Source organism: Euphorbia lathyris, chromosome 6 (assembly GCF_963576675.1).
Source record: "Euphorbia lathyris chromosome 6, ddEupLath1.1, whole genome shotgun sequence".
NCBI lineage: Eukaryota > Viridiplantae > Streptophyta > Magnoliopsida > Malpighiales > Euphorbiaceae > Euphorbia > Euphorbia lathyris.
This window is the reverse complement of record NC_088915.1, coordinates 19,769,679-19,841,767: the sequence shown is the minus strand read 5'-3', so window position 1 is coordinate 19,841,767 and position 72,089 is coordinate 19,769,679. Positions and strand designations below refer to the sequence as shown.

Sequence of the window (72,089 nt, the reverse complement as noted above, 5' to 3'; positions counted from 1 at the left end):
TAGTATAAACAGGTGCAAAATCATATTTTAACTTGTGACGGCATACTTTTATGGTGTGGCCTAGCTTACCACAGAAATCACAAAAAGGTACCCTTTGTGGGTTGAACTAAGTATGGTCAGCATTATTGTGTTGGGCATGCAAACATACTTTTGTGGTATGCCCTTTTCTTCCGCAGAAGTCACATTGGACAATCCGCTTGTTATGCCAACACACATCCTTTGTGTGCCCCCTTTTTCCACAACACTCACATTGAGTGAATTGCTTATGCTGACTAGTATTTGCGTACTCAACATGGGGTTTATTTCTATTTGAGCCCTTCCCTTGACTCTGTAACGTTGTGATATCCTTTCTAAGTTTCTTTGACTCAGATTGAACCTCTGTGACAAACTTATGTAAGATTTTCATGTTGGTATGCAAGTCAGAGTTGTCCTGGAGAAGATATCAGAGGTCACTCAGCTTGACCTCTTCAATCTCATCACAGCGCCTGCTGAGTGATTTAATCTTTTTGTTACACTTCTTAGTTAGTGTATATAAGTCACTCAGGGCATTTACCATTTCGTTTCTAAGCAAAAGTAAGGATGTTACCTCGTTGTTGTGATCCTCCTGGTCAGTTTCATCAGAAAGGTCAGCTTGCTCAGATTGGGATTGGTCAGCTCCATCATCTGCCATGAAACATATGTTGGCTGTTTCATTTTGCTCAGCTTCAGATGATGTTGACTCATCACTGTCACTCCATGTGGCTACCATAGCCTTTTTGCTTCCCGTCTTTTCTTTCTTGAGGTTGGGACAGCTTGATTTGATGTGCCCAGTTTGATGACACTCAAAACATGTGACAGACTTCGAGCTGTCCTTTTTGTACTTATCACTTGACTCAGCTTTGTATTTGTCCTTGCTTCTAAATGACCTTTTTCCGTTTCTATCATTTCTCCTGAACAGCTTCTTCATCTTTCTGGTGAACATGGCCAGTTCCTCATCGTCAGTTGACTCCGCTTCAGTTGAGTTAGTTTTCATGACAAGTGACTTTTGTTTCTTATCTTCTGATTTTTCTTTCTCTTTGGCTTCAAAATTTTTCATAGAGATTTCATGGGTCAGCAGGGATCCGATCAGCTCATCATATTTATAGGTAGTCAAGTCTTGAGCTTCTTCTACAGCTGCTTTCTTTGCTTGCCAGCTCTTGGGCAGACTTCTCAGAATTTTCTTCACCTGTTCTTCTTCAGTGAAGTTCTTTCCAAGCCTTTTTAGCTCATTTATAATGTTTGTGAATCTTGCATTCATTTCTGAGATGTCTTCATTCTCATTCATCTCAAACAGCTCGTAGAGTCTCATATGTTGATTAACTTTAGACTCCTTAACTTTGCTTGTGCCTTCATAGGTTACTTCAATCTTCTTCCAAATCTCCTGTGCTGACTCACAACCTGAAATCTTATTGTATTCTGCAGCATCTAACGCACAGTGAAGCATATTTATAGCCGAAGCATTATTTTGTAATTTTCTGAGGTCATTCTCTGTCCACTCAGCCTCACTTTTAACAACTTTCTCATTGTTAACAGTTTTGTATGGCACATGTGGACCTTGAACAATTGCAAGCCATGCACTCATGTTTGTGGCTTGAATAAAGTTCTTCATCCTATTTTTCCAGAATGTATAATTTGACCCAAAGAATAGGGGAGGTCTAGTGATTGATAGTCCCTCGGGGAGTATCTGTGTTGTTTGGTTTCCTGGAAGAAACCGAGTGCTATTCTCACCCATTTTTAGGGATCAGCTCAAGATTGTTAAATCTTTGAGTAGTGAGCTTAGGCTCTGATACCACTTGTTGGTCCCTGGTAATTAGTTCCAAGGGGGGGGGGGTTAGGAACTAATATAACTTTTTCGCATTTTAATTAAGCTGATAGGAAGTTATTTTGAGAGTTTATTAACTCAGCGTTTGGTCAGCTTGGTGAGAAATGTTTCAAGACAGCTTTAGTCAGATGTTGACTAAAGTTGTTTTCTTGTGAGTTGAGAATTGACACTCTTGGAGGTCAGCTTCTAACTCAGCACCACTTATTTACTCAAGGTCAGCTTAGGCAATTTATATGCTGAGTAAATATAGCAAACAACACATGCAATATAAGAGAGAGTTCAGAGATTACTCAGTATCACTTATCCTGGTTCGGCCTCACTGCCTACGTCCAGTCCCCAGAGTCCTCCGGGCTTTTTGAATCCAATACTGAGCTCTTTAACGGTAGAGCACAAACCAATTACAAGGCAGTTGAATATGCAAGAGTACCTTCCTCTATTCGTCTACTCAACTCCTACTAAGTGCTACAACCCAACACCTAGATTTCTTTACCACTGAATGCTTACAACCAAGCACTCAGCTTAACACTCTCAATATTCCTATTGATCACAAACTTGTTCTTTTTATGCTAAAGAACACTTTAGATGATTACACAACAATCAATCTAGCATTTACACAGAAAATGGAAAAGTTGGTGTAAGATCTTTTTGTATTTGAGTGCTTTCAAGATTTTCTCTCTTTGTATTTTTCTCTTGATGCTTCAGTAATGATCCAAGGTTCTTCATTTTCCTTTTATAGAAGGAAATTGCAGATTTGGATCGTTTGAATTGTTGTTACCGTTAATACCAAAACGGCTCTTTTGGGGAATAATTTCTGGTCAGCTTCAGACTGTTCCGCCATTCCCTTTCTCTGTTTTCTTCAAGCGTCAGGTTTGTCTTCTTGCGTCTGGCTTGTCTTTTTATGCCAGTTGTCTTTTACCAATAATCCAATGACCCATGTCTCTTGGAATTAGTCTTTTGTGTGTCTTCGAGGTTCCAATTATTGGTGCAGAAGATTGGCAGACTTTGTCCTTTAGTGAACGGATCCTTCATACTGTCCTGACTGTGACTCAGCTTCATTCGTTATCCTCGAATGTTCAACTTCTATACTGAGTTGCTTCGTGGTTAGCTCCATTCTGTTTATACGCTGCTGAAGAAGTCTTTTGTTTTAGTCAGCTTCGTTCTGGCATCTTAGACTAAAACTTCTGATACGGAGTTCTATTCCATTCGGCTTCCATTTTGTCATGCTGAGTTCCGTTCCACTCAGCTTTGCTTATGCTGACTTCTGTCCTGTCTTACTTTATATATATATTCTTGCACTCAATATTGAACAAACACATTAGTACAATTAAATCAAAGCATTTAAATTTAATTGCCTCTTAATCATGGATGATTTTGTCAAATCAAAATCTTGTGGAAAGGTGTTTCAACACATGCAACTTACAGGCTTGCATTAAATGATTTGGAGCTGCACAGTTCACAGATTGGATTAAAGAGAGCCGACCTTCCAGAGACAGGGAGTTAGCTTTCCAATTCGCACACTTCTTATTGGTTCTATCAAAGATCTCTTTAAAAGAAGCCTTTGAAACCCTATCACTATGGAGAGGGACTCCAAGGTAGTTACCAAAAGCCTTGGTAAGAGGGATACCAGAAATCTCACTCAACTTCTTACAGACCCTTAAGTCCATATTTTTAGAGCACAACATCCTAGATTTCTGAATGTTGAGTTTTTGACCAGAAGCAGCGCAGAAGTTAGAAAGGATATCCATTATCACACTGATTTGCTCCTCACTACCATCCACAAAAATCATCACATCATCAGCAAAGAACAAATGAGTGATAGGAGGGCAGAACTTATTGATGGACACCGGGTGAAGCCTCCCAGAGCTAACAACATCTTGGATAAGATGAGTCAGCCTTTCCATGGCAATGACGAATAAGAAAGGGCTCATAGGATCCCCTTGGCGGATGCCCCTAGAAGGAGAAAACTCCTCAGACATATCCCCATTAATCAAAACTTGAAAAACAGGGGAAGAGATGCAAGCCTCGATTAACTTCCTCCACCTATCCGGAATCCCAGCTTTCTCCAAGCTATCCAGAAGAAAACCCCAGTTAATCCGATCATAAGCTTTCTCCAAATCCAACTTAAGAGCCACGATACCTCGCTTCCCTTTTTTGACCTTCATAGAATGGAGATTGTATTTTTTAATACAAACTTGGTTTGTTTAAATTTAAGAAAAAATAGTTAAAATGAAAGACGGATTCGGTTCTAAGTACATACTCACTTTGATAGGCTTCATGCCTATCAATAACAGTGGAAAAACATGGAGAATTCACCGATGCGAATTTTAAAACATGGTAACTTAAAATGTTGTTTTACCTAACTATGCTCAACTTGGCAAAATATATGAAGGATGATCTTCCTGTTATTAGAGAGAATGGGGTAGATGCAGATATCGTCTTTAATGTATTTTAAATAGAGTCTCTGATGCACTTTACAGTGTTTGTCAAATTAAATAAACGACAAAAGAATTTTGGAAATCCCTCGACTATAAGTATAAGTCAGAGGATGCAGGTGCGAAGTAATTCTTAGTCAACCAAATTTTGAATGTTACTATGATAGATTTTAAGAAACTGTAAGTCAGGTGCAAGAATCGCAACTCAGTCTCCAAGTGGATGCAATTATTGAAAAATTGACACCTAGATGGAAAGACTTGAAAAATTATCTTATGCATAAATGAAAGGAAATGCTTGTTAAGGAACTTATTGTCAGATTCCAAATTGAGGAGGACAATAGAGGCACAAAGAAGAAAATCTCTAATACGTCTAGTTAGTCTGCGACTGGGGGCTAATGTGGTGGAGGTTAGAAAGAACTCTAAGAAAGACAAACAACCTCAACATGAGTCAAAATTGGATTCTAGAGGTGACATTTTCATCAAGTTAAAATTCAATGGGAAATGCTACAGTTGCTACAAGATGAGAAATAAGTCATCTGATTGCAGGTTGCTGAAGAGGGCCAAACCAAACGAAGCGAACATTATGAAAACTATTGCACAAGATGTGTCTGAAATCAATCTGTATGTTGTAGTCTTGGAAGTCAACATGGTCGATTTGGACGCAAGGGAGTGGTGGCTAGATACCATGTGCTACACGTCACGTTTGTTGTAACAAGGTGTTCTTTGTTGAACTAACTCCTAAGACTGGAGAGAAGCTCTTTAAGAGGAAGTATGTGAGAAATGGTTATGTATCAAATGGGATGTGGAAATTCAATACAATTTCTTGTAATCCAACTTCAATGAATATTAATAAGAATGATGTTTCTTCTGTTTATATCATTGAATCATTTGATTTATGAAATGTAGACTTGGACATGTTAATTATGACACGACATGTAGATTAATTAATTTAGAGCATATACATTCATTCCAAATTTATTATATGTTGGTCCCGTGTAACGTGACAATATTAGTTCCAAGGGGGGGGGGGGGGGTTAGGAACTATTTAAAATTTTTCACGTTAGGCTGGCTGTTAATTTGAACTTAGACTTTTTCAAAGTCTTTTAGCACAGTGATACTGAGTAAGTTTTAGATACAAGCTTAGTCAATGGGTGACTAAGTCTGAATCTGTCCTTGAGTCAGGAGATAGCACTTGAGTCTATTCCTGAACTCAGCTTCACAGTTCACTCAACTCAGCTTATGTTCTTTTTAGTATTTTAACTAGGAAGTATTATAGCAAGCAATATGTTAAGGAGATAAGGGTTAGAAAGATATTACTCAGCAGACGTATCCTGGTTCAGCCGCTCCGCCTACGTCCAGTCCCCGGAATTCCTTCCGAGCTTTTCAGAATCCTCTACTGAGCTCTTTAAAGGTAGAGCACAAACCTTTTACAATAGCAATTGAGTATACATGAGTACTTTCCTCTATTCCTCTACTCAATCCTATTTCTAGCGCTGAGTACTATGACCGAGTACTCAGCTTCTCCTTTTTATACTTCTAGAAATGATAAGTGTTTGTTTGTCCTAAACAACAATTGCTAAAAACACTTTAGATGAATGGGATCACTCTAGACTTTTACATAAGATTGGAATTGGTGTAAGATTTGCTTTGCTTTTCTTAACAGAACTTCGAATATTAATTTGGTCAGCGTTTCGACTTGGTTGAAGATCTGCATCGAATGAAGCGTTTGAGTGGCCTATTTATAGTGACACTTGATGCACCGATAATTTCAAATTTCGAAATAACCGTTGGAGGGAAATGGCTTCCTGTCGCTTTCACTCAGTACGTGCTCAGTGTCCTCGGCCAATCAAATTGTTGTATCTTCTATCTTCGACAGTGCTCATCAGCTTTTCTTCAGGCTGGACAGAATGTTTCCACATTTATGGCAAAGTCTTCCAGACAGCTTCCTGCGCCTTCTGATCTTTACCCAAAGTAGAAATACTTTGTCTTCAAGTTTGTTCAGGTCAGCCGCTGACCTGACTTCCTTGTCGCACAACTCAACAGCTTCGTCTTGAAGCTTTTTGATCGAAGGTTTCTCGATCCTTCTCCTCGCTGGGCTTGCGTTTCATTCAGCTTGAGCTGCGTTTTGATCTGCTTGGGCCGTGTGGCTTTCATCTGTTGACTTGGGCTTCACTTTCTCTTGTGGGCCTTTGGGCCTTACAACTTAATGTCTTATAAATTAAATAGCTCAACATTGAACAAACACATTAGTACAAATAAATCAAAGCATTTAAATTTAATGTGTTGGAATATTTTTATCATGGAGAATTAATTCTTGTTAAATAATTTTGTCAAATCAAAATCATGTGGAAAGGTGTTTCAACATTATAAACATAAATATGAAATTTGCATCGAGTCAAAATTAACAAGGTCTTTATATCATAAAGTGGAAAGAAAAACAATACCGCTTGATCTGATGCATAGTGACATCTTCATTCCAATCGCCGGTATGTCGTGCCTGTAGGAAAATAGACAAGCCTAGGCATAGCGGAATAATAAAATTTTATCTATTTTATCTATTTTCCTTTTCCAAGATCTGTTAATTGTTATTTCATATAAAGAGGGATAGATAGTAATACATTTATTGATGAACTATCTACCGTTGCAAACGAAGTGCCCACGACTTGTTATTATCAACTCGTGAACCACGAACGTTTGATTCAACACAAAACCAAAAGATAATCAGTGATCAACCTTCAATGAATAGCAATCGCAATGATTGCCTCTAACAGAAATCGATACGAGATCAAAGAGAGAGTAAGAAATAAAGTAAATTAGCCGAGACGAAAGACGGAACGATTCCTCCTCTTCTATTTTATGTGTGTCGAAATTTAGGGGTTAGGGGAGTCTATTTATAGACTTTTCTTAACCCTAATCCCAGTTGTGTTAGGTAATTAAATAATTGGAATCTTATTCGGAATAGGATTCCTAATTAGATAATTAAATAAACACTTTACTATTATCTAAATAATAACTAATTATATCTAGATAATTATTATTAATCAAATTAATAATTAATTAATGTTAGGGATAATTAAATAGAGTTTTAATCACATAAAACTTCTAATTAATATTATCAGATAATCTTTTTTTTTTTTGGTTAAACCATCCGGTACTCCGAACCACATTGGCCGACTAATCCGGATTCGGGGCGGGTCCAAGGATTACGGTATTTAAATTATCAGATAATCTTTTAATTTAATTGATAACCATAATCAAATTATAATTATTAATCAAATTAATTTATCCCTAAATTAATGTAAATTTCGGCCCATATGTGTATGTCCCACTAATTACATTTTCGTCCTCCGATTCCAAGTCCCATATGCGACCCATTAGGTTCTTTATTGCCACTAGCCGTATATATTATTTGAAATTATTCATCACGATTAATTCCAACATATATATAACGGAATACCGTCGAGAGCTGTTACTAGCAGAACCTATGATATTCCCCCAGAGCAATTAAGAAGTCAGGTTGATAACTGACATTAACCTTTCTGTATTAGGTACAGTATAATACGATCCTTCATCAACTATATCCTTTCGGTCAATTTCTTATAACCATGGAACGTGTCAAGGTTACATATAACGAAGAGTCCGATTTTACTTGTACAGGTTGAATTCACTCTGAAAGATAAGTTAAGTGAAATGTTTATTTCTACTCTTAACTGTATCACCTTGCAAGGATTTCAGTCAATTCACCACAAGCGGCCCTTTGGATATATCTCCCATTTATCGGGAGTGACGAATGCTCAATTTGACATTAACCATTCTGTAATTACTTCGCGTGATACCCAACCCTGCTCTCACACACCCTAGGCTCTCACCTATTGGATCGTGCTCGCACAGAATCAAAGTATCACACTCCGCAATCCAAAATTACTAATTAATGAATGTTTGAATCTGAGGATTAGTTATACCTACTAATACCGATGAGATGAATAGTTGACACATTAGATAAATCATTCCATTCTGTTATCTCAAGTCGGGTCCCAATCCTAATGAACTCCTTCATCAAATCCATGTAACTGTCTAGATATCAGAATATCTAAAGCTTGTGAGATCAGCTTTCTGTCTCGACAAAAAACACTGTTACATGCAAGTCTCAACAGCAATATGCCAATCCCTATAACATATTACTTGACTTGGGTTTACTTTAAGTCTATCAGTCTATTATAAAGTATAGTCTCACTTCATGCTTGTATGAACACTTTATAACTACTTGAATAAACTTAGGATTACTTCCTTTGCGAAAGATTTGTGCCTTTATATATATATTCATATTAATGCTATATATCTGATTAAACAAATGACCAAATAAACAATTTATTCATTAATATTAATATCCAAAACAATTGTATTTAGGACACTAAATTCCAATATTCTCCCACTTGGACTAAAGCCAATTGTTTCTGAAACTAATACCAGAAGAACTAAGATGTTTATCGTGAGCTCTTTGTGGTAACGGCTTGGTCAACGGATCTGCAACGTTGTCATCAGTGGGCACCTTTTCTATTCTCACATCTCCTCTGGCTATGATCTCCCTAATGAGATGATATCGCTTGAGATAATGTTTGGATGCATTATGAGACCGTGGTTTCTTTGCTTGTGCAATGGCTCCATTGTTATCACAGTACAAAGTAATGGGATTTACAATGTCAGGCACCACTCCTAGTTCTGTTATGAACTTTCTAATCCAAACAGCCTCCTTTGCCGCTTCTGCAGCTGCGATGTACTCTGATTCAGTCGACGAGAAAGCAACACTTCCTTGTTTGGAACTCTTCCAACTAACTGAACCTCCATTCAGGATAAACTGGTATCCTGATTGGGATCTGTAATCATTTTCATCAGTCAGATGACTAGCATCTGAATATCCTTCAATTTTCAATTCTCATTGTCTATATATGAGGAACATGTCTTTAGTTCTTCTAAGATACTTAAGAATGTTCTTGACAGCAATCCAGTGATCAAATCCTGGATTCCCTTGATATCGGCTCGTCATACTTAATGCGAATGCCACATCAGGTCTAGTGCATAGCATAGCATACATGATCGAACCAACCGCGCTGGAGTAAGGAATTACAGCCATGCGATTCTTATCACTGTTCGTTTTAGGACACTGACCATTTGATAACTTGACACCATGGACCATTGGTAAGTTACCTCTTTTTCGATCCATGCATGTCAAAACGTTTTAGCACTTTGTCAATATATGTAGATTGGGATAGTCCGACCAGTCTCCTTGATCTATCGCGATAGATCTTGATCCCTAAGATGTAGGCTGCTTCTCCCAAGTCTTTCATGGAGAAATTGCCCGATAACCAAACTTTTACTGTTTGCAGCATTGCCACATCGTTTCCCATAAGTAGTATATCATCAACATATAGTACTAGGAAAACGACTGAGCTCCCACTTGTCTTCTTCTAGACATAAGCCTCTTCTGAGTTTTGTTCGAAACCAAATTGTTTTATGGTTTCATCAAAACGCTTGTTCCAGCTCCTAGATGCTTGCTTGAGTCCATAAATGGACCTTTGAAGTTTGCAAACCTTGGTTGCATCCTTCGATGTGAAACCTTCAGGTTGCATCATGTATACATCCTCAAGTAGGTTTCCATTTAGGAAAGCTGTTTTCACATCCATTTGCCAAATCTCATAATCAAAATGAGCGGCAATTGCAAGCAATATTCTGATGGATTTGAACATGGCTACTGGAGAGAAATTCTCGTCATAGTCAATACCTTGTTTTTGACGATATCCTTTCGCTACTAACCTAGCTTTGTAGGTACTAACCTTTCCATCCATATCAGTCTTCTTCTTGAAGATCCACCTGCACCCAATGGGTTTTATCCCTTCGGGTGGATCAACCAAAGTCCACACTTGGTTAGTATACATGGAGTCCATTTCAGAATTCATGGCTTCACGCCATGCTTTAGATTCTGGACTAGCAAGAGCTTCTTCGTAGGTTTCGGGTTCATCGTCTAACCCGGGAACCAGTTCGTCATCTCCCACTAGAAAACCATATCTAACTGGGAGTTCACGAATCCTTTGAGACCTACGAGTGGGATATGACACTTGTGTTTCATCTAGTGAAACGGGTTTGGGTTCAACTTCTTCCGTGTTTTCAACATGTGATTCCTCTTGAACTTCTTCAAGTTCAATCACGCTTCCATTCTGTGTTTCGTCCAGAAACTCTTTCTCTAGAAACACTGCGTGTTTGGATACTATTACCTTTTGGTCATCTGGATGATAAAAGTAATATCCCATAGTTTCCTTTGGGTATCCAATGAAGAAACACTTGTCAGATTTGGGATCTAATTTATCTGACACAATACGTTTGACATATGCTGAACATCCCCATATTCTCATGAAAGAGAAGATGGGTTTTCTACCAACGAACAGTTCGAATGGTGTGGAACTGGCGGATTTGGTTAGAACTCGGTTTAAGGTAAATAGGGCAGTTTCTAAGGCATAGCCCCAGAATGATTTTGGAAGAGAAGTGGTGCTCATCATGGATCGTACCATATAAAGTAAGGTGCGATTTCTCCTTTCTGATACACCATTGTGTTGTGGTGTATAAGGAGGTGTCCATTGTGAGCATATTCCACATTCATTTAGATAACTCATAAATTCTTCAGAAAGATATTCTTCACCTCGATCAGATTGAAGTATTTTGATAGTCTTTCCTGTTTGATTCTCAACTTCATTCTTGAAGCATTTGAATTTCTCAAAAGCTTCTGACTTGCGCTTCATCAAATAGATGCAACCATATCTGGTATGATCATCTATGAAGCTAATGAAGTATCTGAATCCTCCTCTTGCTTGGACTGACATAGGACCACATACATCTGAATGTATTAATCTTAGAGTGTCTGATACACGCTGACCTTTATTGCTAAAGGGTGTCTTTGTCATTTTTCCTTTTAAACATGACTCACACGTTCCCATCGATTCACAATCAATTGAGTCTATAAGCCCATCTTGATGTAGCTTAAGCATGCGTCTCTGGTTTATATGGCCTAAACGATAATGCCACAAGTAAGTTGAGTTATCTAAGTCTTTTGGTATCAATTATGAAAGAATAAACTTTATCATTCAAAACATAGATCCTATTTAATGATATTCCTGAAAAATAGAAAATACTATTTCTATAAAATTCACAACCATTGTTCTTAATTGAAACATGAAAGCCATCTTCTACTAGACAGCTAATAGAAATAATGTTACGAGACATATCCGGAACATACAAACAGTTCCTTAACACTACTACAAGTCCTGATGGTAGATGTAGATCATAGTTTCCAATTGCGAGAGCGGCAACTCTTGCTCCATTTCCTACTCGCAAGTTTATGTCTCCTTTCTTTAACTCTCTAGTCTGCTTTAGCTCCTGCATATTCATACAAATATGAGATCCACATCCGGTATTTAATACCCAAGATTCAGACTGCGAAATTGAGTTAATTTCAATATAGAACATACCAGAAGTTGAAGCACCGTCCTTTCCCTTCTTGAGAGAAGCTAGGTACTCCTTACAATTTCTCCTCCAATGCCCATCTTTACCACATAAGTGGCATTCCCCTTTGGGCTTCTTGACTTGCTTTCCTTTGGCTTGGGCCGGCTTGCCTCCCTTGTTCTTCTTGGGATATTTTGGATTGGGAAAATTCCCTTTCATCTTCTTTGATACCTCAATAACAAGAGCGGGTACCACTTTATCTTTCTTCACATTTGTCTCAACTGTCTTGAGAATATTGGCGAGCTCTTCAAGAGAGGTCTTTAAGTCATTCATTTGGTAGTTCATGGTGAACTGTGAATAACTTTCTGGGAGGGATGTAAGAAGTAAGTCGACACTTAGCTCATGATCCATCGCGAAGCCAATACTAGAAAGTTTGGTGATATAGCCAATCATCTTGACACAATGTGTCATAACAGATGTGCCCTCTTGCATCTTGTAGCGAAACAGCAGTTTTGATATCTCAAAACGTTCACAACGAGTCTGTTTCCCGAATAGCTCTTTTAAGTGCATGACAATAGAATAGGCATCCATTTCCTCATGTTGCCTTTGCAGATCTGGTGTCATCGATGCAAGTATGATGCACCCAACGTGTTCATCATCGGATTTATGCTTCTGATAGGCATCAATCTCTTCAATGGGTGCATCATCAGCCGGAAGAGCGGGTATCGATGTATCCCTATCTTTTCGAACTTCAAAACAATTTTGAGGTTACGAAACCAGTCGGCGAAGTTTGAACCATTCAACTTGTTATCGGTAAGGATATTTCTTAGATCGATTTTCGACATGATTGGTTTTAGAGTACGAAAAAAGTAATAACCTGAGAGTGAGAAAAGGTGACGGATGTTATTCATTTGTTTAATTCACTTACAATTTAAATAGGTTGGACTTTTATGTTTTTAAATTGCTCCCACTATTTTACCAAATTAATAACCCTCTATATTAATTCGAAGGATATTCACAATTCCTTTAGTGAGCTAGAATCCTAACTCCTGAAATTTCACCTTGAGTTTACTCAACAAGCTAGTTTCATTCATTAGGTAGATTCATGTAATCAATCACATCAAAACATGTGATTTCTAGGTTGTTGGGTTACTAACCACATTAGTAACTGATATGTGTCGTTTATCAATCCCAACCATATTGCCCATTAGGTTAGAATAACATGAGTTTACTCATCCAATTATTCTATCCTAATTTAAGCATTACCCTATATTCGTGAAAAATAGTTTTTCGATAATTCAGGTGTTACCATAAGACCCCGAGCTTGAGTTTACTCAACAACCCAAAGGCCCCCAGTATTGCCGGCTGAATTATAATATTAGGGAGGGGCAACCGATTTTAATAACTTGCTTATTTACTTAACTTTTGATTAGTGAGGGATTTATTTAAGTCTCATAATCTAACCTAGTCTTGATTTGCTTTAGCATACATCAGACATTCATACATTCAACATTGACAATTATGGACATATCTCTAAGTTTATTCCGTTGAACCAGAAACGGAATAAAGGGTCGTCCTAGGGAAATACTAACTATTACATATTTCTCTTTGGGTCTTCTGTCTTCTCCTTGGCGCCTTGAATTACAACAATATTCAATTTCAAAGAAAACTTCAATTTTACTTGAAGGGATTTGGATGAGAAGAGAAATACAATAGAGAGTAAGAGAAGGCAGGACACGCAGGTCCTATTTAAATACCAAAAGACTAAATAACTATTAAAGAGGGTCTAATATGTCCATAATGCCAAACATGCATAGACTCAATTAAATTAAATTTAATTGGTTGATTACACAAACTATTTATGTAATATTTAAGTTAATCAAATTAACAACTTAAATTAATTTTCATCCAATTTCAATTATGCATATCCTAATTAATCCGAATAATTCATTTAATACTTTGAATTACTTATATCAAATATTTAGGTAAAACAAACTTTTAAATAAATTGATTTTGATAATCAAAACAAATTATTATATTCTGAAACATATACATATATATATATTTAAAACCCGGGCCTGCTTAAAAAATAATTTTTAAAACGGTACCCTTCGGGCCGGGCCGATTTAATCGGCCCGTCCTCCGTAACAGCTGCCGCCTCGCGGCAGCAGCAGGTCGTAGGGGAACCGCTGCTGTTACAGGAGCGACGCCCCCACTGTTGGTTGAATTATTTTTTTTATTATTTTAAATATAAATATAAATATATATAATTGTTCCAAAACAGTTTCAAAACAATTTTCAGAATATTAAAACAGTTTTATCTTTTAGATTTAATAAAACAAAACGTTTTAATTATCTAACTATAAAACTTTTAGGTTTTGTTTAAAACGATTATCAACCGAAATAATCAGGAACTATGCATAATCAGTTTTAATTAACAAGTAATCAAAACTTATTTATCGTTAGGTTAATTGAACTAATCGATTAATTAATTTAACCTAACAATAAATCTATTCAATCTGATTGAAAAACTCTTTTATTTACATATATGAAATAACAGATTAACATAGGCTCTGATACCAATGTAAGAAAATAGACAAGCCTAGGCATAGCGGAATAATAAAATTTTATCTATTTTATCTATTTCCCTTTTCCAAGATCTGTTAATTGTTATTTCATATAAAGAGGGATAGATAGTAATACCTTTATTGATGAACTATCTACCGTTGCAAACGAAGTGCCCACAACTTGTTATTATCAACTCGTGAACCACGAACGTTTGATTCAACACAAAACCAAAAGATAATCAGTGATCAACCTTCAATGAATAGCAATCGCAATGATTGCCTCTAACAGAAATCGATACGAGATCAAAGAGAGAGTAAGAAATAAAGTAAATTAGCCGAGACGAAAGACGGAACGATTCCTCCTCTTCTATTTTATGTGTGTCGAAATTTAGGGGTTAGGGGAGTCTACTTATAGACTTTTCTTAACCCTAATCCCAGTTGTGTTAGGTAATTAAATAATTGGAATCTTATTCGGAATAGGATTCCTAATTAGATAATTAAATAAACACTTTACTATTATCTAAATAATAACTAATTATATCTAGATAGTTATTATTAATCAAATTAATAATTAATTAATGTTAGGGATAATTAAATAGAGTTTTAATCACATAAAACTTCTAATTAATATTATCAGATAATATTTTAATTTAATTGATAACCATAATCAAATTATAATTATTAATAAAATTAATTTATCCCTAAATTAATGTAAATTTCGGCCCATATGTGTATGTCCCACTAATTACATTTTCGTCCTCCGATTCCAAGTCCCATATGCGACCCATTAGGTTCTTTATTGCCACTAGCCATATATATCATTTGAAATTATTCATCATGATTAATTCCAACATATATATAACGGAATACCGTCGAGAGCTGTTACTAGCAGAACCTATGATATTCCCCCAGAGCAATTAAGAAGTCAGGTTGATAACTGACATTAACCTTTCTATATTAGGTATAGTATAATACGATCCTTCATCAACTATATCCTTTCGGTCAATTCCTTATAACTATGGAACGTGTCAAGGTTACATATAACGAAGAGTCCGGTTTTACTTGTACAGGTTGAATCCACTCTGAAAGATAAGTTAAGTGAAATGTTTATTTCTACTCTTAACTGTATCACCTTGCAAAGTTTTCAGTCAATTCACCACAAGCGGCCCTTTGGATATATCTCCCATTTATCGGGAGTGACGAATGCTCAATCTGACATTAACCATTCTGTAATTACTTCGCGTGATACCCAACCCTGCTCTCACACACCCTAGGCTCTCACCTATTGGATCGTGCTCGCACAGAATCAAAGTGTCAGACTCCGTAATCCATAATTACTAATTAATGAATGTTTGAGTCTGAGGATTAGTTATACCTACTAATACCGATGAGATGAACAGTTGACATATTAGATAAATCATTCCATTCTGTTATCTCAAGTCGGGTCCCAATCCTAATGAACTCCTTCATCAGATCCATGTAACTGTCTAGATATCAGAATATCTAAAGCTTGTGAGATCAGCTTTCTGTCTCGACAGAAAACACTGTTACATGCAAGTCTCAACAGCAATATGCCAATCTCTATAACATATTACTTGACTTGGGTTTACTTTAAGTCTATCAGTCTATTATAAAGTATAGTCTCACTTCATGCTTGTATGAACACTTTATAACTACTTGAATAAACTTAGGATTACTTTCTTTGCGAAAGATTTGTGCCTTTATATATAGTTACATATTAATGCTATATATCTGATTAAACAAATGACCAAATAAACAATTTATTCATTAATATTAATATCCAAAACAATTGTATTTAGGACACTAAATTCCAACAGTGCCTACATTCTTTACATATAAGGGCATGACTTTGTAGCAATATGTTCCTTCGAGAGTGATGAAACTAGTCTTTTTCTTATCCCCATTTGCCATCGGGATCTGATGGTATACGACCCCTGCATCTAGCATGGAATAAACAACATAATTAGCCATGGAGTCCACGAACATGTCAATGCAAGGTAGTGGAAATGAATCCATCGGGCAAGCTTTATTGAGGCTAAAAAAGTCAACATATAACCGCCACTTGTTGTTGGCCTTTTTGACTAACACCACGTTCGATAGCCAGTAATGAGCGTACTATACTGCCTGTCCACTTCTACTTTTATGACTTTCTGCCTCTTTGGCCCATGATTTATTTTCTTGGCTTAATACATCATTTCCCCCCTGAATTTGTCCAAAAAGCTTGATTGTTCCCCTGAACTTTTAAAGTGTTCCGATAGTCCCCTCAACTAGCATAAAATGTTAAGTTAGCCCCCCTGAACTTGCGCAAAATGTAATCAATTAATCACTCGATTGCAAAAAAGTAAGTTAAATGCCAAGATGTATTACTGCATTTTAGAAAAAAGTAAAACGACCAAGATTGGAGGTATACAGTTTTAGTATTAGCGAAGACAAGTTTTATAGTTGAACAAGTAATAACTTCCTTTTTAATATATTTTTGAATTATGTAATAACATTCTAAGATGCACGGAATACATCTTTCACATTTAATTTACTTTTTTACAACCGAGTGATCAATTGATTACATTTTATGCAAGTTCAAGGGGCTAACTGAACATTTTATGCAAGTTGAGGGGGGCTATCGAGACACTTTGAAAGGTCAGGAGGCCAATCAAGCTTTTTGGACAAGTTTAAGGGGCAAATGATGTATTAAGCCTATTTTCTTTTATCTCACTAACTCTACATCAGGATACACGTCTAGAGTTTCGTTTGGGTACCATACAGAGGCTGATATATTGCTTTTTATAGTTTCAAGTACCTCCTCTTTTATCGTTGTTGGGAGCTCCTCCACGATTTTTTTCTTACCTTCCTTCAGCTAACTAGACAGTCTCAATCTTTCATACGGGCTCTCTTCGCTCCCTTTCTTCTTCTTGAACCTCGAGGTTAGTGGGCTTCATTTGGAGTGAGGCCATATATGTCTCCTTAGCGACTATCTGGTTCTCCTGATCTATTTCCATTCCTCTTTCCATAGGTATATGCTATGCCAAGTGCTAAATGGATAGGGCTCTAGCTGAGTCTGATAGTAGAGGCATCCCTATAATGAAGTTGTATGGTAGTACGATGTCGACCATAAGAAACTCAGCCTTAGCTCCGCACTTTGGGTGCCCATCACCAATTTCTCCTTTCAATTTGATGCTGCCTAGCAAAAAACCCATGTGGCCACTAATACTAACCAAAGGGTATAGGATCGGAACCATTCTATCCAAGTCCATCTTTAGAGCTTCGTAAGCCTTTCTGGTGATGATATACGTGGAGCTAGCAGTTTCAATGAACACCCTTAGGATGGTGAAATTCTCGATGGTCATGTGGATCACTAGGGCATCCTCATGAGCTTCTTTAGACGTGTTTTTCAAACTACCGAACAAGAACTCAGAGTTGACTCTTGAAGCCTCTTCCTATCTCCGTAGGCCTTTTTCCTCTCTGTTGTACGATCCACCGATGGTCCTCCAGCAATCACATTAATGACCCCTCAAGGAGCATGATCCATAACCGATTACTTATTTCATTTGATAGCATGCGCTTTTGATGACTTCTTCAAGAAGCGTCTAAAATTCCCCATTTGGCCATTTTATCTATCTTGATTTTCAACTAGTGTCGTGACCCTCACTCTTGTGGAATTCAAGTATGCCCCGCTGCTTCGATGCTCTGATTTCTTCAACTTTAGGGGGGTATTCAATGCGTTGCTTATTCTTTTCTACCCAATACAACTCCTCCTTGGGGCATTGGAAGGCATGAAATTATGCTATAGTAGTTCCTTTTGCTTATTGTGATCTCTATCCTTATCTCTCTTGTGGTGTTGCTTCAAACTATTATCTAGAGTTAGACGATCCTTTGCGCTTGTGCTTTTTAGCAAGGGTTGAGTTCTTGGCCATCCCATTTAACAAAATCTCCAGCCCATTGAATTAGGCTTGAGAATGTATTGGGATTTCACGTGGTTGGTTCTTGGGACAGAACTTCGCTCTGACAATTTGTCACCATAACGTAAACAACAGTGTCAATGCTAAGTGTCACGGACACAGCCTCTTGACTATCTGTCGACCGTGCAGCACTAGTAATTTCTCCCCTATTACTAGTTCAGCCTTAACCTCGTTTGCTTAGCTCGTATGCTAGGCAAAATATCGCAGCGGAAAGTAAGGATCTTGCACAAATGCTAAGTGAGGAAAACACTCTTTATTAGAAAAGAATGCTTTATGAAGGTTGGATCACAATAAGCACTCACACTTGCTCACACTTTTTTGTGAATTCTTGTGTATTCTTTTACAAATGAACCCTTCCTCCTATTTATAGGCAACCTAGGAAGGTTCTAGAATAATTTACACTTAAAAATCCTAGAACAATCTAGATAAATAACAAAGTAGAAAGAATAAGAAAGGTTGGGACATTTCTAAGATGTCCCTAGAAGTTTCCCGGACCATTCCCACATATTCCGGACTATTTCCCGTACCTTCCGTACTATTCAGACACGTTCCGGCACATTTCGGCATGCCCCGGACAAATCTGGCACGTTCCGGAAGATTCTGGCCCGTTCTGGCACGCTCCGGGCCCGTTTGGAATTTTCTGGGCCCGTAGCTCTGCAATCTGAGGTTCATTGGACGAAGTCTCTCGCAACTCCTGGCCATTGCTCGTAGCTCCTTGCAGTCCCTGGGCCTGCTGCATACTTGCCCCGTATGAACAGGGGTACATTATGCCTGCTGACACGCACACGGGCCCGACGGCTCCAGCTCGGGCCCGTAACTTTCCATCATGGCAATTTTTGCCATACTTAATATTTTTCCCGCACTTCCTTGTGCACATAGCTCCATAAAGATCCCAAGGAATCACATACCAAATATGGAAGCATTTGGAATCATCTAGACACACCTTTGGAAAACTTGTGGTGTGTGGAGCTTGGCAATGTCCACTGATAGTGTGACCCAAGTTGGTATAAGACACACTATAGGGGGGACCTTCTCTTGGCCAAATTGGCCCCTTGCAGGCACGGGCCCGCTGCCCGGCTGCCTTGTGCACACCTGCACATATGATTGGCCCGTTGTCCACCGGCATGTCCCGCAATGTCCTGACGAACAGAAAAATGACCGTTTTGCCCTTGGACCGCTTCTTCTAGCCCTTTGGGCATTTGGCTCGGGCCTTCCTTCGGATGATTTAAGGCGGGCCGTGACATCCTCCCCCACTCCATTAGTCAACATCCTCGTTGACTTCCTTGGGTGTGTCACGCCTCCTTCGCGGCCTTGCTTGGACGTCTCCACCTAGCTCGGCCCTTCGGTTTTGTTGCTGCCCCTTCGGTATGAGCAGCTTCCTTCATTGGTTGTTGCTCGGTCGAAACATGTCATTCCTTCAACGACTCGTCCACACGTTGGCCAACCCCTTGGCCTACAATTTCGGAGATTTGGCCCTCCATAGCCTTAATCTTCTTCGACCTCTGCCTCCGTGGCTTCTGGTCATGCTTGTCTCCCATAGGCAACTGTCCTTCCACAAGCCTTAATTGGGAAGCCTTCCCTTGCTTGGCCGATCTTTTCCCATTGGTTCTCGGACCCCGCACCTTTCTCCCATTGGTGCTTGCTGCCGTAGGAATCTTCGGTTGGGTGATGGCACCTCGCTCACCCTTGTTGCTTGTATCCCTGGCCACCCGTTTGGCCTTGGATTTCTTCTGCTCCACCGCTCCCTTGGGTGAAGTCTTGGCTGGTTGGTGCCCCGCCTTGCCCTCTGACGGCAACACCTTATCGGTTGCGTCCTTGGTCATCCTCTTGGCCTTGGACTTTATCTTCTTCACCGCTCCCTTGGGTGAATGCTTGGTAGGTAGGTGCACCTTGCCCTCTGATGGCAACAGCTTACAAACTTTTGTCGACTTGAGCTCCACCTTGCCCTCTGATGGCAGCTCAATTGGTATCTTTGGTGGTTGAATGTCCTTTCTCCCTCGGACATCCATAGCTGGTTCGGGCTCGACGCTTGAATTTTCTCCCGCTCCATGGGGAGACCTTGGTGTCGAGGGGCTTGATGTCTCGTCATCACTTCGTCCCTTAACTCTCATTGCTCCCAAATGACCTAGGGACCCCATGTGCATCTCGGTCGGTCGTTTTTGCTTGTCGTCATTGCCTCGCAGTAGACGCTCCTGTTCCTCAATGAGCGCATTCAACTTCTGCTTCATCGGGCAGTCCCTTGTCAAATGTTGGCCGGTACACAAGTAGCACTTGAGCGGCCTTTCCACATTGTTGCCTCTGAATGGCTTGACCTCTTGTGGTTTTGGGACGCTTGTTTTGCTACGGTCGTGGGCGTCTCCCCCACTTTTGCCATTGGCTCCTCCGTCTTGGCCATTCCTATCCTTGTCATGGCCGAAGCTTTGCCTCCCCGACTTGTCGAACTCCACTAATGAGTCGGCTACGACAATTGCGGCAGAAAGTTCCTTCACATTTCTGCGTTGAACTTCTAGCCTAGACCATGGCTGCAATCCTTCTAAGAAGAGATATAAGGCCTCCTTTTGTGGGTAGTTGGGCAGCTCTAGGAGAATCTCGGAAAATTCCTTGATGTACTCCCGCAAACCACCGCGTTGCTTCAAGTGTCGCAACTTAGCCCTCTTCTCGAGCTCACCCACCTCCGGATCGAATTGGGCTTTAAGCTCACGTTTAAAAGCGTCCCACGTAGCGATTGAACACATACCTCGTCACATCTCTTGCTCCTTCAATTGCCACCACACCATGGCCGTATCTTGCAAGTAGAGTGGAACGGCGTCGATCATCTTGGCATCGTTCACAATGCCAAGTGCCCTAAAATACTTTTCCAAACTCCAAAGAAAATTGTCAATCTCCTTGGAATTCCTCGAATCACCATACTCCTTTGGTTTCGGTACTTCTAGTCGCTGCGGACTAAACGTACCTGAAGTTGACGCATCGCCATGTGAAATGGCCCTCTTGCACAAGGCTAACTCTTCCTTTGTCGTGACTAACTCGGCAAGAGCTCTCTCTAGTTCTTGCCTAAGAGAAGCAATTTGAGCTTCCAAGGCCTTGTCCCATTCTTCACCATCACCGGCGACCTTGTTCACCATGGCTAGCACTTCCTGCTAGAACTCGTCACCTTCGAGTACTTCCAAGCGTTGCTCTATCGCCTCGAACTTATCTCGGTCTTCGACTATGGCAAACTCCACCTTTGCCAGCCTACCGTTGATGTCTACTAGGACGTCTTGCGACCTTGATCTTCCCCTCTCGCTCTTACTTTGCTCCTCATGAAGGAAATTAAGGCTAAGATATAGCAGCGGAAATATAAAAATTTTAGCCTACTTCCTTTTAACCATAGGATCCGTTAATCGTTATTTCATATAAAGAGTGATAAGAAGGAATACCTTTTGAAGAACAATCTACCGTTGTTAAAGAAGCGCCCACAATTCTTCTCCGAGTTCCCAAGCACGAAGTATAACATGGTGAGGTTAAGTTAGAATCAACCCTTATGAGATGCAACCAAAATAGATTGCCTTTAATCAACCAACACAAGATCAAAGAGAAAAGGAGATGAATGAAATTAATCAATCGACGGAAGCCGTATGAATTCTTGTCCACGAACTAGGGGATGCGAATTCACTTTCTCTCTCTAGATGTAGGTTTCGAAAATCACATAGAGGGGAGGGTTTAGGCTTAGTCGAAATTCATGTAGTAGGGCGGTATATATAATAACTTGTATCTAAACCCTAGTTAGATAGGAATAGGTTACTTAATAGGAATTCAATTCGGAATAGGATTCCTAATTATTATCTTATAATATATCTAATATATTTAGGATAATAATAAAATAACCTAATTGGATAATAATAGGAGTATATTAATCTAATTAAAACTCCTAACTTAATTATCTCTTAATTAATTTAATTCACAAACCTAATCAAATTAGGATTAATGGAATTAAAATAATTCCCTAATTTATTATATATAAATTTCGGCCCCCCTTAATTAAATGGGCCTTACTGGGCTCATTTGGGCTTCCATCTATTAATGACATCCATCTCTCTTTTGGTTCCAAGTCTTATGTGTGATCCATTAGGTTCTTACTACTTCTGGCCGTATGCAACTATTAAATTAATTTCTTCAAGAATTATATTTAATCCTTGCATAACGGAATGATGTACTGAGTATGTTATTGGCAAGTCTGTAATCATTCCCCCAGAGTCCGTTAAGAAGACAGGTTGATTTTGTCGTTAACCCTTCCGTATTAGTTACAGTATAATTCGATCCTTTATCAACTACATCCTTGAACTGAATCTTATGACTATGGGTGATGTCAAGTCACATATAGCGAGACGTTCGTTTTACTTGTATAGGCCGAGTCAACTCAAATAGATAGGTTAAGTGAAATCTGTATTTCTTACTCTTAAGCTATCACCTTGCAAGGATTTAGAGTCGAGTCTTCCACAAGCGATCCTTGGATGTATCTCCCATTAATCGGGAGTGATAAATGCTCAATCCAATGTATAACTACCCTGACATTACCTCCTGTGACACCCAACCTTTGCAGTTCACACCCCAGAGTCATCTCTGTTAAGGATCATGGGACCGCAGGATCAAAGTCTCACATTCAGTAATTCAGGATGACCAATTAACATTCCTTTGAGTCTGAGGATTAGTTATACCTATTAATACCAATGAGATGAACAGGTGACAAGGATGAATCTACCCATCCTGTTATCTCAAATCGGATCCCCAATCCTAATGAACGACGTTTCATCGGATCTATGTAACTGTCCAGATATCTATATATATGAAGCTTGTGAGATCAGCTTTCTGTCGGACAGAAGACATTGTTACATACAAGTCTCAACAGTGATATATCAATCCTAAACATATCACTTGACTTGGGGTGGTTTTAAGTTTATTAGTTTATTATAAAGTTTTGTCTCACTTCATGCTTGTATGAACACTTTATAATCACTTTAAACAAACTTACGGATTTCCTTTTATTAGACTTTATTTAGTGCTTAAAAGGGATTGCCTTTATATATAGTTATAAACATATATCTCATTAAAACAAATGATATAAAGAACAATTCATTTACATTAAGTTTGTATCCTGCAACAATTGTCTATAGGACACTAAACCCCAACACCTCATGCACGCTAGTCGCTTCCGCCTCACTTCTCTTCGGCATCGCAATCCGTCGGCAAATCAGAAATTCGTCAGTAACCTTGGTTCCTTTTCCGTCGGTAACCTTGGCTTTCAAACTCGAACCTTTGGTCTTGCAAACATTGGCTCTGATACCACTTGTCACGGATACAGCCTCTTGACTATCTATCGACCGTGCGACACTAGTAATTTCTCCCCTATTACTAGTTCAGCCTTAACCTCGTTTGCTTAGCTCGTATGCTAGGCAAAATATCGCAGCGGAAAGTAAGGATCTTGCACAAATGCTAAGTGAGGAAAACACTCTTTATTAGAAAAGAATGCTTTACAAAGGTTGGATCACAATAAGCACTCACACTTGCTCACACTTTTTGTGAATTCTTGTGTATTCTTTTACAAATGAACCCTTCCTCCTATTTATAGGCAACCTAGGAAGGTTCTAGAATAATTTACACTTAAAAATCCTAGAACAATCTAGATAAATAACAAAGTAGAAAGAATAAGAAAGGTTGGGACATTTCTAAGATGTCCCTAGAAGTTTCCCGGACCATTCCCGCACATTCTGGACTATTTCCCATACCTTCCGAACTATTCCGACACGTTCCGGCACATTTCGGCACGCCCCAGACAAATCTGGCACGTTCCGGAAGATTCTGGCCCGTTCTGGCACGCTCCGGGCCCGTCTGGAATTTTCTGGGCCCATAGCTCCGCAATCTGAGTGATGCAAACCCACGAGGAACAGTGCCTCGAAAACCCGACAACTAGATTTGATCCCTAGGAAAGCTAACGAATCAGGGTCGGACAGAAAAGAACCCTTACAAAACTAGGTTGTAAAGACCCAATCCCAGTCTCCAACAATTAAGGATTTAATCCTGAACTGTTCAAAGTAGTGCTCCAAAGAACACAAGAGAAACCACTCACAACTCTTTAAGCGTAATATTTTTATTAAGATGAAACTTGTTACAAACTTAGAAAATTGGAAATATTTAAAGACTAAAACTAAATCATGTTGGACATATTTTGCCCTTACATAACTAAAATAAACATAATAAATATAAGGGTAAAAAGTAACTAACCTAGTCAAAATTATTATCTAGAAAGTAAAAGTAAAAGTCTTCCTCATAATTCATCATGTAGTCCCATACCAAAGAAAAATTGTGCAATTCTTTAAATTGCAAATAATTTCCCACCATCCAAAACTTATTATCCAACTTAATTAGATCTCCTTAAAATCCAAATTCAATTCCCTCAAAATCCAAATTCAAAATGAATTAACTCTAATTGATCCATTTTCAATTTGATATTCGTGTAACTCGAAATGGATTAAATTATTTCATTTTGAACTTCGCACGCTTCATAGGATTATCGAATAAAGGACTAAAATTCGTAAATATAATCCCGTTCTTGGTATGGATCTGATTCTCATCACTGAGGTTCATTGGGCGAAGTCTCTCGCAGCTCCTGGCCGTCGCTCGTAGCTCCTTGCAGTCCCTGGGCTTGCTGCCTACTTGCCCCGCACGAACAGGGGTACGTTGTGCCTGCTGGCACGCACACGGGCCCGACGGCTCCAGCTCGGGCCCGTAACTTTCCATCATGGCAATTTTTGCCATACTTAATATTTGTCCCGCACTTCCTTGTGCACATAGCTCCATAAAGATCCCAAGGAATCACATACCAAATATGGAAGCATTTGGAATCATCTAGACACACCTTTGGAAAACTTGTGGTGTGTGGAGCTTGGCAATGTCCACCGATAGTGTGACCCAAGTTGGTATAAGACACACTATAAGGGGGGACCTTCTTTTGGCCAAATTGCCCCCCGGCAGGCATGGGCCCGCTGCCCGGCTGCCTTGTGCACACCTGCACATATGATTGGCCCGTTGTCCACCGGCATGTCCCGCAATGTCCCGACAAACAAGAAAATGACCGTTTTGCCCCTGGACCGCTTCTTCTAGCCCTTTGGGCATTTGGCTCGGGCCTTCCTTCGGATGATTTAAGGCGGACCGTGACATAAGGTTTCAGTTCTGGATTGCAACGTTTAGGAACCTCTCCACCCATTCCTATTGGATTTTCCTATTGAACTACTTTTCTTCCTCGCCGAGGCCTCTCTTAAGATCTAGATCCAAATAGAGCTTTTTAGTGTTTTGTTCTTTCCACGTTGGGGACTTTGATCCGTCCAAATATCTTCGAGCTTTCCATTTGCGTGCTTGGGATCTTGACGCGTCCAGACATTTTTGCGACTTGCGATGATCCAAAGGGAATTCATACTCTTTTTCTTACCTCCTTCGGTATGACGGGGAGTTAGACCTAGCCGCTGCTTTCCATGGCAAGCACGGGGGATAGTAACCTTCCACGTAGGAATTTTTCCAGCTCTCACTCTACAAGAGGAAGAGAGGGACCATGAGCGATTATTCCAACCTTTACGAGGAGCTCACTGTTTTTCTTTAGTCCTCCTCTACATGTCCTCCCGTTGATATTCTAGTGACATATTCCTCTTTTAAGGAAAGTTATAGACAATGTACTGTCTGGTCATCTCCGTAGACAAAAGTGGAACGAGAAGTCCAACAACAAATGAAAGTGTGTATTAATTCTCAACATTGTAGTAATTAGCATATTTATTTTTCAAGAATGACTTGCTTAGCATCCGAATGCACATTAATCTAATATAAAAATGATTAGAAATAGTAAGTAAGAATTAATCATAAATATATAAAAGGTCTCTAAATTGCCTAAAATTAAAAGGGTGTTGTTAAACCCAGCCCCAAATTCCCACCCCTAACCCCGTGAAAGGACGAAAATACCCTTTCATGGGTTTTGGGGAGGAAAAAGCTATTTTTTTTGCTCTCCCGACACGCGGACGTGTGCCTATCACGCCTTACCTTGTGGTCGGACGTGATAGCCCCACGCCTCACCGTGTGGCCGGACGTGATCACTACACGCCCGACCACACGGTGAGACGTGGGGCTATCACGCCCGACCACAAGGTGAGGCGTGATAGGCACACGCCCGCGTGTCGGGAGAGCAAGAAAAATAGCTAGTCCGCTATTGAATTAAATCCGTAAATACCTGTTACGTAAAAAAAATTAGTCCGCTGTTGAATTAAACCCGTAAAAAAATTAGTCCGCTATTGAATTAAATCCGTAAATACCTGTTACGTAAAAAAAATTAGTCCGCTGTTGAATTAAACCCGTAAAAAAATTAGTCCGCTATTGAATTTAACCCGTAAATACCTGAATTAACAAAATAAAAATTTAACTAAAATTAACAAAATAAAGATTTAGTTAAACTAAATTAAACAAAATAAAATTTACAACAACTAAAATTTACGACATAAAAATTTAGTTAAACTAAATTAAACAAACTAAAAATTACAAAAAATTAATTAAATTAATTAAAACCCCTCGGGCGTATGAACATCACGCCCGAACCATAGGTCGGGCGTATGAACATCACGCCCGACCTATGGTGCGGGCGTATGAACATCACGCCCGAACCATAGGTCGGGCGTGATAGCCTCACGCCCGAACCACAGGTCGGACGTGATATTCATACGTCGGAACCGTAGGTCGGACGTGATGTTCATACGCCCGACTGCGATTCCGGCGTTTTTAAAAAATCACCCACAGATTCAATTTTTAAGCTTAAATCAAAAAACAAAAACGGTAAATCTTATTATTTTCGCTTTCCCTTTACGGTTGTTGTTACACTCCATGTTTTGGTTCACAAATTAGTCCGGATTTGATCAAAGAGTGTGTAGGGTATTTGAGAGGTTTTGTGTTTTTTCAAATTTTGGGTAAAGGATAGTTTGGTCTTTTCATGGAGCTAGGGTGGGAATTCATGGCTGGGTTTAGTAATCCACAATTAAAACCCTCATCTAGAAGTAGCCACCATTTGAATCCCACGTGGCACATCAGATATCCAAACTGCAATTTCTCACCACCAAGCTTCTCCATACCTTTGCCTATCACAAATGCCATCATCTAATCAACAATTCCATCTCTTTATTAATATTACAAATAATATCTCCTTTTTCTATTTTCTACAGAATATATAAGAAAAAGACAACAATACCCACCATTTGATTAGCACATGGACAATTCTACCCCTGGTATTTCCACCTTAGTATTAGGGTAAATTACACGAATGGCCCTTGAATTTTGACTTTACTTTCGTTATGGCTTTTGTATACAAAACCGAACATTATAACTTATGAACTTTATACTTTACTAATATAATGACCGATGACAACCTCAAAATAAAAATATTCTAGAATTAAAGTTGTTTATAATCTCATTTCCTACAGAACCATTGTTTTCGATTTTTCAAATTACAATTTCCGAAGCTTTTTTCTCTTAATTAAACAACAACTAAACGATCTCAAAAAAATTCAAGAATTAAAATTGATTAGCATATCATTTCAATTGGCTTTAGAATAGATGATTACCTTCTCTTAGAATGATCTGATCATCTTAGATCAACAGTAAAAGAAGCCATTATATTAGTAAACTGTAAAGTTTAGAAGCCATAATATCAAGGGATATAAACGGGGCAGAGATTACATTCTTCATCCCTGCTCGTCGACCAAATGAGGGATTCTTCGTCCCTATTCCCCATTTCACTTTATTCTTTTACATATATAATTTTTATTCTATTTTCTCCATTTTTTTGGCATTGGACATAATATAACGACAAGTAATAAGATTGAGTTCGAGTCGAGTGGCGCAAAGAAAGTATAGAAGTTACGGGGCAATATAGGGGATGGGTACATGGATTTACCTATTCCTGTATGCCTCCACCTCATCCTCGCTTACTAGGGACAAAATAATCCCTATCCCCCGTCCATATGAATTCTAATTGAGGATTCTCCGCCCTCCACCCCCATGAACCATCATATAAGACCGTGAAATCAAATCGTGTCAGCGATATAGATTCTCTCCTCCACTTCGTCCTATCCACTACTATATTTTCCCCAATCCCCAATAAACTCATATCACCCTCTTCCAAGTTTGCTTAGTCTTCCCCTACCATTCACTATTACATCCCTTCGCCACTCTTCAGTCCTAACAAAAACAAAAACAAAGTTGAGACACCATAAATGTAATTTACCCATTAATATTACCTACAAAAAAAAAATGTCCAAAACAAGGGGTATTACCAGAAAACCCATAAAACATTAAACAAGAAGACACCTTCACTTGTCATCACCACTTCTTTCTTATCTTCTTCCCATACAAACTGCCATCTGTTTTTCCCTTTCTTTCTTTCTTCTTCAGCCTCTTATTTCCCCCAATTTTAAACTCCCCCTCCTCCCCAAAACACTCATATACCAACTTAAAAACAAAAAACTGGCTCCTTAATTCCATTCTCCAAAAATGTCAATCTGCTCAATTTACACCCCCAAATCCCTAAAATCAACACACTCAATCTCAAAACCAGGAAAGACCCAATTCAGCTACCTAAACCACAAACATGTAGCAGTGTTTTACACCAGCAGAAGAATCAAAAAAGGTGGGAACTTGGTGACAACATGTGCAGCAGGAAATGAAGAACAGACAGTGGTGATTGGGTTAGCAGCAGATTCAGGGTGTGGAAAGAGCACATTTATGAGGAGATTAACAAGTGTATTTGGGGGGGCAGCAGAGCCACCAAAAGGGGGAAATCCAGATTCAAATACACTAATAAGTGATACAACAACAGTGATATGTTTGGATGATTATCATTCACTAGATAGAACAGGAAGGAAAGAGAAAGGAGTGACAGCACTTGATCCAAGAGCTAATGATTTTGATCTTATGTATGAACAAGTTAAAGCTATTAAAGATGGAAAATCTGTTGAGAAACCTATTTATAATCATGTTACTGGTCTTCTTGATGCTCCTGAACTCATTAAACCTCCTAAGATTCTTGTTATTGAAGGCCTCCATCCAATGTAAGTACTCTTTTTTTTGCTATTTAACTTAAAATATTTCTTAAATTAATGTATAATAAGGGTATAATTCAATTCATAAGTATTAATTAAGGGGTAAATTTCACCCATGGCCACTGAACTTTGGTATGACAACTGAATTTTACACTTTGTAACACTGGTGGCCATTCAACTTTAACTAACTCCTCAAAATGACCGTTAACGACCTCAAAATGAAAATATTCAAGAATTAAAGTTGCTCAGAACGACATTTAATATGAAACCACGTTTTTTATTTTCCAAAATCACATTTTTTTTAGTTTTTTTTTCTCTAAAAATTCACTTGAATGACCTCAAAACCGAAATTTTCAAGAATTAAAGTTCTTTAAAATATCATTAGCTCTTTGAATTTTTTATTTTGAGACTGTCAATGGTCGTTTTGAGGTGTTGAGTGGCTACCGGTATTAAAAAATGTAAAGTTTAGTAATGTTAAATGGGTAAAGTTCAGTGGTTATAGGTGTAATTTACCCATTAATTAAGTTGAATGCATGTGGTGTCTAAGTGTCTTTACTTAGCCCTACATTAAAAATAAAATAAAAAATAAGAAATGAATAATTGAAAAAATTTATGAATGCCAAAATGAAGTTTACCGTGGGTTTTATTTGAAGTTTACCCTATAATTTTTGATATTTTTTAAAAAATGGCACATAATTGATCATAATTCAACACAATATAAATCAATTCAATGATATATAACTTAATTACAAAAAAAAAAATGTGTAGATGTGTTATTTTGGGAATTAAGGTTTTTCTAAAGTTGTCAGTCATATCAATTTAGTCCAAATATATTAAATTAAGAATAAATTTTGACAAATCAGTCAAAATTTTAAGTGTAATTGAGTTAATTTATCAAAATTTTCCAACTGGAGGACTAAATTAGATATTTTGCACTAAATTAATTTTAACTATCACCTTTGTAGCCTTAGTTTATTATTTTGGACGGATTAGGGAAAAAATATATTTTAAGCCAAGAGGAAGTGAGCCTTGCAAAATTGACCCTTTGGAGGTTTTAAGAATGGCACATAGTAATTGAAAATACATTTATTAATGACTTAATAAATTAAATTCCCTCAATTTGGTTTTAAAAAAATGATTGACTCGGTGAATTTATAAAATGTTTATCAGTATTTTTCACATGGATTGTGATGACTACGTGAATTTGATCATTCATCGTTAGATCTAGGCTGATTAAATCTAGTCTTAGGATATTTTCAATCTCCACCTTAAGATTTTAATTAACTTAGATCTAATGGTGAATGACCAAATTTACCGTGGTCATTAGAGTCCATGTGAACACTACTGAATGTTTATAAGCAATATAAATTTATTTGAAGTGACTTATTCGACAATTTGTTTAAATTAATATATGTTTTAAATTGTTTAAATTTTATTTTGGTCTGAATTAATAATATCACTTAAAACAAATTCGAGTGGCTAATAAGATATTTTTGTATTTTTGACCTAATGAAGTATTAAACCTTATCTTAATTGAAAGGCTGAGAACATTGGTGACCGGCTGAACCAGTTTGAATAATTAAAAGAAAATAATTTCATAATTAATTAGAAGACAAAAAAGTAGACCGGATGATTATGTTAACCGGTCCAGTCGGTGAGTTATTAGTTTCCGGAATAAATTAATATTTGGGGGCTAAATTGGTGTTTGAACACGTAGGTAGGTATGATTCTGAAATTTGTCACTCTGGTGTTAATGCTGTGTATGTATATATGTGTATGTATAGGTTTGACGAACGTGTAAGGGATCTTTTAGACTTCAGCATATATTTGGACATTAGCAATGAAGTTAAATTTGCTTGGAAAATTCAGGTATTCAATCAACCCCTTTTCTGCAAAATCTGTTACTACTAAATTTATGACTTTGTCTGTATTCGTTTATTTTGTTACATATGCTCATATATCAAATAAACAGTTAAATATATTATTATAATAGTTAACGACAGAAAAATATATCCTTATTTGGACGATAAGCTTATTTGGCATAATTCTGTTAGTCTATTCATCACATTATTAAGGTTATATTTGTCTATCTTTAACACAACAACACATTTGGTTGTTTATTTGATATAGGTGGATAGAATCGATGTGGAAACATTTTTAGTGTCATTTGAAAACTATATGGATATATTTGACTATTTATTTATTTGATACATTGATACAGAGACATATGTGATAATACAGACAAATACAACAACACATATGTATTAACCTTTTATTTATTTATTTATATGAATTGATTAAATTTGCATTACAGAGAGATATGGCAGAAAGAGGTCACAGTCTTGAAAGCATTAAAGCCAGTATTGAAGCTCGCAAGCCTGATTTTGATGCTTTTATTGGTAATTTTTTCTAATTTATCAACAATTTAGTTAATAGAGTTTACAATTATGTATACGATCCGCGAACATGATACGAATCCAATATGAATTTAATGGGTTAGTATTTTATTAAAAAGATAATAAATCATTTTAGATTGACACAAATTTTTGAGTAGCTTAGAGTTATAAAAAATACGAATATTTAAAATTATTTATATATTTTTTCTTGTCATTTTTATTAATAAAAACAATAAAATTACAATTATCACTTGGCGAATACAACTCAAACCTTCAATATTTTTATATCATATAAATGAATTATAAACACATTACAGAACTGTAACATGATATTAGTAAATTAAGAGTTTGTTAAATATAATCAAGGTTAACCTATTAATCTAAAAATATGTAAATATTTAAAATATTACCATATCTTTCTGTATTTTTAAAAGAAAACTACAAATAATATTTCATCGATTTGTAAATAGCGAATTGTGTTTTTTTTTTTTTTTGCAAAAAACGCATGTGTTAGACACAGTAACCAAAAATGAAATTTGACTAATGATAGTCTTTGATGATACGTTGACTTTGTTGACGTGTCATTTAGACTTTATTAATGTTGCACAATGAAATATTAACTTCCGTGATGTGTTAAACATTGTTAGTCAAGCAAACCACATTCCTTTGCTTACAAATCGGTGAAATCACAAAGTTTTTTTTTATTATTTTTTTTTTTTTTTAACTTTTCCCTATTTTTAATGTCATAGTAAAAAATGAGGTAAAATTACACATGATTTGCAAAGACGACACGAAATCGATAATCTGATTGGATTGACACGATTATGACATAACATTTTCTGGATTGAGTTAGAGTTCACTCATTTTGACACGATATGATACGAATGGAAATATGAATGATGATGCAGATCCACAAAAGCAATATGCTGATGCAGTGATAGAAGTGTTGCCAACTCAACTGATACCAGATGACAATGAAGGCAAAGTTCTAAGAGTTAGACTTATAATGAAAGAAGGTGTTCAATATTTCAGTCCTGTTTACTTATTTGATGAAGGATCTTCCATTTCCTGGATTCCCTGTGGTCGGAAGCTCACTTGCTCTTACCCCGGAATCAAGTTTGCCTACGGCCCCGACGCCTATTTCGGCCACGAGGTATACACATTCTTCCCTACCCTTTCGTTAAACAAACCATTTCATGACTAATTTGTGTTTTTTTTTTTTGGGATCAGGTGTCTATATTGGAAATGGATGGACAATTCGATAGATTAGACGAATTGATTTACGTGGAAAGCCATTTAAGCAACATATCGACTAAGTTCTACGGAGAAGTGACACAACAAATGTTGAAGCATTCTGATTTCCCAGGAAGTAACAATGGAACAGGTCTGTTTCAAACCATTGTTGGATTGAAAATCAGAGATCTTTATGAGCAAATTGTTGCGAGCAGAGCTAAAACTCGTGTGGGAGCGAAAGCCTAATTCGTCGACTTTCTTTCTTTCGTTCTATCATGTATGCCTTAAAAAACTATTGAATAAGGCATTTGGTGTTCTTTTTCTTATGAGTTTTTAGGAAATTTGGTGATAAGAATATGGGAAAGTATTTGATGTTTGTAATTGTGTAATATAGAGAAATGAAAGCAGTCAGTTAGGACTGTTTCATATAAGAACACAGCCTTTTTGGCATTATCTTCCTTCTATAATTGCTCTATTCCTATAAAGAGACTGTTAAATCTCACGTGATATGATTGTTCGGGTAGAAAAGATGTGATGTATGCTACCTCTAACGTATAGCAAACAATCACGTTTGGTCCAATTTAAATGAAAATCAACGTGTATATAAATAACCGTTAATCTCATGTGGGATGATTGTTAATCGGGTGGAGAAGATTTGATGTTATCCAAGGTTGTAGAAGTGGAGAAAGATATGATTTTAGGATGTAAATATTATATGAAAATTGACACGACTAAACAAATCCGCGAAATACCATAGCAAGTTGCAATTAACAATCATCAAACCGATGTGATTAACAATCATAAAACCCAGATATTTTATGGGTCTCTTTATATACACACTAATTTCCATCTAAATCAGACCAAATGTGATTATTGTTATACATTTGTGGATCAATATTAAAACTAATAGGTTAGGTGGCAAATACAAACATCTTTTATAGGTCGAGATAATAGGTCAAGGGAAAACACAAACATTTTTTATAGGTCAGGGACTAAATAGTGTTTTAAACATACTTTTAACTTACACTTAAAAAAACTCTATTAACAATGGTCATTGTTAAGGCTCTGTTTATTTAGCGGAGAGAGTGTTAGTTTAAAATTAGAGTTTAGATCACTTCTAGAAGTTTTATTAGTCAAAACCGTAATAATGATGTTTGTTAAAAAATGGAATTGAACTCAAATGGAGGACTGAAAAATTAGCGGATTTGGCACTATTTTATATCTAATAGTCACCAGTTATTACCAATCAGCTTATACCTAAGCTTTACCAAACATGTATACGGTTAGGGCTGTAAATGAGCTGATCCGCTCATGAGCGGCTCGATTGCATTCGGCTCGATTTATAAACAAGTCGGGCTTGAGAACTGCGAAACTCAGCTCGAAAGCTCACGAGCAGGCTCCATTATAAGTTTATGAACAAACTCTATTATAATGTTCATGAACACGATCATGAGCAAGCTTGGTTCAATTATATTTTTTATAATAATATTCCTATAAAGGAGAAAATATAAAACAACATAGTTCTTTTTAAACTTTTGTTTCAAAACTATGTAATTTTGTGCTAAAGAAGTTTCAATTAGTTGTTCGAGAGCAAAGTTCACAAATAGAATTGATGAGCTGCTCGCAAGCAAAGCTTATGAACAAGCTTGCGAGAAGCTCACAAACATGTTGAGCTCGAGCTCGTCAATTACAACCCTATTTGCAGTTATACAAACAGCTAGTAAAAAATGTACTCATCTAACCCTTAATGTAAATGTTACTCGCTGTTTTAGGCCAAATGTTTAAAATTGACACGTCTTCTGACTGTCAGGAGCCAAAATCCTCAAATTGTTCTCTAACACTAGCTCAGACAGAAAATTCTCAATATCAAAATGTATCATTTCCTAAACTCATGTTTTAGAATGTTGCAAGTGAAGAATGTTTCGAGTGAAGAATGTTCCTCAAACAGATCTTATTTTAGTTGTCTAAACTTGTAAGATTGAAGTTCCATTTCCAGCATCCAAACAAAAGCAACGTGCGTCTAGGAAAAGAAAGGCTTCATAAGCACCAAATTAAGCACATTATCTAACAAGTATCTTACCTGGTTCAAGGAACAGAGTAAAAGGGTTCTAAACGCTAAGAAAGCATAAGGGGAACTAAGTAGAATAATACATGGGATATGATATGAACATTCCTAATTAGATTATGAAGACAGATTAGTTTAGATAGATCTCTGACTAACAAAGATAGGGAACTTTACATACTGGTATTTAATATATATCGGAAAAACAATATTTTCGGCCCCTGAATTTAACTTTATTTTGACTTTCACCCTTGGACATTCATTTGGTAAAATTTAGCCCTGAATTTTGATTTTTGTTAATGTAGCTCTTACCACACCACACCATTAAGGAGCACATTTTCGTGAACGCCAAGGATGATGATTTCGTCTATACAGGCTACATTTAATAAAAATCAAATTTCAGGAATCAAATTTCACCAAATTAAAGTTTCAAGGGCCAAATAGACAGCAGGGGCCAAAAATATTGCTTTGCCGATATATGTCTAACTGCAAACTTTCAGGTCTACTTGATTGTAACAAACTTGTTAGTACCATGTCTAGCCCAATGATGTTTCAAGTCAACAGGATGAGAAAGATCATAACCTTCAGCTGCAAGTTTCAGTAGTAATTTTAGATATGCTCCATTGCTCATTTTCCTTCCAGCTAAGCGAGCCCCTGGCCTTGTGGGACTCATTGGAAGAGGGTGCTCGGATATGCTTGTCGTGCAACACGAGGATTGCCATCCACCGGCACCCCATTTGTAACAGACTCTAGGAATGCCTGTGCACGAGCAAAACGGAGAAGGCACACCAGATAAATCAAAGTTCATTTTTTCGATATCCGCATCAAGATTTCTTCTTTCGCGTTTTGCTGCAGGCAGGGTTTGGGCTTCTTTCTTTGAAGAAGCCTTTTTTGGTTTCTTTGACTTCATAGTCTTGGGTGGAATTTGATTACAACTCTTTACAGAAGGCTTTGGTTTCTTAGCCTTTGTAGTTTTAGTTCCTGCGTTGTTGTCCTTCGCTGGCTCAGCTGCGGGAACAAAAGTACAAATAGGAGTAACTGAAATACCCTGTTGCGTGCCAATTTGAGTTCCTTGAGGATGAGCTGGACTAGAATTTGGTGCAGAATAAAAACTTCCAGGATAAAACCAGCCAAAACGCGGAACAGATGCTCCTGCGTTAGCTTCTTCTGGTATCATATGAGTTGTGTTGGAGTATGTCCCCATCATGGACTCTATAGGTTGCCTCAGCACTGCATGTAAACTAGATCATTATTTTACAGAAATCAAATTTCTACTACTTGAATACTCATTCTACGCGTGCCAAAACCTTCTAAAAAATCAATACATTTGGTTAACAACAGATACAAAGCTTATCAATATGCATGATTGGAACATGACCAGTGCCAGTTTAGACTGCCACTACTTACTAGGCAGAATTAGCCTAGTGAAGGGGCACTAGACTGGTCTAGGTTGAGACTGCCAGTCTTGCCGCGGTTATAAGCATAACACTTGGAAAAGACATGATTGACCCCAGATGAGACTTTGGGTCTTAGTGCGGGCTATGGACATAATGCATTTGTTCAGGAATAATCATGCAAATTCATCATGAAACTTGATTTCAAACAACTACTTATTATTCAAAACAATCAAATATAACGTTTTGAAATCGCTAAGAACAGTTACATAATTTTTGCTATATCTGTTCCATATGTTAATCTCTTCTCTTCTTTTGCTAATGCTTTCAATTCTATGTGGTTCTCTTTCATTTTGTTGTCAACTATGTTGCATGGAAATGGAAACCGATACTGACACTCGGAAAAGTAATTTCTAAGAAACATAGGAAATGGAAATATGTAAATATTAAAAATATAGGGGCATATTTATAAATATTAAGAATATAATAATATATTTAAAAAAATTTTAAAAATAATTTTGTTCAACAATACCAATATGAAGAACAAGAACGAAGAACAAGTTCAACCGAGATTCGAGAGACAAAAATTATAAGCAAAAGAAATAAAGAGAGTTCTTTAAATTGATGGATACAAGGAAAACTTTATCAGTCAAATAAGAGGTTTCAATTTTCGTAACCTTAGACGAAATAGAAATTGCAAAATGAAAAGTTTGAATTTCCAAAATTTTAGTCGAAATCCACATAGAAAACCGTTTAAAAACGTGCCCGGATCAATTTCCGGGAGTTTCCATTTTCCACATCTACAGGAAATGGTGAAACGCATATCATGAAGAGTTGTGCATCATAGGTTGTCAAAGTAACTCATTATGGGCTTTGTAAATCCAGAGAAATTTGTCATAAACTTGAGAATATATAACCACTAATCTTTGTGTGCAAAGCCGCTTTTATCTCTTGCTCTCTTCAACTCCGAATTTTATTTTGCTTTACTTTGTGAGTATTACATCTAACAATAAAAACATTACAATTAAAGCAAGAATCAGATTATCCCTAATCAATTCAATATATCTAACCCAAACATCCCAAGCCAATTAAGCAAATCAGAAGCGAAAACACAGAACATAACAATCACCCAACACATTAAAAGCATATAATCAATATCAAGCTCTAGTAGACAGATGAAAACCATAAATTAAGAGCACAAAACAAAAGAAAAAACTAATTTCTACAACAAAAGGAAAAAAAAGGCATAATTAGAAGAATATATCATCAGCATGCAATACTCTTACCTAACTTCACAAATTCAAGAAAAAAAGGAAAAAATAATCCAAGAGAAAGGGAAAAAAATCTGAGTATAGATCTAAAGAGCAGTCTTAGTAATGTATGTATTTTACAGATAATTGAGTTCAAACCTGAAACGAGTAAATTTTGTGTTATTTGCTTGAGAGCATTCCGAACTGAACCTGAAATTCAACCTAGTTCTCTCATGAGAATTTTGCCGTACTGGAGAGTTGGACAGTCCACCATTTACACTTCTCTCTGATAATCTCAAAGGACGACTCTTCTGCCTGCAAAATACCTTCTCTTTCACTTGCGTTTGGACACGTGTGTCTCACGCTCTAAACATCATTTATGTGTACATTTCCTATAGGTCAGAAAAAACTGGGTCAAACGTATTGAACCAGAAAACCGAATAAAAAAATTGGGTACAGTTTCGGCCTTTGTTTATGAAAATAGATTTTTTTGAATGTTTGATTTCGATTTTGATTAACCGGACAGTTTATATATATAAATTATATTAGTATATAAAATGTAATATTTTTTTTATAAAATGGTTTATAAAATTAGCAAAAGTAAATAAATAAATAAATAATTAATATCATTTTTTATGTCATCAAGTTAACGCATTAAAATTTAACATTATGTCATGTTAGTAAAATCAACTTACCATATTATTACTTCAAAAGAAACTTACTATGTTATCGAAATCACATGACCCTTCATCAAATACTATCACCATTAGTCATTTTTTTTATCGTGTAAAGTGTTTGTGGTATGATGAAACTTAATTATAATTGTGTTAGCTACAGTACAAAGTATTTTAATATAACTAAAATTGTATTGTAATCAATGTTAGCCATAGGATGGTGAGCGGAAAAGGAAGAGCTGTTATATACGTCATTTTTGTCTGAACGACTCACCAACTCTTGTTACCGAGACTCGTGTCAACACAACAATGAGAGAGAGTTTTTTTTTTTTTTTTTTTTTGTGATGTAACGAGACGTAATAGTAATAGTGACTTCGTTACTATGTTTGATTAATAAATTCTAAAACTTTTGATGAAATACAATTACCATTACAATATCTATATTCGTTTAATTAAGGGTTTAGGGATATCCCATTTTTTTTTCCCGTAATGCTCATTATATAAATTTGTAAAGAAAAATTGATATCGGACGAGCCCATATGTGATTCATAAGTGATGGGTACGCAAAGAAAAAAAATTTGGATGCATTGCTAGAAAATTGGCTATACAGCTACGTCCAGGCCAATATATATACATCATGCTCCTAAGGGCTTGGCCATTCTCTGTAGTCGTACTAAATAATGCCGATGGAGGAAATTATAACCGAATAATTAATGAACATGGCTACGGAGATGAAAAAGTTATTGGTGCATTCAGCCAACTATTGCAAGCAAGCTTTGCCTAACTACTGGAACTGAGCAAAGCAATGACCCGAATATACCGGTTAGAGCATAAGCTATGGCACAAAAAGGAAGTGCCTCGGGTTCCTTAGCTGACAGCGCCGCTGTTCCCAGTCCATGAGCACTGAAAAAACCAACAACATTTAGACCATAATTGCAGGATTGTTATTGTTATGATGCATTGATGTAGTGAAAATAGTGAAATTCTTAAACTTGCAGTCATTCTAGCCCTGTATTTGTTTGCTAGAACGAGAAATTGATATCGAAACGCAGCATATCAGAACCTTAATTTAACCCGGAATTGCAAGATTTGAAAAGTATGTACCTGGAAGCAGTAGCTATTCCTCGTGCAATGGGATCACGGAATCCTAACTTGTTGAGTGTTGCTTGTACAAAGTTCGCTCCAACAAGGCCGGTTACTACAACTACTGCAGCTGTGAGAGATGCATTGGTACCTGCAGCCAATTAAATATTAGTACTGGATTTGATTTGAACAGCTGAAGCTCCTATGTATTTTCTTGAATACGGAATTAAATCCGTACCTTCAAACAATGACACGATACTGAGTGCTAATGCCACAGTTATACATCTGGGAAGAATTGATACGGTCAAGGTTGGTTCTAGCCCAAGAAGGCGTCCGGCAAGAGCAGTTGAATACAATGAGAATACTGTTGAGATAATTACAGATGTAAAAATCTCAGCCGCATGTCTCTTCACAAGCTGCAAAAGCATGAAACAGATTTTAAACCCGTGACTAAATATTAATATAATTTAAGTTCATATGAAGTTGGAAACAGAGGAAATTAACAAATTAATTGTGAAAGAGAAGAAATCACATTTCTTTGCTTGAACATTGAGAAGGCAAAAGAAAGAATAACAGATCCCAAAAATCCCATCAGCACATCACCGGCTCCGGGATTAGATGCTGCCTTTGTAAGGTAATCTCCTGTGTGCATTGAAAGATACTCAAACATTAAGTATAGATAAAAAGACCTAAGAGATAGTAAGTCTGAGGAGAAAATAGGGATATGGTGAGGGAGAAAACTAATGGTATTGATTTAAATTGAAGAAAAGTTACGAGATACTGTATCATCCGTGGAACAGTTTTCATTCGCCCCACACTTGAAAGATTTTTTTCATCACATGCTAGCATGAAATTTCTTTATAAGACTGGGTCACCATCATATACAAGCCTCAACTAAATTAAGATGAGAGACATTCAAGGTACCTAAAACAGGATCTAATCCAGAGCCGGAAAGGTACCCAAATGCGACTGCTGCTAAGTCTGCAGAAACAGCACAACAAATAATAGGATGGAGAACATTCTTCACACTAGAAGGCAACCTGAAAATCAACAGATATACGCTTAAATCATTGCAGGTCTTTACAAATTGTATAACAGGAATGCAATGCATTACTATAACATAGATTTGGCAGTTTTCAATACCCATTTTTCTCCTTTCTCACTTGTAATAGAAAAAATTACAAAGGTATAAAATTTTACCCAGAACCAACCATGTAGCCTAACACAGTGGAAGCCAGTAGGAAAGGAAGACATGTTCGAGCAGTTGTTCCTAGTAAAGTTGGGTACAATAGTGCAGAAACAAATGATATAAGGAAGATTCCACTCCAAATCAATACTTCCCCTGAAGAAAAAGCAGATGGCTTTTCCATCGGCTCAGCTTCTGTCAATTCTGTCCTCACAATTTTCCTCACAGAAATAGCTGTAAATCCCGCAACACAAAGTGAAGCCAACCAACCTCCAGCTGAACAAATTGAAAAATATAGAAAATAATTATTCCATTGGACGACAGAAGCGTGGAATTTCATTCTATATTTCGTTGATTTTACTTAATTATTGAATTAGATTCCTTGGCGCAATGGTAAAACGTTGTTGCCGTGTGACCTGAGGTCACGGGTTCGAGTCTTAGGAGCGGCCTCTTGCCAATTAAATTGGCAAGGGAAGGCTTGCCCCCAATACACCCTTGTGGTGGGATCCCTCCCCGGACCCTCGCTCAGCGGGGATGCGTAATGCGACCGGGCCTTTTTTATTGAATTAGATTCCTTCTAGAGGTATACTCCAGTTTGATCCTTTTTGCAAGCTTCATAAGTTTGATTTATCATTCAAACAGATAAATTTAACAGCAAGGGACTGTGACAATGCAGTACGTATAATTTACCTAGGAAGTTGCTAGAAAATAACTAATTTGTTTTTTCCAGCTCAAATAATTTAACAGATTCAGATTAAATATAAAATATTTTCCTTTTCTGTCTGGTTTTTCAATTGATGGGAGAATCCAAACTTACCAGAACTACTTGAAAATGGGTAGTTTCAAAACTTTAAGCCAAAAGAGATGTAACAAACTCTCTCTTAAATCATAATATAATTTTAGAAAATGAAAACAAACAGTTTTCTGTGTCTTTTGGGCAATAGATATGGGGAAAGCCTTTCTTCTTTGTATGAATTGAGATTAGTTCTGATGAAAAAACAGTTCTCACTTTCTTCTTTGAGGTAAAGGTCTTTCTGCTCTTGAAAACAACAGTTTATGGCTTATATGATTAAGGCTACCTAGAATAATTCCTAATTACAGTTTCTGCTCTTGTAAACGTTGTTGTCGTGTGACCAAGAGGTCACGGGTTCGAGTCTTGGGAGCGGCCTCTTGCCAAATAAATTGGTAGGGGAAGGCTTGCTCCCAGTACACCCTTGTGTGGGATCCCTCCCCGGACCCTCGCTCAGCGGGGACGCGTAGTGCACCGGGCAGCCCCTTTTTTTACAGTGACTCAAGCTCTTTTAAGATCATCTGAGTCCACCTTCTACTGATATGAGTTCTTTCCACAAGATTGGGAAGCCTCCAATTACAAATTAAGATTCTTCTATACAAGCAGACTGGAAATTATGAATGTGCAGCACATATAAGCACTTTCATGATACAAACTCTGACCAATGATCAAATCAGTTTTCAGATTATATCATATGATTTCAACAAACAGGAAACAGGAACCATAAAAATCATTTTGAATCAGTTCACTAGTTGAGAGATTCGTAAAGAAAAATGAAGCAATAACAGAGTTTTTACTTGCCTATAATGTAGCAAATCTTGAGTCCGGAAGCAGCAGGGATATCTTTAACAGAAAGAGGCAAAACAACTAATGAAGGAACATAAAACAATGGAAGCCATCTCTGAATGAAGAGAAGTGCCGGTTGGAAGAAGTTCATCAAGCTTGTTGCAGCAGAAGGAATAGTAGAATCAAGTATCATTAAAACTGAGAATATGCAAAACATACCAAATAGGGCACTTGGGAACTTAATAGCAGCAGCCACAAATGCCTTTTTTAATAACTTATCCATTGCCAGAATAAACCCCAGCGAAACAAATAAATGCAAAATCCCCACTACCTAATCATACGAATCAAGCATAAATAAACAAATTTCAGAAATTCACCATCAGATACTCGATTTGAAAAAGAGAGAAGAAGATACAAGATATAATACATACAGATTGAGAAAGAGTGGATGATTGAGTAACGCTACCGCCACCTGAACTCGACGATTTAGTGGAAATTCTTCTTCGATTGGAGTGAGAATCCATTTCAAAGAAGTGTGAATTTTGGGTGGGAGATGTAGCGAGTGAGAAAGAGTGAGAGGAATTGGAGTGATTATGGAAATTACGAACGCCGGCGGCATTGGAAGCGCGAAATGATGAATGTGGAGTGGATGTACGGGAATGGAGAGAAAGTCGTTTGGAGGAATAGAAGAGAAGGGAAGGTGAAAGAGGAGTGAGTAAGGGAATAGCCATTGGAGAGGTAGAGAAGCTTGTTCAGTGAGTGAGAATTGAAGAAAAGGAAGAAGACAAGGGTTTATAGAGAAGTTTTGTATGGACTGGAAATGAGGAAATGTTGTTATCATAACAGAAAACACACACCAATCACTTTGACCGTACCGGATAATACCGGAGTTTCGCCGCCAATTTTACGAGGGAAGGATTCAAGTTTTACCTCCTAAATGCCAATCAATTATTTTTCCATATGAATTCTGTCCTTGTTAACTTTTTTTTTTTTTTGGACGATAAGCATGTTAGAATGATTCAGGGCCATCCGTAGGTCAGTAGTCAGAACTGACTTAAGGAATCCACCCTTATTCATTAGGGATACGTCCTTCATGAAGGAGACAGATGTCTCCATAGGAGAACTCTATGAATCCTGTGGGCGCACCGAGCCCGCAGTGCGTGCACATTCGAGGGCGAGGTTTAACCACATGAAAACCATCCGGGACGGAATACCAACAGATGCATTGGCGGGACCCTTCAGTAGGGGTTGGCTGGCCGATACTTGGGGTATATCGAGACGCCACACAGAGTTTTGGCCTGACTTACACTTGATGTAGAGAAATAAAAATAAGAGTTCATGGACTAGAATAGATAGAGAGTAAAAACTATAAAGAAATTAAAGAAATCAAATTCTAGTATGTCATTCCAAGCTCCATCTTCTCCTCTCTCATTTTGCGATTTTTAGCATTAGAATCGCTAAATCCATCTTCTCATTTTTCAAACTCGATGAAAAAGTTAAATAAAGGCCGAATCCATAATAAAATCAATGATCAGTGACTCAATGTGGAAAAATAATTGATCAGGAACTTGATCCTTAAAATAGACAAAGTTCGGGTACTTAATTATACTCTTTACCTTCTTTTGAAGTTTTAAAAAAAAAAAAACTTGTCTCATGGTTAAAGAGGAATATTAATTTTACTATTTTCATATAAAGAGCATAAATATTTTTTTGAGATATATATACACATATAGGTTGGAATAAATAAAATGGACAATCGAATGATCTTTTATAGTACAAATTACCTATAAATATTGCAGCGGAAGAAATCCAACAAGAATCTTATACTACGAATCATGCAATTCTACACCAAATTATTTCGGAAGGAGATGCAATAGATCCATAAACTAAGTATCATCAGAGATTAATATAAGATTTATGATTGAATTTTAACTATAAGTTTGAATTCTTAGTTCAAATGATTCCATGACATGGTATCGGAACATCTTAAACGTGTCAGAAATTAATATAAAATCTATAATTTAATCTTAACTATAAATTCTTAGTTGAAATGGTTACATGACAAGTGTAACTTTAAAGAGGGGAAATAACAGTTTGCACGACTAGGGTTTAAGCGCCTCACTAATGACTACTAGGGCCCGTTTGTTTTACCTACTATTGTTGTTGTTTGCTATTACGATTTGATGTTTGTTGTTGCTGTTTGCTGTTTGTTGTTGGAAAAAGCTGCTTTTGGAAAAAGCAGAGATTCCCTGCTTTTGTAAAAGGCTGTTTTTCAGGTGTAAAAAGCAAACAGGAGGTCACTAACCAACACTTAATGCTGATTTTCAACTAGACCTGTTCATGGGCTGGGCCGGACTGGGTTTGGACCGGACCTAAGCGGGTTTGTCACATAATTGCTTTGTCCAAGCCCAACCCAGACCGCACTATATTTACATCGGGCTCGGGCCAAGCTAAAAAAACTAATTCCCAAGCCCAACCTGGCCCGACCCAACTAGTATCTTTGTATTTTTTTAAAATTAAAATTAAACTAAATTTTAGAGGAATATTTCAATAAAAATCAATTAACGCAATCCTAAATAAATAAAAAATACTCCTTTGATACTAATAAATAAAACAGTAACAAAAATATGTACATGTTTACCGATTCTAAAAAATATATGGTTTGAAAATTTTTATGTTGAAGAAATTTAAAAGTTTTATTTTTGAAATATAAAGTTTATTAAACTATAAAATTTATAAAATTAAAGTTATTGTTAAAATTTCGGGCCGGGCTGGGTTGGGCCTGGGTTTTGAGACAAATCCCAAGCCCAACCTACTATGTATTCGGGCCTAAGCGGGCTTGGGCCGGACCGGACCTATTATGAAACATATACGTCCAAGCCCAGTTTTTGAAGAGCGGGCTTGGACGGGCTGGGCGGACCGTGGGCTTTTGAACAGTTCTATTTTCAACTGTAAAAAGCAAACATGATGAGTCTAACCAAACACCTAAAACTCTGCTTCTTGAAATGAAAAAAGCAAACAGAAAGTGAAAAGTAGGTAAACAAACACCCCTTTAGTGTTTCCTATTTATATAGGAGGAATTAGTTTTTTTTTTTTTTACCTAATTCTCTTATAATCTTATTTGATCTATTGAATTATGGGTGAACACAACAAATATGGACACCATCCAGAATTATACACAATAAATCTTATCGATTAAAATAGTTGGAGGGCATTTTTTCACTTGGTAAAAATGTAGAACGCTCCTTTTTATTGACCACTAAAGTTGCTCTGAAAGTGATATTGGAATTGCTGTATCAATTTCTATTAGTGAGAGTTTTGATTGTACTGTTTGATAAACGTTAAAATTGAAATTGTGTTATTTTATATGTGAAGATTAAATTGACTCTTCTGCAAAAATGTTGAAGCTATTTTGGTACCTCTAAATGATTTCTATTCAATCAAGTTCACAAACACTTTACAACCAATCATCCTCGTCCATCAAGTTGATCCAGATGGAATTGGTGGTAGAGCAATTTCAGAAAAGATGAACAATGTATTTAGGACCATTAGAACACAGTACAGGTGACACAAACTACTACTTGCTCTTCTGCAATTCGTAAGAATACCCATATGAGCAGTATTTTTCACATGGACCCTAATGACCACATGAATTTGGTAATTCACCGTTAAATATAGACTGATTAAATCTAAACCTTATAATGTTTTAAATCTTCATCTTAAGATTTTAATCAGCCTACATCTAATGGTGAATGACCAAATTCACCGTGGTCATTAGGATCCATATGAACACTACTGATCATATGAATGAGCCAACAAAAGAAATTACAAATTCGCAAAGGACCTTGAAGCTTTCGAAAGGACTTCAGATCCTCATTTCACCATTTTATTGATCTCTCATCCCTATTTTAATATATCTAACTCTCAATTTTATACTAACTCATCTCTGTTTTCACCATTTATCCTTTCATCCGTCTTTTGGATTATCTTCCACAGCCATCTCTATTGATTTCAGTTTGATTTAATTCAATAAACTTCGTTTTTTTCCTTCCGTGTAATGCATTTGAGGTCGTGATTGTGCCAGCATAGACATAGTACAGTATTCTAACATAGACATTTTACAGTCTTGAAGCTATAGAACGTCGGAGCTCCCTCCGAAGGATCTTTCCTGCTGCTGACTTTGGTATCGATTCCACGAACATCACCTTCCTCACCTTCTTATATGGCGTAACCTTACATACACGAGCGAAAAATGAATAACTTCAGTTTTTGCTAAATATGAACAGAGTCAAAGCCCTTGAAGTTAAAAACAGAAATACCTGCTTAGCTACATAGTGCATTATAGCTTCTTGCGTTACCGTACTCCCCTGCCTCTTGACCACGAACGCCACAGGTATCTCCCCGCATTCTTTGTCAGTGGCACTAAATTACAGACAACAAGGAATAAGATCAATTATAAAGTAACACAGCAGGATTAATCATAAACTAATAATCAAATGCATTAAGCTTTCGAAACTCACGCTGTTACTGCCGCATCAACTATATCCGGATGGCAAAGTAATACAGCTTCTAAATCAGCTGGAGCAATCTGCAAAAGATCGAAAGTTATCCAAGAGTTGCTAAATCTCTCACAATTTCAACATTTTTATCAAAATTAGACAGAAGGAAAATGTTGAAATCTACCTGAAAGCCCTTGTATTTTATTACTTCTTTCAAACGATCAACTATATACAAGTATCCATCGCAGTCGATATACACAATGTCCCCGGTATGAAGCCAACCATCCTCATCAATAGTTAATGCAGTCGCCTTGCTATTGTTCAAGTATTCTGACGAGTTTATGAAAATTAAACAAATTCGGTAATGGAAAACACAAGGAAAAAATGTAGTATATTCTTCAATTTTTCCTATTTGGGGATGAATAACGAGGTGATGAACGAAAAAAAAGAATTTATGGTGCTGTAGATGAATCTTTGTCATTAGTAGTGTGTAATCATATTATTGAAACAAATCAACAGAACGAATGAAGAGTTTATTTAACTAACTCTTAGCAAGTATGCAAATAGCAACATTAGATGCATCATTTTACCTCCAAGCTAAACGGAAAGGGTAAATTGCTGAGCTGTCAAAGTAAAAAGAAACCGAGAGACAACCACGAGAATATTCAAAGATACCAGCTTTACCACTCAAACAAAGATGCATGCCTCACAAGATATAAGGAGCTGATACAATGCAGGCAAATATCTACATATTATCTGCTTAAACGTACACGAGTATGTACTTCAGCGATGAGATACACATAAAATGTTACCTTTCATAACTGCGGGTCCTCGAATCCAAAGCTCACCGCTACTACCAGGTGGCAAGAAACGACCTGTGACCCAGTCCACAATTTTAGCTTCCATATTTGGAGCTAAAAGGCCTATTGAAGAGTATTTTTGTAAGTTTTCTGTATTGAAGCCACGGGTTCCTACAGCAGTTGATTCCGTCATGCCATAGCCCTATAGAAGAAAAAAAACAGAGGAAAAGGCAAATCCATAAATTACCACGAAAATTGTAGCATTATTTTAATCCTATCTTAGCAATAAAGTATCCTAAGGTCCTTAGATTTTATTTTAAACACATTCACCTCACCGTGTGTGTGTGTGTATATATATATATATATATATATATATATATATATATTGTAATCACTTGTAAGCTTGTATGTTGAACTTGATCTTTTATTTTTTCAAATCGAGGCCTTAATTTCGTATAAATCTACATATTGAGTCCTATATCATCAAAAGGCTCAATAAATGTTGAAGAGCTCAATGTGTAACAATAAAAGATAAGGAGCTCAATATATAATATAACTTCATAAAGAATCAATGACTGAATTTTGAAGAAAATATCAGGGACTCGATGTGTAAAAACAACAAAGTTCAAGATCTCTTTAATCCTATCTTAATCACGCAACAATAACCGAAGAAATACCTGAATGAAATCAACCTGAGGAAAAGTTTCAACAAAATCTTGTATAGTTTTGGCATACAAAGGAGCAGCTCCACTAGAAACCTGCTTCAAACTTTTCAAGCTAATTCCACCAACATCCTTTACTTTCTTTGTCAATGCTTGGAGAATCGGCGGAACAACCGGAAAATGAGTTATTCCATACTTATCAATAACCTTTACCATATCATTAGCATCAAATCTCCTCATTATAACAATGCTCGATCCAAGCGACAACATTCCCAACACGAAAAGGGATAGACCATACACATGAAACATAGGCAAAACAGCTAAATACACATTCTCTGAACTTGAATACTCATACTGTGTGGCTTCAAATCTTACAAAATGTTCAACCATAGAAATAAAATTCCTGTGTGTAAGAACTACTCCTTTACTAGAACCAGTAGTCCCTGATGAATACAAAATTGCTGCTGTATCTTCTTGCCTAATTACTGGCTTAAACCCTAAATCAGAATCACCATAAAGCAGTTTATAAAATTCGAATTCCTTTTTCCCCTTTATCAAAGTCGAATTTTCTGGTACATAAATGACAGGAATCCCCAATGATTGTAATTTGTTAGCGTTTTCCAAAACAGAGAAAACTATACATGGATTGCAATCAATAATTTGCTTGTGAATTTCTGATACAGAACTAAGGGGATTCATAGTAGTGACAATTGCACCCAAATAAAGAACACCCAAGAAAAGAATGGGAAAGTAAATTGAGTTAGGCAGCAAAAGCAAAACGACATCACCTTGTTTGATTCCAATCCTATGGAGACCAGAAGCCATGGATTTGACCAAAGGAAAGAGGTCAGAATGAGAAATTGAAAATCCAGATGAAGAATCAATAAGAGCTGAAATGCCATTGTGTTTGTGAGAGAAAATGAAGGAAACAACATCGAGAAAAGGGTCAGGAGGGAGCGGAATTATTGGGTGTTTGCTGGTGTAGATTCCTGTTTGTGGGGAGAACCAGTGAGGGAAGGTTTTTTTGGAGGTTTCATGGAGATTCTGCATCACTTTGGGGGTTTCAGGAGCCGTTGAAATGAAGGTTGCCGCCAAAGGAATGAACTTGATGTAGGTTTCGACGCCTTGTTTGGGCTTTTCCTAAAACCCTCGATAAAACCCACATAATAAAGTATGAACTGCGCAACTGTCAGATTTGTTTGGTTTCGAGTACTGAAACTATGTTTTTTTTTTTTTTTTGTACTGTTCAAGAAATTATTCCATGACAGAATCTTATTAGGCTTATTACATTCTCAGTCCCCAAATTGTACTAATACTGCAACTGACCCTCTCAAATTGCTTATTTGGAACAAATAACCATTCAAATAGGTAAATTGGGCCTAATAACTCATTAAGTTGTTTATTTGGAACAAATAACCCTTAATCCCAAAAAAACTTTCAACATAATATTATATAAAAAATATTTTTTTCATCTTGGAGGATGTGGTGGGAGTCCGTTTTCCTAGACTGATCCCGGGTTGAGCGTTTCTTTGTTTTGTTTGTTTTTCTTTTCCTTCTTACCAAAAAAAAACTAATATATTGATACATTAACTAAAGAGCAAAAAAAAAAAAAAAACTCCCGAAATCACAAATATTAACCTATTTGGAGGGTTATTTTTTCCAAGTAAGCAAGATGAAAGGATTAGTTGTCACAAGTCTAAATTCAGAGGTCAGTTGCAGTATTGGAACAACTTAGGGAAGCTGGGGGAAGATATTAGGCCTTTACTTTATTTAAGGTATGAAAAAAAACTCCTAACTTTGTCATTGTCACCGGGGTTGGCCATGGATCCTCTCCTCTCTAGTAGTGGCTCCCCTACTACTGTTGATGTGGTATTCTAAATGTATAATTGATGTATTTACATTAATAAAATCATCACTACATTGTTATCTGTGTCCGTTCTGTGTTGCTTGCCTTTATGTATGATTGTCGTGGATTTCCTCTATGCTAGGAATGTGAATATTTACCTGATTATGGCCCATTTCTAACCCATATAATTGGCTATTATAGATATTGTAAGATTTGACCCTTGGCTGGCTTATCTCCAGAGGGAAAAGTAAGCACCACATGATGTCAACAAGTTGACCCTATGACAAGTGGTATCAATTTTATCACAAACATTTATAAATGTAATAATCCATTAATTTTTAATCTCTATTTATTTCGAGCTAAACAATTTTATCCTCCTACAAAATGATTAATTATTTCATATTTCCTTATAGTTTGTGGTATTTAATTTAGAGAGTTACAAAAATTTAGATGCGGTTTGGTTCATTAAATATTTAGAATAGAATATCTATTCATGAGGAATCTATATTTCACCATTTGGTTCATTATTTTCCACGAAAGAGCTACTCAATGAAATTTGAATTCCACAATTTAACTTATTAATGGCTATTTCATAACTATTTTTTTTTTCAAAACTACCCTTATCATATCTATCGATAATCTGTTTCACAGTTCACACGTGAAAAATGCGAAAAATGATAAAAAAAAGGAAAAATGTTAAATACTGTAAAAATGGAAAAAAATGTGAAAATGGTAAAGACGAGAAAATTGGTAAAAATGGGAGAAGCGAGAAGATAAAAACATAAAAATAGAAAAAAGTGAAAAACAATAAAAGAGTAAAAACGTGGAAAAGCTGAATTTGAACAAGGATTTTTCTTGGCAGTTTGAAGTTAACTGATAGACTAAATCTCCCAAATGACTCAAAGGGTCGGCCCGAAATGTAGCAGTCCGAAGTCAAAACCTGAACGACTCAAAGGGCCGTCCTAAGTGTAGTAGTCCAAAGGCAACCTCTATGTAGAATCTCCCAAACCACTAACAAGGTCATTCTAAAGTGTAGCAGTTTGAAGTCAACTGATATGTAGAATCTCCCAAAGGACTCACAGGGTCATCCTACCATGTAGCAGTCCAAAATCAACTGACACAGTAAATCTCCCCACTGACTCGGAGGGTCATCCCAAATTGTAACGGTCCGGAGTCAACACATAGACATAATTTCCCAATAGCAGTCCAGAGTCAACAAACATACGAAATTTCCTTGGAAACTTACTAATTTGCTTTGAAACTTAACAACCCAATTCCACTTTTCCAGCTTGATGCAGTATCCTCCAACCCCAGATGAATATTTTATTCCTACTTTGTTTTATTGTACACATTTTTGTAAAATTTCTCCAAAGTAGGGGCAAACAATTGCTTTTCAACCCATTTACTTTGAAATGGAACATTGATTCATATTTTTGTAGCATGTAGGAGAACTATTCAAAGATGGAAAATGATGAACCTTGGTGTAAAGGTGTACAAATTAAAAGCTTCCTCAATCATGGAATGGGTAGTAATGGCATGGCAAGCTTTAACTCAAAATGAGTTCAGGAGCTTTTGTGCTTTAATGTGGATGGTTTGGTACGACCATAATCGCATACTACACCGGGAGAAAGAGCTTACAGATGAGTCGATTCAACGAGGAGTTAAAAATGTGATGGAGTATAATACGAAAGTACGACTAACAACTCGAGAGTCTATACCTTCATCTCGTCAATGGAAACCGCCTCCTAAAGGGTTCTTCAAATTGAATTGTGATGCAACTTACTCTCCTCAAGCTACGGGAAGCGCTGCTGGATTTATTATGAGAAGTGAGACAGGCAAAGTGGTAATGAGCGGCGCGTGCCCGATTGGGAAGTGTTGGTCGGTGGTTCATTCTGAGCTGCTCGCAATCCTCAACGGAGTCACTTTTGCAAAGGAATGTGGTGTGGAAAATATCATTATTTCTTCGGACTGCAAGCTAGCCGTGGACGTTATATTAAAGGACAACGATGTGAGTTACATTGATATTATCGTTCGCCGAATAAAGACTGTTGCATCTCTTTTTTTGAACTGTAATTTTATTCATGAGAGTCGCACTCTTAATGGGGATGCACACGAGCTTGCCCAATGGGGTCTTAGCCTTAGCTCGCCTCAACTTTTTATGGACTGTTGTCCTAATTTTATCTCAACTTGTAATTGTACTGATTATGTTTATGCTTAATACAAGTGGTGCTTATCAAAAAAAAAAAAGTTTTGTTTCAAAATGCACACAATTCAATGATAAAGTAGGGAACTAAAGACACTAAATTCGAAGCCCGGTGATAAAAACCTTTGAAGGATATTTGTGACTAGCTGAAATTTCAGGTGAAATTCGAAACCAAATTGCACAATAACCTTAGATAGGGTAATTTTTAGCCATAGGTCGTGAACACAAAATATTCCAGCTCGTTGAAATGAGTCTAGCAAAACAAGACTCGTCGAAATTAGAGGTCAGAAAAGACATTCTCAGGAAATAAATCCACGAAAGAGAGTTTTTTAAGGGAGGATACGTGTCTGCACATTCCTGGCACACGCTAAATAGCTTTCCATGTTCTATAATGCGTGCATAATACGCGCCAGATGTGCCTGACACATGTGTCGTCGTGTGTCTAGTAGGTGCCACCCACGTGCTTGGTGCATGTTGGCAGACTGCCTGGCGTACGCATGCAGGACAGACGCCAACACGTCAGATACCGTCAGATGTGCGAGAACCTGCTGTCTCTCCCTTTTAGCATATTAGGTTTACTGAAATTAAAGAGATTAAAGGCTTGAAAATCCCCTTTTTCACCATGGTTTATTTTGTTTTTACCAATTCCAACCCCAAAATCCTAATTAAGCCTATAAATACCAGCTTTCAGACTAGTCTTCAGAGGGCTGGAAATTAGACTATGTATAGCCAAAACTTTATCGAAACAATAACAAATCCTAATTTTCTAAAAGTTACAATTTGTGATCCATTAGTCGTGATTTTTTAAAAATCCCTTGATATAAAAGTTTCTGAGAAACATATAATGTCTACACTAATCTTTTATTCAATTATTTTTGTATTGTAAAATATACGTGTTCATCTTTTCTCTCATTCTAATTAATTTCAATTTTATTTTTTTTATCAAAAAGTTGTCAATAAATATATATATATATATATATATATATTATTGCTCCAAATTGATCTAAATTAACCTAATACCAATGATTTATTAGTTCAATAATTTGTTTTAAGTTTTTTAATTTAAAAATTAACCTCCTTGTTGTGCTTTTATATTTGAATCTAATATTAATGATATTACAAATTAATATTATTGATTTAATCAATTCATTTTATCCATAACAATGATTCAGAATAAACGAACCAATTTTTAGATAAATTTCTCCCACGCCCTTTAGATACAGATAGTTATCAAATTCTGTAATTTCGTTCACTTTAGTCCCTTTTGATTGGTTTTCAATTTAATTAATAGATGAATTTTTCCCAAATTAAGATGATGATATTTGTTTGAATCTTAGTTTATTCTTATTTTTAATTGTATTCTTTATATCAATAAAGTTTTCTTTTTCTTTTTATTCATTTATACTTTTTAGTAACTTTCTTTTCATTCATTTTAATTCTTAATTTAATAATATTTTTTATTTATTTTAATCCTTAATTTAAATACTTTTTTTATTCATTTTAATCCTTAATTCAAAACTTTCTATTTTATTCGTTTTAATCTGTAATTTAATAATTTTATGTTTTATTCGCTTTAGTCCTTAAATTGAAGTTTGCTCTTTCTTTCAATTGGTCCCTAAATAAACTTTTTAGTTTGATCCTTGATCTATTTTTACACCATAATTAATTGTATAATTATGTAATTTATTTCTAACATTTTATTTCAGTTGATAGAAGTATGAGAGAATTTGTTTTGGTGTGGATTGAAGACCACAAAATGTTCGGATGTAATTATATTCATTTAATTGCTTTTTAGTTGTAATATTTTATTGTTTATTTATTTTAGGTATTACTTTGCTATATGACATAAACATGATTTTTTTTCAAACAAAGGAAACATTCAAAATGAATTCAAAAAACTTAAAAGAGTTATTAATAGCCTGAATGTACTTGGAAAAGCTAAATAGGTGGCCAGTGAGTTCACCAAGCGATTTTGGGGTGTTTAATATTCCCTTCAGAGGGAATATAAACCTTCTCCAAGCATATTTAACTTTCCAAACCCAGTACATCCTTCTAGGAATCATAGTAATATTCTTGGACCTAAAATCCAAGTGACGACTCTTTCTCCGGCACTAGTCATGCTGAGCTGTCGTTTCTCAATTTGACTCTGTTGCTACAATTGAGAAATTATGTCACTTAAAAGATTGTTTTTTTTTTGTAGTTATTGTGTTATATTTCCTTATAGTTTTTCTTAATTAATTTAGGGAGTTAAAAGCACTTTGGATACCATTTGGTTCATGGAATAAAATATATATTTCTAGAAAATCTATATTTCACCATTCGCTTTATTATTTTTTCATGGAATTTGTATTCTATGATTGGTGAAATAGGGAATAATTTATTTAACATATGAATAATTATTCCATAACTAATATTTTCTTTCGTTCTAAAATTACTCCTCTTATATCTATCGATCATTTGTTTCACATTTCCTGTAAAAAAACGCAAAAAATATAAAAAACAGGAAAAATAATAAAAATATGAAAAATGTTAAAAAAATGGCAAAAACACGAAAACTGGGAAAACTTGAAAAATGGTAAAAGTATGCAAAACATAAAAAAAAAATGTAAAACTTGAAAATGGTAAAGATGCAAACAACGAAAAAACATTAAATGGTAAAAGCGGGAAAAACGCAAAAAATGATCAAAACTAGAAAACTGTGAAAACCATAAAAATATGAAGAAATGAAACAATCGTGAAAACAGTAAAAATGTGAAAACGGTAAAAATACGAAAATGGTAAAAATAAGAAAATTGGTAAAACAGGAAAACATGAAAACCAATAAAAATAAGAAAATGTGAAATATAATTAAAACTATTTGAACAATTGATAATAATAATTACAATTTTAAAATAAATAAGAAATTATAATACTAGTTAATGTTGTGTTTTGAATTACAAAATTAGCTAGTCTTGTTAAAAATTATTGTCCCAAAAAACACCAAACCAAGAATACAATAATTAAAAGAAGAGTAAAAATATCATTAATCTGAAAATGCCAAAATTGATTGAAATCACAAAATTTACTTGAACCTTGAGACGAAAAGTAGAATCCAAACAATTGCAGTTTTAATGGTTTGAAAGGTTGTTGTCCATATATTTTGGTCATTAATTTTTAGGAAAATTACAGAATTGGATCAGATGGAAGATCCATTTACATTTTAGATCCATTTGGAACCAACTTACATATATAGAATTTTTCAATATGAATTACCCATATTAGCTAGAATATTACTTTATCTTCTTTGATTTCTCTATTCGCTCTCTCTCACTCTTCATTTTATTGGGATCCTTCACTTGAATACCTCAATCCAAGCCCAAGCTTTTTTATGTAAGTATTATGGTAGTTTCACATATATAAATCCCTTTTAACTTGTTGATGTTGTGTTTTTGAAGTTAGAAATTTGTAAAATCTATATTTCAAGTTAGTTTTTGGGAACCCGCAACTTTCGCAGATCGCGATTTTTCTTCGCAAAATCACAAAATGCGAATTTGGTAGTATATATACATTCGTATATGCTGTGAATTCGCAGACTTCGCAGAAGTATGATTTGCGAAGACTGCGAATTAGCATATTTTATATATCCGAAGTTTGCGAAGTATATTTTATTTCATTGTTTGACACACTATCTTTTGATTTCCTTGTTGTTTATCATTGGCAGCAGCATGTCAATCGACCATTTATTGTCTGTGATTATGTGGAATAGCCAATGGAAAACCATTGGAAAAGCCATGGCATACGAGGGGGGTGAACCGAAGTTGCTTTGACTGTTAATGGGAATCAACTTGGAAATGCTTCAAGAGAGAATGTACACTTCTGCTCGTGTTGATCCAACATCATTTGACGTGCGTATGACAGTGCAAACTACATACTGTCCAAACAAAGTTCCTAGGGTAGTAGTTCCGATTGTTGATTCAAGTGATGTTGAGTGTTTCTTAGAGTATTGCCGGATGAATCCAAGCGATGTTATCCCACTATATATTAATTTTAATTCACGAACAATCCAACCGCGAGCTATGAAGATAGAGAATGTTATTCATTCAAGTTGTGATGCCAATGTCACAGCTGAATTGGACACAACCTCTGAAGTAGACACAACCGTTGAACTTCGAACTCATCGGCCAAGAAAAGAAAAGATCACTGAGTTCAACCCTACATCCAACCCTGTTTAGATGATATTAGCTCGAATCCGGTTTATTTTTTGGATGAACCGACGTATGAAGAAGACATTTGTGGTCTTTTTGACATAGAGGAAACGATAAATAATGAACAACCTATCCCTCGAAGACAATCTCATTGTGAAGCTGTTCCCCAAAGAAATATATTGGCAGGTATGCATGAGGCGGGTGATGTAGAAATAATAAGAAAGAGGCCCAATCCATTTCGATGGCTCCTAGAGGTCCATGATGCACCTAAGTTTCCTATTGAAGTTAGTGCATCAAAAGGGGTTGTCGAGTTAAAGGTGCACGATATATTCTCAAAGAAACGAGCATTGCAAGATGCATTGGAAAAATAAGCAGTTAAGAACATGTTCGAATGGAGAGTGTACAAGTCTAACAAGTCCATATTTGAAGTTAGATGTAAGCATGATGAGGCATGTAAATGGTGTGCTAGAGGTATTGCGATACCTAATTCCGATATGTTTAGGCTCCGAAAAATGGATACAATGAACAAACACACATGTTCCAAAGATCAAATGTTACCACATCACAGGCAAGCGAGGAAACGAGTTACTGACATACTACTTGCGGATAAGTTTGATATCGAGAATAGAGTGTAAAGACCAAAGGACATTGTGAAAGATTTTGAGAAAGTGTATAAAATCAACTTGTCTTACATGCAAGCTTGGAGAGCAAGGAATTGGGTGATAGAAGATGCGATGGATTCAACGGAAGAGTCATATGTGTTGTTACCGGACTACTGCAAGACATTGAAAGAATGCAATCCATGTACGGTGACACATATTTAAACCAATGATAATGATCACTTCCAGTACTTCTTTATGATGTTTGGTCCTTCACTTAGAGCTTTTAAAGAACACATTCGCCCTGTTATTTGTGTTGATGGAGCATTCTTAAAAGGTAAATATCAGGACAATTGTACATTGCAGTTGGCAAAGATGGTAATAACCAGATTTATGCTATTGCTTTTGGGGTTGGACCAAACGAGAGAAATAAGGCATGTACTTGGTTTATGACCAAGCTCAAATAATGTATTGGGGACGTAGAGAATTTTGCCATAATCTCGGATAGGCACAAAAGAATTGATTATGTCGTGAATTTAGTGTTTCCAAATGCAATACATGGATGTTGTTGTCACCATTGAAAATAAACGTGAAAGCTAAATTCCGGAAAATTCCAAATGCAATACATGGATGTTGTTGTCACCATTTGAAGATTGCGATATCTGCGAAACAAAATCATCTTCACGAAGTGGTCATTTCTGCAAAATGAAGTCTACACAGTTGTTTTTAACTATTCTAAATTTCATTCTTGCAAAATGAAGCTATAAACTAACGAAAAAACATAGAAAAAGTATAAACCCTACTCCAAAATTGCAGGAGAAGAGAAGTAATATACGATAGGAGGGACAAACCATTAAAACCTAATCCAAAATCGTAAAGTAACATATCTTCTTGCCAGTTGTTGCCATTGAAATCGATTTGGAAGACTCTGGAAGAAGAAATGCAGAAATTTAGCTATTCAAGTTCGAGTTTGAGTTCGCGGAAACGCTTCACATGATAGTAGGTGGGTTCCAAATGCATAAGTTATTATATATATATGAAGGGCATTTTGGAAAAGTGGCCGGTGTAAAGTCTATATATATAAGTTGGTTTCAAATGGATCTAAAAATGTAACTGAGTCTCCCATTTAACCCAATTTTATAATTTTCCCTTAATTATGTTACTTATTTTTTCAATTTAGCCATTTGTCCATTTGTACACCATAATTAAATGTATAATTATGTTACTTATTTCTCACATACTATTTTACTTGATAGAAGTATTGTTTTGGTGCAGATTGAAAACCAGGCTAATACATGTCTCGGAACACTGTGTATAACTTTGGGTTAGTCGGTCTTGATTTTCTGTAATTTCATTTATATTATTGCTGCAACTTAAGTTTAATAATATTTTTATAATGTTATTTGAGTTTCGTTTGTCTTAAGAAAAATGTTTTTTAAATTTTCATAACGGTTTTTAATATAATAAAAATAAAAATGAAAGTAGTAGTACACAACTTAATTAATAGATGAAAACAAGAAAACGAAGAATAATAGATAAAAACGTAAATTGGCCCTATCCGATGGATGGAGTTAATTTTATTGAATAAAAGTAGTACTAGTAGTAGTATACCACTTAATTAATATTAAGGAGTATACTAGCTAGTAATTATTCATGAAATAGTAGTAGATAGGGATGCTATATATAGCATCAATACAACAAGTAAAGGAGATCGAGTTTAACAACTCGGAAATTTATCATTATAACAAGGGGTGTGGAGAGATGCACATAAGAAGGTATTCTTCAAACACGGGTCACCAAGATTAGCTATTATCTTGAGTGAAGGAGTAGTACCGCATATATATTCTATCCCACCGCACTTATCCTTATTTTCACAACCACAATCTCCAGCATCTCCTCCAGTAGCAACAGCATCAGCAACAACAGGATTTATTCCGATTGGATTTGCATCGGCCATTGTTAATTAATTTGGAAAAATGAGATAATATGTTTTTTTTGGTTGGGTTGAGTCTAAAACATCCTATCCTATCCTTGTATATATACCTCATAAATGATATAAATTCATCCGCCTGATCTCATTTTTAATGTTTTCATTCTTATAAACGTTTTAATCATTTATAAATGTTTTCAATCATTATATGATCATACTGCAACCCTATTAACTAAATTAATTCAGTTTTAATTTATAGTTTGTGTTATTTAATTTCAGGGACTTAAGATATTTCAGGGACTTAGAATGTCTGTGAACCCCTTTATCTAAAAGTTCATTTACAAAGTTTATTAGTTTAAGCAACAACACCTGCAAAGAATGTTCCCTTTGCCTAAAGATGCTTCTGTTGTGGACCTCAATATTTTTGTGGACATAAATCTAACCGCATCTACAGTAGACTGAGTAGTTACACATGCACCAATTTTCTCTAACTTTCAAATACAAATTATATAACAACTTAATTCAATACCGTACATTTATTTATTGTTCGTTTTGGTACAGACTCAAATTATTCATAGCTTGAAATCATATCTACGTACATATAAAAACACATTTTACTAATAAACTAGAGTCACTTCTTCCTCGTTTTCGTTGCATGATTTAGTTCATTCATTCTTATCCTCATCATTATCTTTACAGTCGTTTCTTATTTAGATATTCTATCCCGATACCACTCACTCCGGATTAAGTGATTATAAGACCTCAATCTTTCTTTCACGGAAATTGTTACTTGAAACCAGTGGCGAATACAGGATTACTCGGTTGGGGGGAGGGGGCGATTTGACATGTGCCTTGGGAATTTTTTTTTTTCTAAATCGAACTTGCTTAAATTTGTTTTTTTTTTTGTATATATGCGTGTTATAATTTGAATGGTCAAGAACCAATTTTAAGTATTAATGTACAATTTCTCAAAATTAAGCTAGATTTCGTTTAATAGCCCTAACAGAAAAAAAAAAAAATTGGATTTATGAAAGGCTGAACATGTAAAAAAATTAAAAAATTTGATTTCAAATGTTACATTTATGGAGACCAAACATGTAAAAAAAATTAGAAATTTAGATTTAGAAAAGCCTAACAGGCCAAAAAAAATTTAGAAATTTGGATTTAGACAAGCCTAACAGGCCTTAAAAAATTAGAAATTTGGATTTATGGAATACCTAAAAGGTCCAAAATATTGAAATTTTAGAAATTTGGATTTATAGAGTACCTAATAGCTCCAAAATATTGAAATTTTGAATTTTGGACAAGCTTAACACGTAATAAGGATATATTTAATTTTTTTTATTAGTTCAACACTAGTTTCTAAAAAAATTATAACATTTTTACATTTTATTTTATTTTTTGTTTTAAAATTTTAAAATTTAATTTAGAAATTCAGCTGTTTGAGTCTCAAAAATAAAAAATTATTTTTTTTAATAGAAAAGGCATAATAAAAATGAGTTCAAAAATGTTATGGAAATAAATAAATTAATTAATAATGGTAACATAATTTTATAATCACCCCTCTCATATATATCGATCATATATTTCACATTTCATATATATCGATCATATTTTTTTTTTTATTTCAAAATCACCCCTCTCATATATATGGATCATATATTTCACATTTCACCATAAAAAACGTGAAAACATGAAATATGGTAAAAACGAGAAAAAAAAGGACAAAAAAATTGTGAAAATGGTAAAAACGAGAGAAATGGTAAAAATGGGAGAAGCCAGAAAAAGGATAAAAACAAGAAAAGGTATAAAAATATGGAAAATGAGAATTTGAACAAGCATTTTTCTTGGCAGTCCGAAGTCAACCCATAAAGTAAACCTATTATATTAATAACTCTCTACTAAGTTAAAGTAAGCCATTTTCTATTTAAAACCAAATTTTTCAGAAAACCAAATTAAATTTTGGAAAATCATAGAGATTCGTGTCCCTCCAGAGTGTCGTAACTCACTTTTGCGAGCTCAATTTGAAGGTCTAACGAGGAAATTGCGACTCGGTGAAATTTCGGGTGAAATTCGAAACCAAATTGTATAATAACCCTAGATAGCGTCATTTTTATCCACAGGTCATGCACAAAAAAAAGGCTCGTTGAAACGAGCCCAACAGAACAATAATCATCAAAATCAGAGATCAAAGGGCATTCTCGGGCCATAAATCCACGAAAGAGAGTTTTTTTAGAGGAGGACACGTGGATGGCACACGCCAAACACGTGTCTGTGTTCTCTAGGTTGTGCACATCACACCCCACATGCTTATGGCACATGTGTCGCGGCGTGTCTGGTGCACCTCATGCGTGTTGGCAGGCTACGTGCCAGCACGTCAGACAGTCAGATGTGCGGCAACCTGCCGTCTCTCCCTTTTTGCACGTTAGGTTTTCACAATTTAAAGAGATTAAAGACTTGAAAATCCCCTTTTTGACCTTGCTTTGTTTTCTTTTTCCAATTGAAAACCTAAAATCCTAATTAAGCCTATAAATATTAGCTCTTAGACCAGTTTTTAGGTGGTTGAAAATAGACTGCGTATAGCTGAAACTTTGTCGAAACAACCCCAACAAATTCCAATTTTATGATACATACAATATGTGGTCCATTAGTCGTGATTTTCCAAAAATCCTTTAACAGAAATGTTTCTGAGGGAACATATCATGTTACAATAATCTTTTATTCAAAATTTTTGTATTTTAAAACATACATTGTTGATCTTTTTCTCTTATTCTAAATTAATTTCAATTTTTATCAAAAGGTTTTCAAATATATATTTTTTTTGTGTATATTTTAATCCTCCAAATTTATTCAAATTAACTCATTTTTTGTGCTTTTATATTTGAATCTAATGTTAGTGGTGTACACGTTAATATCATTGATTTAATCGATTCATTTTATCCATAACAATTAATGATTCTGAATAAACGAACCAATTTTAGATAAATTTCATCTCACGACCATTTAGATACCTATAGTTATATGAATTCTTTAATTTCGTTCAATTTAATCCTCTTTGATTGGTTTTTAATTTAATTAATTGGTTAGTTTTTAATTTGTGTTTCATATATCAATAAACTTTTCTTTTTACTTTTATTTATTTATATTTTTTAATAACTTTCTGTCCAATCATTTTAATCCTTAAGTTAAATATGTTCTTTTACTTCATTTTAATCCTTAATTTAGAACTTTCTATTTTATTCGTTTTAATCCGTAATTTAATAATTTTCTATTTTATTCACTTTAATCCTTCAGTTGAAGTTTGCTATTTCTTTCGATTTGGTCCCTAAATAAACTTTTCAATTTAGTCATTTTTGTCCTTTTTTACATCATAATTAATTGTACTTATTCAATTGCTTTTGAGTTGTAATATTTATTGTTTATTTATTTTGTGTATTAAAAGCATCTCCATGAGCCTTTTCGTTTAGCTCTTAAATTAAAATTTGAGCAGGTAGAGTTAAAAATCAGCTTCAACAGTCGCTTAGTGGATCATCAAATCACTAAGAGTCTCTCCATTTCTCTACCTCTTGATGCCTCCTAAATTTATTTTTTATTAATAATTTATTATTGAGAATTCTACTATTAGGAAATGATGCCTTCTATGGTTACTTTGTTTTTGACAAAGTAAGCCTTACTTGGTTATTTTCACCATTGGATGATGGAGTATAAAATTCATCCAATGGTGAAAACACACAAAGTGGATCATTAATAATTTTAAGGCTTAATACATCATTTGCCCCCCTGAACTTGTCCAAAATTTTTTATTGGCCCCCTGAACTTTTAAAGTGTTCCTATAGCCCCTTCAACTTGTATAAAATGTTCAGTTAGCCCCCTACTTGCGTAAAATATAATCAATTGATCACTCGGTTGCAAAAAAGTAAGTTAAATGCGAAAGATGTATTGCACGAATCTTCAAAAAAACTAAAACAACCAAAATCGGGGTATACAGAGAAGACAAGTTGTATAGTTAAGCAAACAATAACTTCATTTTTAGTCTATTTTTTGAATTATGTTACATTCTAAGATGCGTGGAATACATCTTCTGCATTTAACTTACTTTTTTGCGACCGACTGATCAATTGATTACATTTTATGCAAGTTCGGGGGCTAACTAAACATTTTATGCAAGTTGAGGGGGCTATCGGGACACTTTAAAAGTTCGGGGGCCAATCATGCTTTTTGGACAAGTTCAGAAGGCAAATAATGTATTAAGCCTAATTTTAATGATAAAATAATAAATTAAGAGTGAATATAATAAGTATTGTTGGATATAATATGTCTTAGTCACTCTTAAATCACAAAGAGTCAATTATTTATATCTCATTGAGATACTCTAATGTGCAATATGACATAAACATGATTTTTTCTAGACAAAGCAAACATTCAAAACGAATTGAAAAGGCTTAAAAGAGTTATTAAAAGCCTAAATATACTTAGAAAAGTTAAGTACGAGGTCGATGGGTTCACTAGGTGATTTTGGGGTGTTTAATAAAGGTGCACGTTTTCCATCCACAAATCTGTCAAAGGAAGTCAATTGAGGTAATTGGGTTGATGATGAGTGAAAATAGGAGAAAAACGAGGCTAATAGATGTCCAGTTTGGCTATAAATGGAGGTTGTGTTCTTCCTTTTACGACCACCATCAGCCAAATCAAACAATCAATCTATCCATAGTGAAACTCAGCAAAATTATTGCTTATCTCGTCTAATTCGTGCCTACCGTCTTAAATTCTAGGTTCAAGTTCATATTTTTTAATTGTTAGATGTGATTAAACCAAAAAACAAAATGAACACAAAAGTGGTTGAAAAAGCTATTGAAATTGGGGTTGAAAAAACTCTTTGTCTTTGTCTGTTCATAATGTTCTTGTTTTCCTACTCCGGTGATAACTAGGTTACACACGGTTTGAGTTCGCTTGCGTAATCTGTTGTATCCTGGGAGACGATCGTCAATAGCGCCGACATCTGTCTTAAGGAAACTGCTAATACAGGCCTCAGATTTGTATAACTCTATTTTTTTTGATTTTCTATTTATTTCTGTGTTCGTTTTGTTTTTTGGTTAATCACATCTAATATTTTTAAGACAGACGTAATTGTTTGTCCTACAAAAAATAACTGAGTTAGACAAATCTGAGGTTGTATTAGCAGTCTCTGACAGTTCACGATGCTTACAACGTCTTGATAACTTTCTACAGTTGATATCTGCATACAATAGGTAGCCAATGTGCCTTGAACCTTCCTTGTGATAGTATTCTTTATTTTGTGTAACATGTTAATAAATGGCCATGAAAGTTCATACATTTCCATAATTGTTTCTCTAATTCCTAATCATCAATTTAGATTAATTCTGTCCACTAAACAATTTTCCGTTCTTGTCTTCTTCATTAGCTTCAAGCTCCAACTCACAAACTGAATCACTCAAAACTTAATTTTTGTGGCGTTTTCTGTTCTTGAACCTTTTCTAAATCATATTTTCAAACTTTCCAATTGATCAAAGCACCCAGAGCCAATCTTTTATCAATTATGGATCTCAACATCATAATTCCCACCAAACAACTATTCTGATCAACACTTTCTAAAATTTATTCCGGCTGCCACCAGCCACAATTCCCAACGAAATCAATCTCAATCTTTGTGTTAATATCCAATTTATATGTCTCAGTTTTTATTTCATTCAAAACCGTCTCCCATAGCCTTCATTTTCTCACTTGAAATCTGCCCCTCTTCATTCGATTTTCCTACAAATAGCTGTTGAAGTTTTTGTTCAATTCCGACAAATATCAGCATTAGCCCTTCAACTGATAAAAACGATACAAGTAGGTCCAATTTCTATATCCATCTCGACAAATTCCAATCAGATTATTTCAAAATTCCTGTTTAACTTAGATAAACATTGTCCAATTTTCAAGTTCGAGTCAATTTAGTCCAAATCAATTTTCACCATTATTATATCCATCTCGGTTTGGTCCTTCTATTGATTGCTGTCACATTCTGGTGATAATTTCTACTCTAAGTTTCTACTGTAAGCTGGTAGATGATAGCCAATAACGGCTAAATATGTCTTATAATAAAGAATTTGTTAATACATGCCTTCTATTGATGGATGTAGTTAAACGTAAATCTCACAGGTACACTAGAGAAAACGCAAAAAATGGTAAAAACTAGTAAAACCGTAAAAATATGAAAAAATCGTGAAAAAAGGTAAAAATGTTAAAACAGTAAAAATATAAAAATCGAAAGAGAAACCGGAAAAATAGTAAAAACAAGAAAAGTGGTAAAGCAGGAAAACGTGAAAAACAATTAAAATTATTTGAATAATTGATGGCAATAATTAAGATTTTAAAATAAATAAGAAGGGCTAATTATAAATCTAGCCCAATTAAGAGGGGTCATTTACATATCTAACCCACTTTGCTTCCATCTTACGAAATTAGACCATTCATCCATTTTGGACAAAATTACCCTTAGTTAGTTCTTCCGCTTCATATTCTTCTTCATCTTCTTCCGCTTCCTCTTCATCTTCATCTTCTTCTTCTAGTTCTAGTTCTAGTTTTTCTTCTTCTTCTTCTTCTTCTTCTTCTTCGGTTTATCTTCTTCGATTTCTGATATCAATCGTTAGCGATTTTTGAGATTTTTAAAGTATTATGTTCAATTTCCCGTAGAAATGATATGTTTTTAGTTTATACGCCTGCTTTTCTCGCTGGTCTTGCCTCTTTCTTCATCTGTAATGGTATCGTTTCAATTTTCTATATTTTCCACCATTTCTCTCCATTTCCTCCATTGTTGTCGCATTTGTCGAAATTTGTCGCATTTCGTCGCAAATGCGACAACACTTGTCGCAGATGCGACAACTCTTGGAACACTGCAAAAACTAATTGAAATCACAAAATTTATTTGAACTTAAGACGAACGGAAAGTAGAACCCAAACAATTATTCCAACCGAACTCCAAGATTTAATGGTATTGTATCGGCTCCCCTTATCACAAATTCTCTTATTTGTCACAGTTGCAGAGGCAACCGGCATATATATCGTCAATGCCCTTCACCAAAGCAAAGTCGAAACAACAGAGGCTATGTATTCTTCAAACACGGGTCACCAAGTTTAGCTATTATCTTGAGTGAAGGAGTAGTACGGCATATATATTCTATCCCACCGCACTTATCCTTATTTTCACAACCACAATCTCCAGCATCTCCTCCAGTAGCAACAGCATCAGTAACAACAGGATTTATTCCGATTGGATTTGCATCGGCCATTGTTAATTAATTTGGAAAAATGAGATAATATGTTTTTTTGGTTGGGTTGAGTCTAAAACATCCTATCCTATCCTTGTATATATACCTCATAAATGATATAAATTCATCCGCCTGATCTCATTTTTAATGTTTTCATTCTTTATATGATCATACTGCAACCTTATTAATTAAAATCAAATCCTGAATCCACTTGTACTCTAAGTCTACTAATCCATCACTTTAATCTCTATTTATTTATTTATTTATTTTCACCTATACAGTTTTATCCTCCTATATTTCCTTATAGTTTGTCTATTTAATTTTAGGAACTTAAGATATTTAGGTGCGGTTTGGTTCATAACTAATATTTTTTTTTTATTTCAAAATCACCCTTCTCGTATATATCGATCATATGTTTCACATTTCACACCTGAAAACATGAAATATGGTAAAAACGAGAAAAAAATGATAAAAAAATTGTGAAAATGGTAAAAACGAGACAAATGGTAAAAATGGGAGAAGCCGTAAAAAGGATAAAAACAAGAAAAGGTATAAAAACATGGAAAATGAGAATTTGAACAAGCATTTTTCTTGGCAGTCCGAAGTCAACCCATAAAGTAAACCTATTATATTAATAACTCCCTAGTAAGTTAAAGTAAGCCATTTCCTATTTAAAACCAAATTTTTCAGAGAACCAAATCAAATTTTGGAAAATCATAGAGATTCGTGTCCCTCGAGAGTGTCGTAACTCACTTTTGCGAGCTCAATTTGAAGGTCTAACGAGGAAGTTGCGACTCGGTAAAATTTCGGGTGAAATTCGAAACCAAATTGTACAATAACCCTAGATAGCGTCATTTTTATCCACAGGTTATGCACAAAAAAAGGCTCGTTGAAACGAGCCCAACAGAACAATAATCATCAAAATCAGAGATCGAAGGGCATTCTCGGGCCATAAATCCACGAAAGAGAGTTTTTTTTAGGAGAGGACACATGTCGACACGTGGATGGCACATGCCAAACATGTGTCTGTGTTTTCTAGGTTGTGCACATCACACGCCAGATGCTTATGGCACATGTGTCGCGGCGTGTCTGGTGCGCCTCATGCGTGTTGGCAGGCTACTTGCCAGCACGTCAGACAGTCAGATGTGCGGCAACCTGTTGTCTCTCTCTTTTTGAACGTTAGGTTTTCACAATTTAAATAGATTAAAGACTTGAAAATCCCCTTTTTGACCTTGCTTTATTTTCTTTTTCCAATTGAAAACCTAAAATCCTAATTAAGCCTATAAATATTAGCTCTTAGACTAGTTTTTAGGGGGCTGAAAATAGACTCCGTATAGCCGAAACTTTGTCGAAACAACCCCAACAAATTCCAATTTTATGATACATACAATATGTGGTCCATTAGTCGTGATTTTCTAAAAATCCTTGAACATAAATGTTTCCGAGGGAACATATCATGTTACAATAATCTTTTATTCAAAATTTTTGTATTTTAAAATATACATTGTTCATCTTTTTCTCTTATTCTAAATTAATTTCAATTTTAATTTTTTATCAAAAGGTTGTCAAATATATTTTTTTGTGTATATTTTATTCCTCCAAATTTATTCAAATTAACCCATTTTTTGTGCTTTTATATTTGAATCTAATGTTAGTGGTGTTACAAGTTAATATTGTTGATTTAATCGATTCATTTTATCCATAACAATGATTCAACGAACCAATTTTAGATAAATTTCATCTCACGACCATTTAGATACCTATAGTTATATAAATTCTTTAATTTCGTTCAATTTAATCCTCTTTGATTGGTTTTTAATTTAATTAATTGGTTAGTTTTTAATTGTGTTTCATATATCAATAAACTTTTCTTTTTACTTTTATTTATTTATACTTTTTAATAACTTTCTTTCCAATCATTTTAATCCTTAAGTTAGATATGTTTTTTTTACTTCATTTTAATCCTTAATTTAGAACTTTCTATTTTATTCGTTTTAATCCGTAATTTAATAATTTTCTATTTTATTCACTTTAGTCCTTCAGTTGAAGTTTGCTATTTCTTTCGATTTGGTCCCTAAATAAACTTTTCAATTTAGTCATTTTTGTCCTTTTTTACATCATAATTAATTGTACTTATTCAATTGCTTTTGAGTTGTAATATTTATTGTTTATTTATTTTGTGTATTAAAAGCATCTCCATGAGCCTTTTAGTTTAGGTCTTAAATTAAAATTTGAGTAGGTAGAGTTAAAAATCAGTTCCAACAGTCTCTTAGTGGATCATCAAATCACTAAGAGTCTCTCCATTTCTCCACCTCTTGATGCCTCCTAAATTTATTTTTTATTAATAATTTATTATTGAGAATTCTATCTTCTTTGACATAAACATGATTTTTTCTAGACAAAGCAACATTCAAAACGAATTGAAAAGACTTAAAAGAGTTATTAAAAGCCTAAATGTACTTAGAAAAGTTAAGTAGGAGGTCGATGGGTTCACCAGGTGATTTTGAGGTGTTTAATAAAGGTGCACTTTTTCCATCCACAAATCTGGCAAAGGAAGTCAATTGAGGTAATTGGGTTGATGATGAGTGAAAATAGGAGAAAAACGAGGCTAATAGATGTCCTGTTTGGCTATAAATGGAGCTTGTATTCTTCCTTTTATGATTACCATAAGCCAAATCAAACAATCAATCTATCCATAGTGAAACTCAGCAAAATTATTGCTTATCTCGTCTAATTCGTGCCTACCGTCTTCAATTCTAGGTTCAAGTTCATATTTTTTAATTGTTAGATGCTATTAAGCCAAAAAACAAAATGAACAAAAAAGTATATAAATAGTAAATAGAAATAAAAATATTGGAAAAATTGAATAAAATTATATATTAATTTAAATACCAATAAACACCTCATTTCATGAACAGTCGTGTCTGTCCGTGTATAGTCGTGTTCGTTCGTGAAAAGACATATCCTTTCGAGTTCTATTTAAATAGAATGGATTGTCAAATTCATTAGTGGTTGAAAAAGCTGTTGAAATTGTGGTTGAAAAAACTCTTTGTCTGTTCATAATGTTCTTGTTTTCCTACTCCGGTGATAACTAGGCTACACACGGTTTGAGTTCGCTTGCGTAATCTGTTGTATCTTGGGAGACGATCGTCAATAGCGACGACATCTGTCTTAAGGAAACTGCTAATACAGGCCTCAGATTTGTCTAACTCCATTCTTTTGATTTTCTATTTATTTCTGTGTTCGTTTTGTTTTTTGGTTAATCACATCAAACATTTTTAAGACAGACGTAATTGTTTGTCCTATAAAAAATAACTGAGTTAGACAAATCTGAGGTTGTATTAGCAGTCACTGACAGTTCAAGATGGTTACAACGTGTTGATAACTTTCTACAGTTGATATCTGCATACAATAGGTAGCCAATGTGCCTTGAACCTTCCTTGTGATAGTATTCTTTATTTTGTGTAACATGTTCGTTATGGCCATGAAAGTTCATACATTTCCATAATTGCTTCTCCAATTCCTAATCATCAATTTAGATTAATTCTGTCCACTAAACAATTCGACGTTCTTGTCTTTTTCATTGGCTTTAAGCTCCAACTCACAAACTGAATCACTCAAAACTCCATTTTTGTGGCGTTTTCTGTTCTTGAACCTTTTCTAAATCATATTTTCAAACTTTCCAATTGATCAAAACACCCAGAACCAATCTTTTATCAATTATGGATCTCAACATCATAATTCCCACCAAACAACTATTCTGATCAACACTTTCTAAAATTTATTCAGGCTGCCACCAGCCACAATTCCCAACGAAATCAATCTCAATCTTTTTGTTAATATCCAATTTATATGTCTCGGTTTTTATTTCATTCAAAACCGTCTCCCATAGCCTTCATTTTCTCACTTGAAATCTGCCCCTCTTCATTCGATTTTCCTACAAATAGCTGTTGAAGTTTTTGTTCAATTCCGACAAATATCAGCATTAGCCCTTCAACTGATAAAAATGATACAAGTAGGTCCAATTTCTATATCCATCTCGACAAATTCCAATCAGATTATTTCAAAATTCCTGTTTAACTTAGATAAACATTATCCAATTTTCAAGTTCGAGTCAATTTAGTCCAAATCAATTTTCATCCATCTCGGTTTGGTCCTTCTATTGATTGCTGTCCTATTCTGGTGACAATTTCTACTCTAAGTTTCTACTGTAAGCTGGTAGATGATAGCCAATAGCGGCTAAATATGTCTTATAATAAGGAATTTGTTAATACATGCCTTGGAATACTGTGTATGACTTTGGGTTAGTCGCTCTTGAATTTCTCTAATTTCATTTATATTTTTTCTGTTAAAATCAACCAAACCAACTATTTGCTTCTAACGGTTAAGGTAACTCATTCACTCAACTGGTCTCAATCCCTATGGAATACGACACTCGGTCTTACCAAACATTACATCTGACCTAGTATACTTGCTAGAGTCCGTATTCAACACACCAAATACCTTGTCGCATTCTGTCGCATTTAATCGCATTCTAGCCTAAATGCGACTCAAAGAGATTCATATGAGAATACCTTGTCGCATTTTCTCGCATTTGGCTTGAATACGACAAAATATATACCAAAGCTTGTATGTCAATTGCTATACATACAGCAAATGTCTCTCTAACGTTTTGGTGTAATGGAGTTACTTTATGGGTCCATCTCAGCAAACGTGGAAGTGGATTGGCCACTCTCCTACTGTAATATGCATGAGTGACATTCCACAACTCAAGAATCCAACTCTGCAAGGAAGAGGTATGCTTTCATAAGCACTAAATACATATAGATACACAATTGCAGTGAATAAATATTGTCGCACTTGAGCACATTCAAGCTCAAATGTGACAGAGAGAAACACATAAATGTCACATTCAAGCGCATTCATCACAAATGCGACAAATTCAAGTTAAAAAACTACATATATATCATATATCATATACCAAATCAAACAACACGTATCAAATTAATAACATATATCAAAACATACCTGAAATACGTGTGCAAATCCTATAAGTTGATATGGAACTCGTTTCCTATCTCCCTCTGCATTTGCAACACAAATCTTCTTTATTTTCTTAATAGCCCAATCCAATGTCTTATAGGTCTCCTCCCAAGCCAATACACCCCATGGGAACTCGTTAAACAATGTTGGATAATCTGCAAGATCGATTATCCAAACCTTGGCATGCCTATCGCCTGCGTTATCTAGTACATTGCCATGCACAAAGTATAGCATGGCCATCATAACAACATCTTGGTCATCTTGGCTAGTCGTATGCTCATCCTTTCAGTTTATCCATTTGAAAACTTGATAAATATCAAGTGTCCTTATTGACTTATATTTCTTGAAGTATTTCTTTCTCAGTCTTTGCGACATCTTTAGTTCGTTCAACTTTTCCATAAACTCTCATGTGTTTACTCCAAACCTTAAACCGCTAATAAGTCCAAACTCCCAATCTCCAAATCTCATCTCCACTCCTCTCACCTTGAACCACATCTCTCTGTGTTTACTTTTTTTATGCATAATCTCCCTCGTTAGGACATGATGAACTATGGCAGAAGAAAAACTAACAATCTACATATCCAAGTACTGTCCAAAACATGTTTTCTTGTATATTGCTAGCTGCTTTTCAGTCAAGTTGTCTTTGATCACCTTTCCAGAATCCAAATTAAATCGAACAGTGATGTGTGCGTCCGAATTAAACGTCTCGAGATATTTGTAATTTGAACTCTTTTTGCTCTTTTTTGCTTCCCTCTCATCATTCAGCAAGATAACACAATCAACACACAT

At 35.6% G+C, this 72,089-nt stretch overlaps 4 protein-coding genes across 4 annotated transcripts; 1 reads left to right on the top strand and 3 right to left on the bottom strand.

Moving 5' to 3' along the window:
- Window positions 1-28,730: 28,730 nt before the first annotated feature.
- LOC136232847 (phosphoribulokinase, chloroplastic) lies at window positions 28,731-33,540 on the top strand. The gene is made up of 5 exons (XM_066022289.1): window positions 28,731-29,418; window positions 31,194-31,278; window positions 31,724-31,808; window positions 32,714-32,958; window positions 33,036-33,540. Exons 1-5 carry the CDS (start codon window positions 28,862-28,864, stop codon window positions 33,282-33,284), a joined length of 1,221 nt encoding a protein of 406 aa, XP_065878361.1. The 5' UTR covers window positions 28,731-28,861; the 3' UTR covers window positions 33,285-33,540.
- A 1,520-nt stretch (window positions 33,541-35,060) lies between these two features.
- LOC136234060 (protein BASIC PENTACYSTEINE7) lies at window positions 35,061-38,074 on the bottom strand. Its single transcript, XM_066023825.1, has 2 exons — window positions 37,904-38,074; window positions 35,061-36,330 (listed from the first exon to the last, which is right to left on the bottom strand). Exon 2 carries the CDS (start codon window positions 36,305-36,307, stop codon window positions 35,603-35,605), a length of 705 nt encoding a protein of 234 aa, XP_065879897.1. The 5' UTR covers window positions 36,308-36,330; window positions 37,904-38,074; the 3' UTR covers window positions 35,061-35,602.
- A 912-nt stretch (window positions 38,075-38,986) lies between these two features.
- On the bottom strand, window positions 38,987-43,177 carry LOC136233722 (plastidal glycolate/glycerate translocator 1, chloroplastic). The gene is made up of 8 exons (XM_066023428.1): window positions 42,695-43,177; window positions 42,279-42,594; window positions 40,702-40,963; window positions 40,426-40,541; window positions 40,034-40,143; window positions 39,740-39,917; window positions 39,523-39,652; window positions 38,987-39,321 (listed from the first exon to the last, which is right to left on the bottom strand). Exons 1-8 carry the CDS (start codon window positions 42,992-42,994, stop codon window positions 39,171-39,173), a joined length of 1,563 nt encoding a protein of 520 aa, XP_065879500.1. The 5' UTR covers window positions 42,995-43,177; the 3' UTR covers window positions 38,987-39,170.
- A 2,601-nt stretch (window positions 43,178-45,778) lies between these two features.
- Window positions 45,779-49,405, bottom strand: LOC136233950 (4-coumarate--CoA ligase-like 6). The gene is made up of 6 exons (XM_066023684.1): window positions 48,240-49,405; window positions 47,575-47,764; window positions 46,947-47,092; window positions 46,784-46,851; window positions 46,583-46,685; window positions 45,779-46,495 (listed from the first exon to the last, which is right to left on the bottom strand). The coding sequence occupies exons 1-6, from the start codon at window positions 49,272-49,274 to the stop codon at window positions 46,382-46,384; spliced, it is 1,656 nt and encodes a 551-aa protein (XP_065879756.1). The 5' UTR covers window positions 49,275-49,405; the 3' UTR covers window positions 45,779-46,381.
- Between the last annotated feature and the right edge of the window lie 22,684 nt (window positions 49,406-72,089).

Coding starts and splice junctions, on each gene's coding strand:
- LOC136232847 (XM_066022289.1), top strand. CDS start 28,862: ATGTCAATCTGCTCAATTTACACCCCCAAATCCCTAAAATCAACACAC. Junction 29,419..31,193: donor ATTGAAGGCCTCCATCCAAT/GTAAGTACTCTT, acceptor GTGTATGTATAG/GTTTGACGAACGTGTAAGGG. Junction 32,959..33,035: donor ACGCCTATTTCGGCCACGAG/GTATACACATTC, acceptor TTTTGGGATCAG/GTGTCTATATTGGAAATGGA.
- LOC136234060 (XM_066023825.1), bottom strand. CDS start 36,307: ATGATGGGGACATACTCCAACACAACTCATATGATACCAGAAGAAGCT.
- LOC136233722 (XM_066023428.1), bottom strand. CDS start 42,994: ATGGCTATTCCCTTACTCACTCCTCTTTCACCTTCCCTTCTCTTCTAT. Junction 40,964..42,278: donor CAAGATTTGCTACATTATAG/GCAAGTAAAAAC, acceptor CAATTTGTTCAG/CTGGAGGTTGGTTGGCTTCA. Junction 39,653..39,739: donor TATCGTGTCATTGTTTGAAG/GTACGGATTTAA, acceptor AATTGGCTGCAG/GTACCAATGCATCTCTCACA.
- LOC136233950 (XM_066023684.1), bottom strand. CDS start 49,274: ATGCAGAATCTCCATGAAACCTCCAAAAAAACCTTCCCTCACTGGTTC. Junction 46,852..46,946: donor TAAAATACAAGGGCTTTCAG/GTAGATTTCAAC, acceptor GATCTTTTGCAG/ATTGCTCCAGCTGATTTAGA. Junction 46,686..46,783: donor GTTGATGCGGCAGTAACAGC/GTGAGTTTCGAA, acceptor TCTGTAATTTAG/TGCCACTGACAAAGAATGCG.